The following is a 72,089-nucleotide window of genomic DNA, read 5'->3' as shown; positions in this document are numbered from 1 at the left end:
CAAGTTGAATTTCATATAAATCACAGAAAAAAATGCACCAAACAGATATGCCACTGACTATACTGGCTAGTCATAAATGCAGATATTAAAAGCTGAGACTTTTGCCAATATATTCCTGTCAGGAAAATATCGGAGCCCATCATGTACCACGTCACGGTCACTCAGCATGGCAAGGGGTCCTACCACTACGCTAACTATGGTGTGAACAAGGTCTGAAGGTGATGAAATCCAGCTCACAGCCAAGCTTCCACACAACCGCCTAGCAGGACAACTAGTGCAATGTGAACAAAGCCAAGACTGCAAGCCACACCTATATCAGATCGTGTGATGGAGGTCACCAGGTGCAAAAGAGTGTTTAAATGCCAGGTAAAGGCACATACACTACATATAAAACAAAACAAAATCACAGAAATGACGTGACGTGGTGCATGATGGGCTCCGATATTTTCCTGACAGGAATATATTGGCAAAAGTCTCAGCTTTTAATATCTGCATTTATGACTAGCCAGTATAGTCAGTGGCATATCCGTTTGGTGCATTTTTTCCTGTGATTTATATGATTATATTTTCATCCGCACAATTCTTCGGTTTGTGTAGGATGCCTTTGTGGTGCATGTGGACCGCGCCGACATCCTCCATTGTATACATTTTTTGCTGGGGATAGTCGTTTGCTGCGGTCCACATGCGGTGGGACTGCTCCCCCAATGAAAAACACGCTACAGTGTTTGGGGTTTGAGCAGTTCCCCCATATTTGCCACTATATTTCTGTGATTTTGTTCAAGTTGAATTTCAGCTGCCAAATCATTTATGAGCCCCTCTTCCCGCTGAGAACAAATAATTGTTCAGTCAAGCCAAGTAGGCATATGTATAAGGAAAGGGAGACTGAAAGCTGTTGACCGACCAAGTGTTATACAGCGATCTAATGTGTATGCTTGGCCTAATATCCAAAAACAATAAACTTACTCCAACAAAAGCTTAACCCCTTAAGGACCAGGCCTTTTTTTGCAAATCTGACATGTGTCACTTTATGTGGTTATAACTTTAAAACGCTTTTACTTATCCAGGCCATTCTGAGATTGTTTTCTAGTAACATATTGTACTTCATGACACTGGTAAAATTTAGTCCAATAATTTTTTTTTTATTTATAAAAAAATACCAAATTTACCAAAGATTTTGAAAAATTTGCAAATTTCAATTTCTCTTCTTTTAAAATAGATAGTAATACAGATGTCACATGGTTAGCACTCCTTTTTTCTGAGATTTTTGAGGTTGGTTATCTAATCTAAGCAAACACCTTCAATTGCTTCTCAATGGCTTTTGTCTCAAGACGTTGTATATACTCCAAAAATAGCATCAATGAAAACTACAGTTAGTTAGGCAAAAAACAAGCCATTACAGTGATGGCAGTACTTACCTGTATGTTTATTGGCTGCTTAGCAGCCGTGAAATGTTCGGAAAGGAGACTCGAGCATGGCGCTCGAGTACATGCGGTACTCGGCCGCATGCTCGCTTAGGCTACTTTCACACTAGCGTCGGGGTTCGGCTTGTGAGCTCCGTTTGAAGAGTCTCACAAGCGGCCCCGAACGCATCCGTCCAGCTACCAATGCATTCTGAGTGGATGCGGATCCGCTCAGAATCCATCAGTCTGGAAGCGTTCAGCCTCCGCTCCGCTCAGCAAGCGGACTCCTGAACGCTGCTTGCAGCGTTCGGGTGTCCGCCTGGCCGTGCGGAGGCAAACGGATCCGTCCAGACTTACAATGTAAGTCAATGGGGACGGATCCGTTTGAATTTGACACTATATGGCTCAATTTTCAAACGGATCCGTCCCCCATTGACTTTTAATGTAAAGTCTGGACGGATCTGTCTGAAGCTACTTTCACACTTAGAATTTTTTCTACAATATAATGCAGACGGATCCGCTCTGAACGCAAGTGTGAAAGTAGCCTAACACTACCGTGCATGGAGAAAGAAGCCATCGGGTCCCCGTGCTGCTGTGACGGGGACCCGATGGCATGGAAGGCAGCATGATACCTTCCTTAGGCATCGTTGCTGCCCTCCGGGAGAGCCTGTGAGATCCAGCCCCCTGGATCTAACAGGCAGGAAGGATGTAAATGTATTACAGTGTGTAATACACTTACAGCCAATGCATGACAATACAGAAGTATTGTCATGCATTTTAAAGGGGATCAGACCCCCAAAAGTTGAAGTCCCAGAGTGGAAAAAAAAAAAAAGTTTTCCTCTCACAAAATTAAAAGTTTCAAGTAAAAAAATAAAAAATCCTTTTTCCAAAATAAAGGGAAAAAAATAAAAAAATATGGGAAAAAAGAAATGTACACATATTAGGTATCGTCGTGTCCGTATCGACCGGCTCTCTAAAACTATCACATGACCTAACCCCTCAGGTGAAAATGCTGTTATTGTGTAAAACTAAGGTAAATAAAAAAAGTTTACGTATTAGGTATTTCTGCGTCCGTAACAACCTGCTCTATAAAAATACCACATAACCTAACCCCTCAAGTGAGCACCATAAAAAAAAATAGAAACTGTATCAAAAAAGGCATTTTTTGTCACTTTACATCACAAAAAGTGTAATAGCAAGCGATCAAAAAGTCATATGCACCCCAAAATAGTGCCCAAATAGATTAATTCAATTTAAGATTCTTCATAGATTGTATTATACGCCCAAAATCCAAGGGAAATTTCCACAAAATAGGGACCGGGACTGTCGCTGAGCTAAATGTGGATATGTTAACGCGAACTATGTCCACATGTTATGGAGTTGCAGTAAAATAAGAAAATATTGGGATGAGGTTTTCTCTGTCCTACAAAAGGAATCCTTAATGAACTATAACCCAGGGATCTTGATAGTGATCCTTGGAGACTATGGTTCAGAAACGGAAGTCCCTCCCCGGGTTAGACGGATCTGGATGAGAGGATTGATGGTAGCGAAAGCTATACTGGTCAAGTACTGGGGTTCTGTCTCCCAGCCCTCTTCAAGGGAGTGGGGTCTATACCTTCAACAAATCAAAATCTATGAGGATATTGGAAGGAATCGGAGAGTTGCACGCAGAGCCACGTAGACATATTTTGATATGACTAATGTACTTACTGTTTGTTGTACTTGAATGAATTGAGGGGAACGACAGCCAATGGGGGGGGGGGTATACGGATATTTATGATTGTTATATTATATACACTGAAGTGTTTAATATTGGTCTATGTACTAATTCTATGATTGTTATATTATATACACTGTTGTACTGGTATTAATTTTATGACTTTCTAAAATAAAAATAAAGTTAAATAAAAAAAAAAAAAGAGGAACAACACAAATTTGATACATTTTTCTTCATGCTTTGATTTGGAATAGAATGTGTAGTGTTCCCAACGCATTTGTGTGTATGGAAATAAAAGCTATTAGAAGAAAAAAATAAAAAAATAATATAGTGCCAATCAAACCGGCATCTCATCCCGCAAAAATCATACCCTACCTAAGACAATCGCCCAAAAACTGAAAAAACGATGGCTCTCAGACTATGGAGATACTAAAACATCATTGTTTTGTTTCAAAAATGATATCGTTATGTAAAACTTACATAAATAAAAAAAGTAGACATATTAGGCATCACCGTGTCCGTAATAACCTGCTCTATAAAAATATCACATGACCTAACCACTCAGGTGAATACCGTAAAAAAATTAAAATTAAAACGGTGTCAAAAAAGCCATTTTTTGGCACCTTACATCACAAAAAGTGCAATAGCAAGCGATTATAAAGTCATATGCACCCTATAACAGTACCAATCAAACTATTATCTCATCAGGAAAAAAATGAGCTCCTACACAAGACAGTCACCCAAAAAATAAATAAAACTACGGCTTTCAGAATGTGGATAAACCAAAAAAAATATTTTCTCAAAAATACTTTGTTATGTAAAACTGAAACAAACCCACATGATCTAACCTGTTAGATGAATGTTGTAAATAACAAAAAATAAAAACAGTGCCAAAACAGCTATTTCTTGTTACCTTGCCTCACAAAAATTTAATATAGATCAACCAATAATCATATGTACACTAAAATAGTACCAACAAAACTGCCAACTTATCCCTAAGTTTCCAAAATGGGGTCACTTTTTTGAAGTTTCTACTCTATGGGTGCATCAGGGGGCTTCAAATGGGACATGGTATCAAAAAAACACTCCAGCAAAATCTGCCTTCCAAAAACCGTATGGCGTTCCTTTCTTTCTGCACAATGCCGTGCGCCCATACAGCAGTTTGCGACCACATATCAAAAAATTGATTAAAATGGAAAATCTGCCAAAAAGTCAAATTCTGAAATGTAATCTCCATTTTCCATTAATTCTTGTGGAACACCTAAAGGGTTAACAAAGTTTTTAAAATCAGTTTTGAATACCTTGAAGGGTGTAGTTTCTAAAATGGGAACACTTTTTTGGAGTTTCTGCTCTAGGGGTGCATCAGGGGGTCTTAAAATGTGACATGACAGCTTAAAATTATCCCAGTGAAATCTGCTTTCCAAAAACCACATGGCGTTCCTTTTCTGGGTATGTAGATATGCTATATTGTTGTGGACTTTGAGGGATGTGTTCATTGGCTCTAGGTGCTCAGCTATACCCACTTGGGTTATCCACAGGTGGATGTTCACTGTGCACCTGAGCCAGTTTTGCATGTATTTGGAGGTTTAAGCTGTCACCACAGCTACAATTGTGGTATTTGACCATTGATATGGTGACTTCTTATGCACTTGCACTTTAACTTTGTATGTATTTGGAGGTCTAAGCTGTCACCACAGCTACAATTGTGGTATTTGACCATTGATATAGTGACTTCTTATGCACTTGCACTTTAACCTTCTGCTGGCTGTCATATGGTCCCATAATTTGGAACCATCAGACATCCATATGCCGCGGTGTAATCTGCAACCACTTTTTGGTGTTTTGCTACTTAGCATTTGCACTTTAGCATTTTTATATCTGTGGTTACAGTTATACATACAGAAATCAGTGAGGTACTGCACTCCTTTTTTTCTACTGCCTTTTGCACATTGCATACTCCAAAACCCCCCCTCCCTATGTCTCATTTGTGTTAACATGCCTCCTCAGATGTAGCCATTTTTTATCTGTTGTCTCATGTCTCGTTTATGTGTCATTTATTCAATAAAGGATTTATTTTTGATGATATACCCGTTGAATCTCAGATTATTCTTGTTGGTTGGTGTAAGTATAGGAGTGGTACATCACACCCAAAAATTGGTGATTTTCACCAGAATATATAACTGACAATTTTTTTTTTTTTTACTGGTCTACTAGGTATAGCAGTGGTACTATACAACCAAAAATTTGTTAATTTTACCATAAAATGTAACTGACAATTTTTTTTTATTTTTTTTACCGGTCTACTAGGTATAGCAGTGGTACTATACACCCAAAAATTGGTCAATTTCACCCGAAAATGTAAATGACAAAGTAGTGAAATGATATAAAATAAAACACGTACAAAAAAAAATAATGGATTTATGAGGTGGAGTTCCATATGGAGTAGGAGTTTGAGGAGGCGGTGGACGTAGCGGAGTAGGTGGAAGCGGCGGTGTAAGAGGACGAGATAGCCAACACAGGTTTTTAGTTTTAATTTAATTTTGTAAAATTAAGGTACACTCCAAAAGAGTGTGAAATATCCAAAATACAAACATGAGCAATTGCGCTGCAGTATAACAAATGGCTGCTTAGTGCCGGTATACATGTCTATTCTGCACAAGGTACGGACAAGTCCTAAGGGCTCCATGCCTGGTTCATTTTAATGAACGTGAGCTTGTCCACATTGGCTGTGGACAGGCGGCTGCGCTTGTCTGTGATGACGCCCCCTGCCGTGCTAAGCACACGTTCAGATAATACACTGGCTGCAGGGAAGGCCAGCACCTCCAAGGAGTAAAGGGCAAGCTCAGGCCATGTGCCCAACTTGGAGACCCAGAAGTTGAAGGCGGCAGACCCGTCATTCAGTAGGTGTAGGCGTGTGCACACATACTGCCCCACCATGTTGGTGAAATGCTGCCTCCTGCTAAGACGTTCCATATCACCTGGTGGTGCTGGTTGTTTGTAGCGTACTGACAAAGCTTTTCCACATTTCGGCCATGCTAACCCTGCCTTCTGAGGTGCTGGCGGTGCCCCAGCTGCGTTGGTGACCTCTTCCTCGTCCTCTGCCTTCACCTTGTGCTTCCACTGTGCCCACGCTGTCAGGTGGGAATGCCACCAGCACAGCGTCTACCAGCGTGCGCTTGTACTCGCGCATCTTACGATCATGCTCCAGTGACGGAATTAAGGACGGTACTTTGTCTTTGTAACTGGCATCCAGCAGCGTGGCCACCCAGTAATAAGCACAAGTTAGAATGTGGGCAACTCGGCGGTCGTTGCGGAGACACTGCAGCATGTAATCGCTTATGTGTGCCAGGCTGCCCAGAGGCAACGAAAAGCTGTCCTCTGTGGGAGGTGTATCGTCTGTGTCCTCTGTATCCCCCCAGCCACACACCAGTGATGGCCATGAGCTGGTCTGGTTGCCCCCCTGCTGTGAACATGGTTCCTCCTCCTCCATCTCCTCATCCTCATCCTCCAGAACTGTGCCCTGGCTGGACAATTGTGTACCTTGGGTTTGTGGGTGCGGGAACCCACCCTCGGAGCCACTTGGGAATGACTGGCCAGAAACCCTACGAAATGATCCCTCTTCCTCCTCCTGTGCCACATCCTCTTCCATCATCGCCAGGAGCGTTTTTTCAAGGAGGCATAGAAGTGGGATAGTAACGCTGAGAACGGCGTTATCGGCACTGGCCATGTTGGTGGACTACTCGAAACAGCGCAACAAGGAACACAGGTCTCGCATGGAGGCCCAGTCATTGGTGGTGAAGTGGTCCTGTTCTGCCGAGCGATTGTAATGACCGGCGTCACGCACAGGGAGGCAAAAGGGAAAGCCCTGCCCAAGGGAGAGGGAAAGGTGGTGACCCCTGATTCACCTTGCGGCTGGCACCTGACTGCCCTGACTTCCCTAGACGGGTTCCTCACCTGTGCGGCGATCACGTGCCTAAACCCTGGCTTTCCCTAGAATGAGCCCTAGATAGTGAACGGGCCGGTGGGATCGCTAGTCCGCACCACTGACACTAAGAGGGAAACACCAGGGAGAGGACAGACAATACAGACAAACACATACACCCAGGTGGGCGACCACAGCAGACCACAAAGGTCCAACAGGGATCCGGAGGGTAACGTTCTGGACCAACAACCAGAGAACGCAGCAACACAGCTCCAGAGAGTCAGTATAGAAGTCCAGGCAGGAAGCTCTATATCTGGCAACCAGAGAAGTGTGAGAGGGGAATATAAGGAGGTTTGGGAGTGCTGGACAAGGAACAGCTGAGGAGAAAGAGCTACGGATCCCTGAGTGAGCCAAAAAGGGTTGCAAAGCAAACCCAGAAAGCTACCATAAGGAAACAGCCCTATCTTACATAGAGCGCGCAGCCAACCGCTGTGACTTCCTGACCCCGGGTATAACGGAGTCAGGCGTGGGTCTTGACACCCTCGTGACAGCGATTCACCCGTGCATGCTGCAGCTGAAACTCCACTATTGCCTGCTGCTGCTCGCACAGTTTAGCCAGCATGTGCAAGGTGGAGTTCCACCTTGTGGGCACGTCGCATATGAGGCGGTGAGCGGGAAGGCCGAAGTTACGCTGCAGCGCTGACAGGCGAGCAGCAGCAGGTTGAGAACGCCGAAAGCGCGCACAGACGGCCCGCACTTTATGCAGCAGCTCTGACATGTCGGGGTAATTTTTAAGGAATCTCTGCACCACCAAATTCAGCACATGCGCCAGGCAAGGGATGTGCGTCAAACCGGCTAGTCCCAGAGCTGCTACGATATTTCGCCCATTATCGCACACCACCAGGCTGGGCTTGAGGCTGACTGGCACAAACCACTCATCGGTCTGTTGTTCAAGGCCCGTCCACAGCTCCTGCGCGGTGTGGGGTTTGTCCCCTAAACAGATAAGTTTTAAAACTGCCTGCTGTCGTTTACCCCTGGCTGTGCTGAAGTTGGTGGTGAAGGTGTTACACTGAACGGATAAGGAGCTGGTAGAGGATGAGGAAGCAGAGTAGGAGGAGGAAGCAACAGGAGGCAAACTGAAGCGCCCTGCAATCCTCGGTGGTGGAAGGACATGCGCCAAACTGCTATCCGCCTCAGGCCTAGCCACCACTGCATTTACCCAGTGTGCTGTTATTGAGATATAACAGCCCTGACCGTTCTTACTGGTCCACGTAACCGTAGTCAGGTGCACCTTGCCACAGATGGCGTTGCGCAGTGCACACCTGATTTTGTCCACTACTTGGTTGTGAAAGGAAGGGATGGCTCGCCTTGAAAAGTAGTGGCGGCTGGGCACAACTTACTGTGGGACAGCCACCGCCATAAGGCCTTTAAAACTATCCGTCTCCACCAGATGTAATGAAAGCATTTTAAAGGCAAGTAATTTAGAAATGCTGGCATTCAGGATAGGGATCGCGGGTGGGTAGGGGGGTACTTCCTCTTCCTCTCCAGCATGGAGAGGAATATGGAGAGCTGAACGCTTCCGTGTGACATTGTGGAGATGCTTGGTGACCCAGGTGTTGGGATTGCTGGCAGATCCTCTGTTTGTGGGGTGCCAGGTGGCACTGTCACTCCAGAGGTGGATGAAGAGGCCGTGACTGCAGCAGAAGAGGAAGCAGGAGGAGCCAGAGACCTTTCTTGGTTTTTGAGGTGTCTACTCCACTGCAGCTCGTGCTTTGCACTTAAATGCCTGGTCATGCAGGTTGTGAACGTTTATGCCTCGGTTCAGGCTCTGATTGCACAGCGTGCAAACCACTCGTGTCTTGTCGTCAGCACATTGTCTGAAGAACTGCCACGCCAGGGAACTCCTTGGAGCTGGCTTTGGTGTGCTCGGTCCCTTGCTGCGGTGGGCAGTAGGAGGCGTACTGTCTAGAGGACGGCCGCTCCGCTTTTGCACCCTGCTCCCTCTTCTGCTGTGCTGGTGGCTTTGTGCGACCACCGCCTCTTCCTCCGTAATGCATCAGTCACTCGCATGACCTTGATTCCATGTGGGGTTCGAGGACCTCATCGTCCTCACATCATCTTCCACCCAGTCTTCACCCCTGCCTTCCTTGTCGGTCTGCACACTTTCAAAAGCCTAAGCAGTTGGCACCTGTGTTTCGTCATCATCCGAGACATGCTGCGATGGTCCTCCCATGTACTCATCTTGAAAAATAAGTGGTTGGGCATCGGTGCACTCAATCTCTTCCACTTCTCGGTCAGGGCTAGTTGGATGGCCCTGGGAAACCCTGCTAACAGAGTCATCAAAAAGCAGACGAGACTGCTGCATGACTTGGGGCTCAGACTGCTTGGCTGATTTGCAATGGGGTGAGGTGAAAGACTGATGGACATCGGCAGCAGGTGCCAACTGTGGTCTTTCAGCAGGAGACTGGGTGGGAGACAATGTGAAGGAACTGGATCCACTGTCAGCAACCCAATCTGTACTTGTTCAGGCCTCACCATTCGTAGAGCAGCATTAGGCCCGACCAAATACCGCTGCAGGTTTTGTCGCCTACTCGCACCTGAGGAAGGGGTTTCACTTGTGCATGTAGCTGGCACAGATCGACCACGTCCTCTCCTTGCAACAGGAGCTCCACCAGCAGCACCACGACCTGGGCCATGTCCCTTATTTGACGCTCTCCTCATATTTTTCAAATTTAGGATCTTGCCCTAAATGGGTGTTATATTAATAGTAGAATAGAATGACAGTATGTAAAGGGTGTATCTCACACGGTCTGAACCAGTGTAGGCCTAAATTAAATATTTCTTTGCCCAAAATGGCTGTATTACAAATCGCTGTATTTTTCAAATGCCTGATTCAAACGCCTGTATGTAGAGGGGGTGTCTCACAGGGCCTGAACCACTGTAGGCCTGATGTAAATATTTCTTTGCCCAAAATGGCTGTATTTTAAATGGCTGTATTTCAAATGCCTGATTCAAACCCCTGTATGTAGAGGTGGTATCTCACAGGGCCTGAACCACTGTAGGCATGAAGTAAATATTTCTTTGCCCAAAATGGCTGTATTTTAAATGGCTGTATTTCAAATCCATGATTCAAACCCCTGTATGTAGAGGGGGTATCTCACACGGTCTGAACCAGTGTAGGCCTGAAGTAAATCTATCTTTGCAAAAAATTGCTGTATTTCAAATGGCTGTATTTCTAATGCCTGATTCAAATCCTTGTATAGGGGGTATCTCACACGGTCTGAACCAGTGTAGGCCTGAAGTAAATATATCTTTGCACAAAATTGCTGTATTTCAAATGGCTGTATTTCAAATGCCTGATTCAAACCCCTGTATGTAGAGGGGGTATCTCACAGGACCAGTAGGTGCACCAAATGGCGCTATTTAAAATCTCTGAATGTAACCCAAATGTATTAAGGGTGTATCTCACAATGACATCTGCATCAAAGGCTGCCAACTAAATTTTTTGTGCCCAAACGAGTGTTTGTTTAACAACTGAATTTGACAGCAGTATATAAGCCTGTAATTTCACACGTGCGGATGCTGCAAGGCCTGTAAATAGTGTTTTTTGTCAAAAAAGTGTGTTTTTCAAACCCCAGAAAATGATGGGTGTATTTCTAGCTTAAATTGCACACTGACTAATCAAGATGTTGATGATTGCCAAAATTGTATTTTTTTGGTAACAGAAATATGAAAGATGTATATATTACACTTAAATTTAACACTTGCAGATCTGGAAAATACAGTTTTTTGAAAAAAAAAGTGTGTTTTTCAAAACCCCAGAAAATGATGGGTGTATTTCTACCTTAAATTGCACACTGACTAATACAGATGTTGTAGATTGCCAAAAAAAAGTCTTTTTTTGCTAACAGAATATGAAAGCTGTATATATTAAACTTGAATTTAACACTTGCAAATCTGGAAAATACTGTTTTTTGAAAAACAAAATGTATGTTTTTCAAACCCAGAAAAAAATAGGTGTATTTCTTGCTTAAATTGCACACGACCGTTGTTTTATTCCGTGTCCTTTGCGCCATTTTTTGTGATTTTCTGCGGATCCATTGATTTTCAATGGGTCCGTTGAAAACTCGGCTAATGTACCGTTTGCCGTCCGTGAACCGTGGTTCCAGTCCGTCAAAAAAATATAACCTGTCCTATTATTGTTGCGGAAAACGGTTCGCGGACCCAATCAAGTCAATTGGACCACTAAAAAATGCGGAGGCACACAAGATTGTCATCCGCGTCCGCGTCTGTTTTTCTCCTATTATTTGCATGGCAAACCTGTCTTAGACTTTTTTTTACTTTCCTTTATGTCTGGTGGTTCTCCAAAAATAAAGGAAGACACACGGAAACAAAAAAGGAAACGGATCACGGAACAACAGAACCCCGTTTTGCGGACCGCTAAAAAAAACTGTCGTGTGCATGAGGCTTTATGCAGATGTTGTAGATTGCCAAAAAAGTGTTTTTTTGGTAACAGAATATGAAAGCTGTATATATTAAACTCGAATTTAACACTTTGAGATCTGGAAAATACTGTTTTTTGAAAAATAAAGTGTGTTTTTCAAACCCCAGAAAATGATGGGTGTATTTCTACCTTAAATTGCACACTGACGAAATTCAGATGTTGTAGCTTGCCCGAAAAAAATGGTGATTTGCAATGTCCCAAAAGCTCAGATGCAGTGCTGATGCACTGAGCATGCATAAAATGCATTTTTTTTTTTGGTCAATGGCCTCAGGGCAGGGAAAAACGATTGTTTCCTGCACCCACACAACTATTTCTAGGTAGATCGCTGAGTTAGATTCTCTCCTATTCTCTCCCTGAAATCACAAGTCCAGCAGCATCCTCTCCCTACACTTGTAACAGCAGAATGACGTGCAGCGCTACGTGACTCAAACTTATATAGAGCCTGGGTCACATGCTGCTCTGGCCAATCACAGCCATGCCATTAGTAGGCATGGCTGTGATGGCCTCTTGGGGCAAGTAGTATGACGCTTGTTGATTGGCTGCTGTGCAGCCTTTCAAAAAGCGGCAAGAAAGCGCCGAACACTGATTCAGAACTTGAACTTTTACAGAAATGTTCGGGTTCGGGTCTGGGGTCCAAAAATCCTAAAGTTCGGTTCGGTTCGCTCAACCCTATTAGTGACAACAATTATATTTTTTCCATAATTTATTCACATTTTTCCTATAAACGGTCCCTGCAGTGAATTGTCACATCTGTGCTCCAATACCGTCTGTGTTTCAGGCTCAGATATTTGGAAAAATATTAGTGACAACAATTATATTTTTTCCATAATTTATCCAAATTTTTCCTATAAATGGTCCCTGCAGTGAATTGTCACATCTGTGCTGCAATTTCTTGTGTGTCAGACCCAGATATTGGGAAAAATATTAACAAAAACAATTATATTTTTTGCATAATTTATCCATATTTTTCCTATAAACGGTCCTTGCAGTGAATTGTCACATCTGTGCTGCAATAGAGTCTGTGTGTCAGGCCCAGATATAGGGAAAAATATTAGCGAAAACAATTTTATTTTTTCCATAATTTATCCACATTTTTTGTTTAAACGGTCTCAACAATGAATTGGCACATCTGTGCTACAATAGCGTCTGTGTGTCAGGCCCAGATATTGGGAAAAATATTAGCGAAAACAATTATATTTTGTGCTATAATTTATCCACATTTTTCCTATAAACGGTCCCTCCAGTGAATTGACACATCTGTTAGTTACAACAAATATATTTTTATTAATTATTTATCCATAATTTTCCTATAAACTGTCCTTGCAGGGAATTGTTAAATTTTTGCTGCAATAGAGTCTGTGTGTCAGACCCAGATATTGGTAAAAATATTAGCAAAAACAATAATATTTTTTCCATAATTTATCCATATTTTTCCTATAAACTGTCCTTGCGGTGAATTGGCACATCTGTGCTGCAATAGCGTCTGTGTGTCAGGCCAATATATTGGGAAAAATATTAGCGAAAACAATTATATTTTGTGCCATAAATTATCCCCATTTTTCCTATAAACGGTCCCTGCAGTGAATTGTCACATCTGTGCTGCAATAGCGTCTGTGTGTCAGGCCCAGATATTGGGAAAAATATTAGTGACAACAAATATATTTTTATTAATTATTTATCCATAATTTTTCTATAAAATGTTCTGGCAGTGAATTGTCACATCTGTGCTGCAATAGCGTCTGTGTGTCAGGCCCAGATATTGGGAAAAATATTAGTGACAACAAATATATTTTTATTAATTATTTATCCATAATTTTTCTATAAAATGTTCTGGCAGTGAATTGTCACATCTGTGCTGCAATAGTGTGTGTGTCAGGGCAAGATATTGAAAAAAATATTAGCAAAAACAATTATATGTTTTCCATAATTTATTCACATTTTTCCTATAAACGGTCCGTGCAGTGAATTGTCACATCTGTGCTGCAATAGCATCTGTGTGTCAGGCACAGATATTGGGAAAAATATTAGTGACAACAATAATTTTTTTTCCCATAATTTATCGATACTTTGCCTATAAACGGAGTCTGCAGTGAATTATCACAGCTGTGCTGCAATAGTGTGTGTGTCAGGACAAGAGATAGTAAAATTATAAGTGAAACCTATTTTCCTTTTTATATACTTTGATGTACTTTTTCCATATACTGTGCTTGCTGTGAACTGTGACATCCGTGCCACATTTTGTGTGTCAAGCGTGCATATAACATTTAATATGAAGTAGGCGAGCATTAACTCCTTAAGAACCGGGCTCATTTTCACCTTCAGGTCCAGGTAATTTTTTGCAAATCTGACCAGTGTCACTTTATGTGGTGATAACTTTAAAACGCTTTTACTTATCCAGGCCATTCTGAGATTGTTTTTTTCATCACATATTGTACTTCATGACACTGGTAAAATGGAGTAAAAAAAAATAATTTTGATTTATAAAAAAATACCAAATTTGCCAAAAATTTGTAAAGATTTACAAATTTCCAAGTTTTAATTTCTCTACTTATATAATACATATTAATACCTACAAAAATAGTTATTACTTTACATTTGCCATATGTCTACTTCATGTCAGGATCATTTTGGGAATGACATTTTTTTTGGGGGGACATTACAAGGCTTAGATGTTTAGAAGTAAATCTTGAAATTTTTCAGAAATTTTCAAAAACCAACTTTTTAAGGACCAATTCAGGTCTGAAGTCATTTTGTGAGGCTTACATAATAGAAACCACCCAAAAATGATCCCATTCTAAAAACTACACCCCTCAAGGTATTCAAAACTGATTTTACAAACGTCGTTAACCCTTTAGGTGTTCCACAAGAATTAATGGAGTATAGAGATACAATTTCAAAATGTAACTTTTTGGGCAGATTTTCCATTTTAATATTTTTTTCCAGTTACAAAGCAAGGGTTAACAGCCAAACAAAACTCAATATTTATGGCCCTGATTCAATAGTTTACAGAAACACCCCATATGTGGTCGTAAACTTTTGTTGGTACTAGTTTAGGGTACATATGATTTTTGGTTGGTCTATATTACACTTTTTGTGAGGCAAGGTAACAAGAAATAGCTGTTTTGGCACAGTTTTTTTTTTGTTATTTACAACATTCACCTGGCAGGTTAGATCATGTGGTATTTTTATAGAGCAGGTTGTCACGGACGCGGCGATACTTAATATGTATACAATTTTTTTTATTTATGTAATTTTTACACAATGATTTAATTATTGAAACAAAAAAATCATGTTTTAGTGTTTCCATAGTCTGAGAGCCATAGTTTTTTCCAGTTTTTGGGCGATTAACTTGGGTAGGGTATGATTTTTGCGAGATAAGATGATGGTTTGATTGGCACTATTTTGGGGTGCATATGACTTTTTTATCGCTTGCTATTACACTTTTTGTGATGTAAGGTGACAAAAAATGGTACGCCATTTCCGCAAGTCATCGACCCTGCAGCAGCACTTGAAATTGCCAGCTCACCGGCTGTTGTGCGATGTGAGCACGCGCTGGAACTCGACGTTCCACATGTTGGCCAGACTTTGTGAGCAGCAGAGGGCAGTAGTGGAATACCAGCTGCAACATGGTTGTCGCCTTTCCAGTCAGCTTCCGCTATTCACAAGCAAGGAAGGGGCATGTATGTCTGACTTCTGTGAGGTTGTAAGAAACTTTAAAGAATCAACACAGATGGTGAGCGCCGAAAACGCTATTATCAGCGTAACCATCCCAATTAAGGATGACGCTTTGCATGTGGAAGAGGTGGAAAAGGGGGAAGACATTACACAGGGTGATAGCCAGACCACTCTCAGTTCGTCTTCTCAGCGTCAATTGGACGATGAAGAGGAGGAGGAGGAGCAGGAGAGGGTTGCCACCGCTACAGAGGGTAGTACCCATTGAAGTTTTATTCCATCTGTTCAGAGTGGGTGGGCAGAAGAGGAGGAAGAGGATGAGGCGATTGAGAGTGATCATCCTGATGACGACAGCGAAGTCTTCCCTGATGGTACTCTGGCACACATGGATTACTTCATGTTAGGCTTCCTTTCCCGCGACCCGCACGTTATACGCATTTTAGACAACACGGATTACTGTTTTTTCACCCTTTTCGACCCCCGCTACAAAGAAAACTTCTCATATCTCATTCCTCTGATGGAGAGGACGAGCAAAACGGTGCAATACCAGAAGATCCTTGTTGAGAAATTGACAGCGGCAGGGCAACACTCTCCAAAGCCTGGGACAGCTTCATGACACCCCGCCAGCACCCTCACCCTGATGCGCGGCCTTTTGTCACAAGGAGGGAAAAATTTGGGAAGATGGTGAAGGAGTACATATCAGACTTTCTCAGCATCCTTAATGATCCCTCAGTGCCTTACAACTACAGGGTGTCCAAGCTGGACATGTGGCACGAACTGGCACTCTATGCCTTGGAGGTGCTGGCCTGCCCTGCAGCCAGCGTTTTGTCTGGAATTTTGTGCTGCTGGTGCATTATAACAGATAAGCTTATCCACCTGTCAACTGAAAATGCTGACAGGTTGACTCTTATAAAAATGAACAAGGCCTGGATTGACCATGACTTCTTGACTCCACCTGAGGAAAGCTGATGAACATAAAGGCACTTTAAATGTGTTGTTTGTAAAGTTCTGAATACACTGTATTCCCATGCACCCCTTCCACCACAAACAAGGGTATTTGGCTGAATCTTCATTTTCTCATCCTCCTTCTCCTCTTCCATCATATCAACACATGCTTATTCATCGCATATAATGCCCTCGCATATATGCCCTTCACATATATTGTTTTACAGGGTCAGCTCAGCTGCAGGCCCTCGCATATAATGTTTTACAGAGTCAGCTCACCAGCAGGCCCTCGCATATAATTTTTTAGAGGGTCAGCTCACCAGCAGGCCCTCGCATGTAATGTTTTACAGGGTCAGCTCACCAGCAGGACTTTACTACAATCTTTTACAGGGTCAGCTCACCTGAAGGCCCTCACCTACAACCTTTTAGAGGGTCAGCTCACCAGTAGGCCTGCACCTAAAATCTTTTATAGGGTCAGCTCACCAGCAGGCCCGCACCTAAAATCTTTTACAGGGTCAGCTCACCAGCAGGCCAGCACCTCAAATCTTTTACAGGGTCAGCTCACCTGAAGGCCCTCGCATATAATGTTTTACTGGGTTAGCTCACCTACAGGCCCTCACCTACAACCTTTTAGAGGGTTAGCTCACCAGCAGGCCTGCACCTAAAATCTTTTACAGGGTCAGCTCACCAGCAGGCCCTCGCATATAATTTTTTAGAGGGTCAGATCACCAGCAGCTCCTCGCATATAATGTTTTACAGGGTCAGCTCACCAGCAGGCCCTCGCATATAATTCTTTAGAGGCTCAGCTCACCAGCAGGCCCTCGCATGTAATGTTCTACAGGGTCAGCTCACCAGCAGGACTTTACTACAATCTTTTACAGGGTCAGCTCACCTGAAGGCCCTCACCTACAACCTTTTAGAGGGTCAGCTCACCAGTAGGCCCGCACCAAAAATCTTTTATGGGGTCAGCTCACCAGCTGGCCCGCACCTCAAATCTTTTACAGGGTCAGCTCACCTGAAGCCCCTCGCATATAATGTTTTACAGGGTCAGCTCACCTGCAGGCCCTCACCTACAACCTTTTAGAGGGTCAGCTCACCAGCAGGCCCGCACCTGAAATCTTTTACAGGGTCAGCTCACCAGCAGGCCAGCACCTCAAATCTTTTACAGGGTCAGCTCACCTGAAGGCCCTCGCATATAATATTTTAGAGGTTCAGCTTACCTGCAGGCCCTCACCTACAACCTTTTAGAGGGTCATCTCACCATCAGGCCCGCACCTAAAATCTTTTATAGGGTCAGCTCGCCAGCAGGCCCGCACCTAAAATCTTTTAGTGGGTCAGCTCACCAGAAGGCCAGCACCTCAAATCTTTTACAGGGTCAGATCACCTGAAGTCACTTAAATATAATGTTTTAGAGGGTTAGCTCACCTCCAGGCCCTCACCTACAACCTTTTGGAGGGTCAGCTCACCAGCAGGCCCGCACCTGAAATCTTTTACAGGGTTAGCTCACCAGCAGGCCTTCACCTACAATCTTTTACAGGGTCAGCTCACCAGTAGGCCCGCACCTAAAATATGTTACAGGGTCAGCTCACCTGCAGGCCTGTACCTAAAATCTTTTACAGGGTCAGATCACCTGCAGGCCCTCACCTAATTATACCTAATAGGTAATTTGCGCGCATGCTGCCTTGCTTAGATGTGGTAGCCATAGCTGTTTTTCAGGCTCCCTCTCCGGAATCGAACCCTGATTCCCCGTTACCCTTAGTCACCATGGTTTGTGTTGACAAGAACATCAAAAGTTGATAGGCCAGACATCCGAATGGATTGTCGCCGTCACGGGGACGTGCGTACGGCCCTAGGTTATCTAGAGTCACCAAAGCGGCAGCAGGCCCTCACCCATAAGGTTTTAGATGGTCAGATCAGCAGGTTCTTGCTCTAAATGTTTTTGAGGGTCACCAGCAGGCCATCAATCATAATTTTTCAAGGCTGTGTATGATGCCCTGCTTTATGTGTAACAAAGGGTGTATTGTAGTGCCGGTTCCTTGTAATTTTTGGCAGTCCTTTCACTTATTGCAGGCTTTATGAGTGTAGGAGTCCCACTACATGAACAATTGTACCAAAATGTGAATGATGCCCTCCTTTATGTGATATACTGGTTGTATCGGAATGCCTCTCCCTTGAAATTTTTGGCAGCACTTGCACTTTATATACATGTAAATATGCAGGAAAGAATGTTTCCTAACAATTTTTCAGGCATGTCAATCTGGGTAATCCCGCCTTTCCAGAGTTACTTTCCCCATGTGCTCATGTGCTTTTAGGAAAATTGCGATTCGTTACCATGAAGTGCGAGGAAATTCGCATTTATTGCGAATCGAAGTTTTCCTAAAATTCTAAACAAATTCCACTTCGTCAGCTTAGATTCGCTCATGTCTAGGAAATATCTATCTTTTATGTTTAATATCCTGTGTTCATAAATATCTTATGTATAGTTGTTAGAGCTCGATATTTTTTTACACTGTTTATGGACTATGTATTATGGAGTAAGGCTACTTTCACACTAGCGGCACGGACCTCCGGCAGGCTGTTCCTTCAGGTAAACAGCCTGTTGGATCAGTCCTGCCGCTAGTGAATGTGTGCCCCCGGACTGCCGCTCCATCCCCAATGACTATAATGGGGGCGGGGGCGGAGGCACGGCGGAGGCATGCGGAGGCACGGCAGCGCACGGCGAGAGGCGGCCGGAATAAAACCACGACATGTCCGACATTTATTCCGGCAGCCTCTCGCAGTGCGCTTCCGTGCCTCCGCCGGAACTCCGCCCCGCCCCCATTATAGTCAATGGGGACAGAGCGACAGTCCGTGGGCACATGTTCACTAGCGGCAGGACGGATCCGACAGGCTGTTCACCCAACGGAACAGCCTGCCGGAGGTCCGTGCCACTAGTGTCAAAGTAGCCTTTGACACTAGTGGCACGGACCACTGTATGCACACTGTATACTAGTGGCTTCATGGATGTGGAATTTATTATTGTATACTATTTACATGCCTGGATTTTGAAGCTGAGCTCCAATTACTGTAGAGCTGTAACATAACATAACAAGTAGAGATGAGCAAATCAAAGCTGACGAAGTGGAATTCGATCCGAATTGCAGAAAAAATTCGATTTGCACCGAAGCCGAATTTCCTCACGCTTCGTGGTAACTAATAGCATTTTTCATTAAATGGCTGCAGCACGTGTGAGGACATGGAGCAAGGTACTCTGGGAAGGCGGGATCACCCATAATGCCATGCATGTAGCCAATCAGCAGCCAGCCAGCCCTGTGATGTCACAGACCTATAAATAGCCTCAGCCATCTTGGATTCTGTCATTTACTAGCGTACTTATTGCAGGGAGAGACTTCAGCAGGCGCTAAGGACAGTGATAGGAAAGACTTGATTGTGGTGAAAAAACGATTTTTAAGTGCAGGGAAAGGATAGGTAGGAATCATTCCACAGCATTTATGTAGAACAGGGTCCAGTAGGGGAGGTTACAGACTGGCTAGTAGGAACAATCCTATTACACCTTACACTGGGGATCCAAATTATACAGCTCTGTCATTCCAGCAAACCGTTCTTGTTATTGGGGTGCAAGTGCTGTTTGATACAGCCATTAGCAGAGTTTATTACAAGGAAATTGATGTATAATTTTACCTCTCCTTTTGCGGTATGGACCGAATTACATAGTGGTGACATTTTGTTTTATGTGAAACAGGCTTCTTTTGGGAAAATTGATGGGTGAATGTACACTTTGTTCTGTATGAACCGAATTCCATTACTCTTTCATTGGTGACATTTTTTATTTCAAACTAGTTTTTTGGGGGAAAATTGATGGGTGCTTGTACACCTCCTTTTGCTGTATAGACTGAATTACGCCGTCATTGGTCCTTCAGTAAACATAATAAAGACGCTGATGACAACACACCAGCAGACTTTGCCTTTACCATCTTTTAACAATTAAATCAAGCAGCTTCAGTAAGTTGAAAATATTCAAGTGTTTTTATCTGCTCCATCTGCATTTGACACATTTTTCGCATTATATTCGCAATAAATTTGTGAATTCTAGAATTTGTGATCTCTAGTCATTATTTTCGGCACTAATGATGCGCATATTTTTGGCGCTATACATGCATTTTCACATTTTATCAGGTCTGAGTAGATATTACTGATTGGTGCACTAAGTATTGTTGTGACATCACAGCACTATGTTTGTATCATGTATGTATGGACAGCAGAGAAATTATCTAATGTAATTGGATAAGGAACAGGATCCAGATGAAAGCACAGAGCACAGCAATGGCACTGCTCTCTCTCTCAGAACTGCAAAAAAACTGAAAATGGCTGCTGGGGAGTTTCTTATATAGTAAAGGGGTAGGCAACTTTCCTATTGGTTGCTAGGGATGTTGCTAAGCTCTGACAAAGATAATGCAGCCGTCTCATTGGCCCACAAGCAAGAAGGGATGTTACTGATGGAAAAAAAAAATCTAGAATATTCGCGATTACAAAGATATAGCACTATATTCTACATCTTCGCAAATTCTTGTAGTGTCAATATTCGCGATAAAAATTCGCAATTAGAATATTCGCAATCAACACTAGTTGTGAAGTGACTAAAAATTCGAAAGAAATCTTCAGATAAGAAAGTAAGATATTATGCATAGGAGAATAAATCCTATCTGCATTAAAGAAACAAAAAGACGATTTCACTAATCCGGTTAAGATAAACCCATGCAGGAAAGTAGGCGCTACAGATAAAACAGATGCCACTTTGTCATTCTAGAAATCTGTGCTGAACATTCTATACATGAATTTCTCTTTACCAAGAAGAAGAGCTCAAAGCTTCTTAAAATAGGGTACAATAACCTGTGATTGTGGGCTTGTCCTGTAGCTTTGAAGTGTTCTCTTGGAAATACGTACAGACCCTCTAGGGTTTACTCTTAAACATGAATTTTTTATTTTATATTTCATTTTTTTTATGATCAAGTCATAAATTATATACTTAGATACATGATAAAACACAGAGACATTCACTCTTGATAGCACATCAGTGGTCATAATAAAATAAACAGTACTGTGCAATGTCATTTGCCTCTTTGGGATGTTAGTATAGAGCCATCAATATTTTAATTTAATAGAGATTTCTTTCTCTGTAATGTGGAGGAAAGTGCATTTAGAAGCCCCTATAGACAATATTTTAGTCCGGAATACATTTTGTACACTTAGCTTACAAAATCTATTTAAGTGAGTAATGTATTAAAGGAACAGTAAATACAGAAAAGGCACAAAATAGAGCAAAGCAATCCCTTCCTTAACCCCTTTCTGACATATGACGTAATGGTACGTCATGGCGGCAGGTGCATTCCCGCATTTTGACGTACTATTACCTCATGGTGATCAGGCGGGGACCGGAGCGGTGTGCGCCCGATCAATGCAGGGGCCCGGCAGTACCTGATAGTCCCTGAACAAGCTGATGCCGGAGGATTTACCCCTTCTATGCCGCAATCAGCACTGACCACGGCATAGAAGGGATTTGCGGCGGGTGAGGGAGCCAATAAGGTCCCCGCGCTGCTGTGGCGGGGACCTGATGGGTGAGAAGGCAGCCCAATGCCATGCATAGGCTGCCCAATGCCTTGCAAGGCATCGGGACCTACCTTCTATGGGTGCCCAAGAGATTCAGCCTCAGGCTGGGTCTCCTAGGCAACCTGTTAGTGTATTACTCAGTGTAATACACTAACAGGCAATGCATTACAATACAGATGTATTGTAATGCATTGCAGAGGGGATAAGACCCCCAAAAGTAAAGTTCCAAAGTGGGACAGAAATAAAGTTTAAAAAAATAAAAATAAATAAAAAGTTTTTAATAAAAGAAAATAAGGTTTTAAGTAAAAAAAAAAAAAAAAACGCCCCTTTCCCCTGATTTTATATAACAAAATTGAAAAAACACACAAATATTAAGTATAGCCGCGTCCGTAACGACTGGCTCGATAAATATATCACATGATCCCGTCCGATAAACACCGCAAAAAATTTGAATAATAACTGTTTAAAAAAAGCCTTTATTGACACCTTACATCACAAAAAGTGCAACACCAAGCGATCAAAAAGGCGTATGCCCCCCAAAATGGTACCAATAAAACCGTCACCTCATCCCTCAAAAAAATAGCCCCTACATAAGATAATCGCCCAAAAAAAAACAACAAAAAAAAATAGCTCTCAGAACATGGAGACACTAAAACATAATTTTTTTGGTTTCAAAAATGCAATTGTTGTGTTAAATTGAAATAAATAAAAAAAGTATACATATTAGGTATCGCCACGTCCGTAACGACCAGCTCTATAAAAATATCACATGACTTAACCCCTCAGGTGAACACAGTAAAAAAAAAAAAAAAAAAAACAGACAAAAAAATGAAATTTTTTGTCAACTTACATCACAAAAATTGCAACACCAAGCGATCAAAATAGTACCAATCAAACTTTCACCTCATCCCGCAAAAAAATGAGACCCTACCTAAGACAATTGTCAAAATAAACATAATAGTATGACTCTCAGACAATGGAGACACTAAAATATGTTTGTTTGTTTTTTGCTTCAAAAATGCTATTATTGTGTTAAAGTGAAATAAATAAAAAAAAGTAGATATATTAGATAACGCCATGTCCGTAACAACCTGCTCTATAAAAATACCACATGACCTAACTCTTCAGGTAAACACTGTAAAAAAATAAAAATAAAACAGTGCCAAAAAAACTTTTTGTCACTTAACATCATTTAGTTCAACACCAAGCGATCAAAAAGGCGTATGCCCCCAAAAATAGAACCAATCAAACAGTCATCTCATCCCGCACAAAATAAGCCCCTATCTAAGCTATGGCTCTCAGACTATGGAGACACTAAAACATAATTTGTTTGGTTTCAATAATGTTATTATTGTGTAAAACTTAAATCAATAAAAAAGTATACATATTAGGTATTGCCACATCCGTAACGACCTGCTCTATAAAAATATCACGTGACCTAAACCCTCATATGAACGCTGTAAAAATAAAAAAAATAAAACAGACAAAACAACCAATTTTTGGGTCACCTTGCCTCATAAAGTGTAATAATGAATGGTCAAAAAATCATATGTACCCAAAAATGGTACCAATAAAAATGTCAACTCTTCCTGCAAAAATAAGTCTCTGTACAAGATGATTGGCATAAAAAAAAATATATATGGCGTTCAGAAAATGGAGACACAAAAACATTTTTTTTTTCAAAAATCAAGAAATCCGTTTTTCCGTTCCGTTTAAAGATAGAACATGACCTATAATTGCCCGCAACTCATGTTCCGTGGCTCCATTCAAGTCAATGGGTCCGGAAAAAAAACAGAACACATACGGAAATGCATCCGTATGTCTTCCATTTCCGTTCCGTTTTTGGCGGAACCATCTATTGAAAATGTTATGCCCAGCCCAATTTTATCTATGTAATTACTGTATACTGTATATGTCATACGGAAAAACGGAACGGAAAAACGGAACAAAGGGAAACACAATGGAAACAAAAAACGGAACAACGGATCCATGAAAAACGGACCGCAAAACACTGAAAAAGCCATACGGTCGTGTGCAGGAGGCCTTATTATGTAAAACTGAAACAAACAAAGAAAGTAGACATATTTGATATCACTGCATCCATAACATCCTGCTCCATAAAAATAGCGCATGATCTAACCTGTCAGATGAACGTTGTAAAAAATAAAAACAATGGCAAAACTGCCATTTTTTGGTTACCTTGCCTCCCAAAAAACGTAATATAGAACAATAAAAAATCATATGTACCCCAAAATAGTACCAATATACCTGTCACCTTTATCCTCTAGTTTCCAAAATGGGGTCACTTTTGGGAGTTTCTACTGTAGGGGCGCATCAGGGGGGTTCAAATGGGACATGGTGTCTAAAAAAACAGTCCAGCAAAATCTGCCTTCCAAAAACCATACGGTGTTCCTTTCCTTCTGCGCCCTGCCGTGCTCCCTTACATCAGTTTACGACCACATGTGAGGTGTTTCTGTAAACCTCAGAATCAGGGTAATAAATGTTGAGTTTTGTTTGGCTGTTAACCCTCGATGTGTTAAAGAAAAAATTGATTTAAATGGAAAATCTGCCAAAAAAGTGAAATTTTGAAATGTAATCTGCATTTTCCTTTAATTCTTGTGGAACACCTAAAGGGTTAAAAAAGTTAGTAAGTTTTGAGTAACTTAAGGGGTGTAGTTTCTACAATGGGGTCATTTATGGGGGTTTTCTATTATGTAAGCCCTACAAAGTGACTTCAGACCTGAACTGGTCCTTCTAACATCCTCAAACAATAAAATGACATTTACAAAACGATGCAAACATAAAGTAGACATATGGGGAATGTTAAGTAATAAATATTTTATGAGGTATCACTTTCTGTTTCCAAAGCAAAGAAATAGAAATTTAGAAAATTGCGAATTTTCCAAAATTTTTGGTAAATTTTCAATTATTTCATAAATAAAGGTTAAGTATATTGACTGAAATTTATGACTGTCGTGAAGTACAGTATGTCACGAGAAAAAAATCTCAGAATGGCTTGGATAAATAAAAGCGTTCCAAAGTTATTACCACATAAAGTGACACATGTCAGATTTGTAAAAAATTGCCTGGGCAGGAAGGTGAAAACTGGCCCGGGGTAGAAGGGGTTAAACTTCTCCTTTCTTTTGATCCTATGTTGACTTATTGTCAGCCCAGTAGACAGGGAAAACACACACGGTGAGCACCCAAACCGCTGTTCCTGCCTACTTGCCTGCCTTGCTATGCTACCAAGAATAGAGCTAGATACGCTTAGCTCACCTGATTCCAAATGTGCCATTCTTATAGTTATCTGTGGCAGCCTAGCAGATAAAATTGACTTTTTTGAAATATGCAAATTTTGGGGGAGATGTATGAAACTGGTGTGAAGTATAATTGGCTTAGTTGCCTATAGCAACCAATCAGATTCCACCTTTCATTTTTCCTAGCTCCAATGGAAAATTAAAGGTAGAATCTGATTGGTTGCCATGGGCAACTAAGCCAGTTCTACTTTACACCAGTTTGATAAATCTCCCGCTATGTCTTTAGTGCAATGAGGACCTTTGTTGTCGCTGCACAGAAACTCTGCCCCATTCATTGCTCCTTCCTCAGACGGCTGATTGACAAGATCTGGCAGTACTCTCACCTGGCCCTGTCAATCAATGGTCCAATAGAGAGGCTAGACACTAAATGGAGCAAAGCTTCTGTGCAAAAAAGCAACTATGAGCTTATAAAAATGGCACAGTTGGAATCAAGAGATGCTTAGCCTACCTGGCAATATGCTTGATTGCATAGCAATGTTGCTGATAACAGACTGCCATTAAAAAAGGGTTAATCACAGGACCTGATCTGTTATTATCAGGAAAATTAAACTATTATAGCTAAAGGGAATATAGCCAAAGAAATCACAGAAATGAAAAATTACGTTTGTTTTCCATTTATTAAAAGGGGTTATCTTGTTTTCTGATATTGATGAACTATCCTCAGGATAAGTAATCAATTTCATATCAGTGGGGGTTTTATTTCTTGTTTACTTTTAGCATTCATTTATAAGTCTAGTGTTCTTTTAAAACGCACATGCTAAATTACCCTCCACTTCAGCAGTTATGCTCATGTAGTCCCCTGGTCCTTGTTTACATGGCAGGAGCTGTAACACCATTGTCACAATTGATCAGAGAGTGAACAAGAGCCCTGATGCTGGAGCATTAAGGGATTTACTAACTGTCAAGTCTTGTTTTTTTTCATTATTTTATCACATAAATAGCTGTCATTTTTATCTAGTTCCTGGGGTCAACCCTTTTCAGCATAATATTTTTTTAGTGAAGATTTCCAAATTGGACCCTATAAAGCACTTATTTCCAATTTTCTAACAAGAATTGATCAAAAAGGTATGTAGTTGAAACTAAACAAATTAATGTATTTTGCATTTTGATAATTTTTTTTCTAATTTTCCACAATTTTATTGTCATTCCAGTCTTTAAAGGGGTTGTTCACTTCTGAAGGCCTTTCAGGCAGACCCCATGTGCATGGCCAGACCTGTGGAGCTAACAGGGGCGTAGCTATAGGGGAAGCAGGGGAAGCGGCTGCTTTGGGGCCCTGACCCCAAAGGGGCCCATCCAGGAGGAGGAGCAGGACTAAAAGATTTTGTCAGGGCCCCTTTAACAGTATTACACAATGAAATGATAAACAGTGACAGTATAGACAGTGTAGGAAACGTATGGAACAGCTCTTTACTAGCCACAGAAATAGGAGCGGCAAGAAAGGAAGGGGTTGCGAAAAAATTACTAGGGGAGGGGGGCCCCATTCAAAAATTTGCTGTGGGGACCAGTCATTTCTAGCTATGCCACTGGGAGGGAATTATACTTACTTGAATCCCCCTGCTGGGTTCAGGCTCCTTAGCTCCCCTGCCACCACAGAAGATCTTGGATCTCCCCATGTCAACACCCAGTTTGATGTGGGTCACATGGTTGCTGCAGGGATTAAATATGGGGGATACGTCTCCACTGCAGCCATTTGACCCTCGGAAAACAGTTTTTTGATGCAGTGAGACCCAAGATCTGCAGCTGTGAGAAAGAAGAAGCCAGAACCCAATGGCGGAAATCAGGTAAGTATCATTCCCTCTGCAGTTCCTGACATGCTGGGGGGGTTTGCCCAATAGAACTCCAGGAGTGAATGATCCCTTCCTTCAATGTGTTTTTATTTTTATTTTTTATCATAGGCATTCTCTTTCAAATGTGAACCACCATGGCAATCAGCTACTCACAGTAAGTTTAAGTGAGACTCTCGGGCAAACACCTAAATTCTCCTATTAAATGTGGAAAACCAAACATTTTACCAACAGTTGCCTTATAGAGATGAGCGAATTTCTCAAAAATTCATCTCGGTCGGTTCGCCAAATTTTCCGAAACATTTCAATTCGATTCGAATTCATTTGTGGCGAATCACATTAAAAAACAGCTATTTCCTGGCTGCAGAGAGCCTGTATAGTGGTGTAGAACACTGTGCCTTGCAGCCACATGCATAGTGAGTCTGCTATGGTAGTGAAACAATACTGGGAGCTTAGAATCACTGCACACCACTTATTTAAGCAGTTACTGGGCCAAAACTGACAAAATAACTCAAGTGCCTTACAGGTCGATGGTAGCGTCAGGTATATAGAACTGTGCAGAGGCCCAGGATCCTACTATAGCGTGAAAGAGCGCACTTCTTTTAGACCGTCGTCAGCTGATTCCACATAGATGTCTACAGAACCTGTTCTATTTAATGCTTATACAAGTAGACTTCCTCTGACAGAGTGGAGAGGTTGTCAGCAGTAAGTTTGTGTTAACGTCAATAATTATTTTGCCCATCCTCTGATCCGTCATAACAATAACCCCCGAAAAAATGGATCCTGTCTGTCGAGCATCCTCCTTCACTTGGTCAGGATTTGGTCAGTAATCCGTCAGTATTGCTAATGCCCAAAAAAAACAGGAGTGGATACAAAACAGATGACTTGTGAATGGAATATTTGCATTTCTTCTGTGTTTTGTACCCACTCCTGCTTTTGACTGCCAAATCATAAGCCAGTTCTGATGGGACCATGCAGGCCTTACAGCTGCTACACAGACAGGATCCATTGTGTGTCTCATTTTTCCTTCCTTCTGACAGATCAGAAGAAGGGTCAAACAAATGATGATGTCAACCAGGCCAAAAAGGCAAAATAGTGGCCCAGTCATTAAGTGGGAGGGTGGGAACAGCATGAGAAGTCCACAGAGTGGCCCAATGACATACAGTGAAGGTGGCAGCAGCATTAGGAGACCACAGAGTGGCACAATTACAGAGTGTGGAGTTGGCAGCAGCAGCATGAGGAGGCCAGAGAGTGGCCCAGTGACAGTGTTGAGGTAGTAGCAGCATCAGGAGACCACAGAGTGGCAAGTTGACATAGTGTGGAGGTGGCAGCAGCATCAGGATACCACAGAGTGGCAAGGTGACAGAGCATGGATGTGGCAGTAGCATCAGGAGACCACAGAGTGGCAAGGTGATTGTCACAGCCTATGTGTCACGGAACCATGAACCAGACGTACAACAAAAGATAAGTGAAAATAAGAAGGCTTTATTGAAAATAAAGCTGTAAAGCAAAAGTCCAAACGGATGGTGAAACCGAGCAGAGTCTTTGCGAAGCCAGAGGTCAGGAACCAGAAGGGTAGTCAGACGAAGCCAGGATCAGGAACCAGCAGGGTAGTCAGACGAAGCCAGGATCAGGAACCAGCAGGGTAGTCAGACGAAGCCAGGATCAGGAACCAGCAGGGTAGTCAGACGAAGCCAGGATCAGGAACCAGAAGCAGCAGCAGTCTTAGAAGCATGTGAACACAAGAGGACCAAGCAAGGAACTGAAGCCACAGACCTCCTATATATATGAGCTAGGCATCCAGCTCCTCCCAGGGGAAGGAGGAGCCGCAGGGTGGAAGGCTACAAGAAACCCAGAAACCAAGATGGCCGCCAGCACATGTCAAACGAAGGAGAGCAGCAAGCAGGTAAGACCATGACAGTACCTCCCCCTCAAGGGCCCCTCCTCCGCGGAGCACAAAACGGTTTCTGAGGGAAGCATGCGTGGAAGGCTCGGAGCAAGGCAGGAGCATGGACATCTGCGGAGGGAACCCAGGAACGCTCCTCTGGACCATAACCACGCCAATGGACCAAAAACTGCAACCGACCGCGGACCAGGCGTGAGTCCAGGATATTGCTCACCTCATATTCCTCACGATTGCCCACTTGGACCGGACGAGGCCGAGGAACCGAGGAAGTGAAACGATTACACACCAGTGGCTTCAACAGGGAGACATGAAACACGTTGGAGATCCGCATGCCAGGAGGAAGCGCAAGGGCATAGGCTACCGGGTTTACCCTGCGAAGCACTCGGAAGGGACCAACAAAGCGAGGCGCCAGCTTGGGAGTGGGCACTCGAAGGTTGAGGTTGCGGGTGGACAACCATACACGGTCTCCGACCTGGTAGGAAGGAGCAGGCGCTCGTCTGCGATCAGCCTGGAGTCTCTGGCGCTGCGCAGAGACCTCAAGGGACTTCTGGATCTGTACCCAAGAAGCACGTAGGACGGAAAGGTGATCCTCCACAGCCGGAATATCCTGGGGAGAGAATACCTCCGGTAACACGGCAGGTTGGAACCCATAATTGGCCATGAAGGGAGACGTCCCAGAGGAAGAGTTCACCGCCGTGTTCCTGGCAAACTCAGCCCAAGGCAGGAGGTCAACCCAATTGTCTTGGTGATCGGAGACATAGCAACGAAGGAATTGCTCCAAGGCCTGATTGGATCGTTCTGCGGCCCCATTGGACTGAGGGTGGTAGGCCGAGGAGAAGGAGAGATGAATCCCCAACTGGGAGCAAAAGGCGCGCCAGAACCTGGACACAAACTGACTCCCCCGATCCGACACAATCTCCTTAGGCAAACCGTGCAACCGGAAGACCTCCCTGGCAAAAATCGTGGCCAACTCTTGTGCAGAGGGTAACTTCTTGAGAGGAACACAGTGGCACATTTTGGAAAACCGATCCACAATCATGAGAATGACCGTATGGCCTTGGGATGCAGGGAGGTCCACAATGAAATCCATCCCCAGGTGTGACCATGGGCGCTCCCCGGTGGCTATGGGTTGCAGAAGGCCCAACGGAAGGTGCCGAGGGGACTTACTCTGGGCACAAACGGAGCATGCCGCTACATATGCGGCGATGTCGGAACGTAGGGAAGGCCACCAGAACAGACGTGAAACAGCCCAGGACAGCTGATTCTTTCCAGGATGCCCCGCGGTCTTGGAGTTATGGTAGGTTCGCAACAACCGAGTGCGCAACTCCTCAGGCACAAAACATCTGCCGTTGGGTCTCCCAGAGGGAGCACCAGATTGAGCCGCCAAAATCTGCTCACCCAGGGGAGAGGTCAGGCTGGTGCGAATGGCGGCCAGGATCTGATTCGGAGGTATGACCGAAGTCGGAATCGACTCCTCCCTGGACAGCTCGGAGTACTGCCGTGATAAGGCATCCGCCCTGATGTTCTTGGAACTGGGTAGGTAGGAGACCACGTAATTAAAACGTGACAAGAACAGAGCCCATCTGGCCTGACGTGGTGTCAATCTCTTGGCCTCAGAAAGGTAGGTCAGATTCTTGTGGTCCGTCAGGATGAGAACCGGAACCACCGAACCCTCGAGCAAGTGCCTCCATTCTTTAAGGGCCTGCACGATGGCCAATAACTGTCACCAATCAAATAGTTGCACTCCGCGGAAGACAGTTTCCGGGAGTAAAACCCACAAGGAAGCAGAGGACCCTCTGGTGTTCTACGCTGAGACAGAAGGGCGCCTACTCCCGTCTCAGACGCGTCCACCTCGAGGACAAAGGGCAACCCAGGGTTGGGATGCGACAGAATCGGAGCCGACACAAAGGCGGACTTTAGGGCCTCAAAAGCTCGGATGGCCTCGAGCGGCCAGACCTGGGAATTACTGCCCTTCCTGGTCAGATCTGTGAGAGGCTTGGCCAGCATGGAAAAGTCCCTGATGAACTTCCGATAATAATTGGCGAAGCCCAAAAAGCGCTGCAGGGAACGAAGACCACTGGGCTGGGGCCACTGTAAGACAGCCGAAACCTTCTCAGGATCCATGGAGAACCCCTCAGCGGAAATGATGTAACCTAAGAAGGTTACCTGGGATCGGTGAAATTCGCATTTCTCAAGCTTACCGAACAGCTTGTTCTCTCGTAACCGTTGCAACACTCGTCTGACATCCAGAATGTAGGCCTCCATGGATTCAGAATATACCAAGATGTCATCCAAATAGACTACCACACACTGCTGCAACAGGTCACGGAAAACATCGTTGATGAATTCCTGAAAGGCTGCGGGCGCATTGCACAACCCAAAGGGCATAACCAAGGATTCGTAATGACCGGTCCTGGTGTTAAACGCGGTCTTCCACTCATCGCCCGCCTTGATCCTTACCAGGTTATATGCCGCCCTCAGGTCGAGTTTGGTAAAGACCGTGGCCCCTTTAAGGCGATCGAACAGCTCGGAAATCAAGGGTATCGGGTAAGCGTTCTTGATCGTGATGCGATTGAGACCCCTGTAATCGATGCAAGGCCTCAACTCACCGCCCTTCTTTTTCACAAAGAAAAATCCAGCCCCTGCCGGGGACGAAGATTTGCGAATGTGTCCGCGTGAAAGCGCCTCCCTCACGTACTCCTCCATGGCCTCATTCTCCGCTACCGACAGTGGATAGACTTTGCCACGAGGAGGAACGGCACCAGATTGTAACTCTATGGCACAATCGTATGGGCGGTGCGGAGGTAGGGCAACCGCGCGCACCTTATCGAATACATCCCGGTACTCCTTGTATTCAGGAGGCAACAGAGAGTCCGAGGAAGTACACAGCAACTTGACAGACCCATGGATGCAACTAGCCCCACACTGCGGTGACCACGAGAGGATCTCGACCGATCTCCAATCGAAAGTCGGATTATGCTTCTGGAGCCAGGGGTACCCCAAGACCACCGAGTAGTGTGGAGACGAAATAACCTGGAGGCAGACCGACTCTCTGTGAACGGCACCAATGGCTATCCCCACTGGAAGGGTCTCATGAGTCACGTGTGGCGGCAGAAGGGGTCTGCCGTCTATCGCCTCAAGAGCCAGTGGGGAACCTCGAGCCTGCAGAGGAATGGAATTGGCGGCAGCGAACACACTATCAATGAACAAACCACCAGCACCAGAGTCCACCAACGCCTGGGTCGTCACCGAGCCCCCGACCCAGGAGAGGACAACAGTGATCAGTGGTTTGTCAACACGGGAAACCAGGGACGAGGAGACTCCACCCAAGATCTGCCCCCGACAGGATCTCAGGGTACGAGCGTTTCCCGGACGGTTCGGACATGCCAACCGAAAATGCCCACCGAGACCACAGTACATGCATCGGCCCTCGCGTCTCCGGAGTGCCCTCTCCCCCTCGGACAGGCGAGCAAACCCCAGCTGCATGGGTTCACCCCCAGACAAGTCATCCCCAGGAGGCGTGGGAGGAGAGGGAGGCACGGGTGGGACAGCAAACGTAGGCACCAATCTGTTAGAAGACCTCCGCAGGTTCTCCTTAAAGGAAGGTCTTTCCCTGAGTCTGGTGTCAATCAAAATCAGGAAAGAAATAAGAGACTCGAGCTCAACTGGTAGGTCCTTAGCTGCAACCTCATCCTTCAAGGCATCCGAGAGACCATGAGAGAAAGCAGTGACCAGAGCCTCATTATTCCAGCCCACCTCTGCTGCCAGGGTACGAAACTCAATGGCGTATTCAGCTACGGATCGTGAACCCTGTCTGATGGACATAAGGAGCTTCGCAGCAGAGGCAGCACGAGCCGGCACATCGAATACCTTCCGAAGAGAAGCAACAAAACCGGAAAACTCGGCAACCACCGGATTGTTGTTCTCCCATAAAGGGCTGGCCCAGGCCAAGGCCTTGTCCGAGAGCAGCGAGATCAAGAAGCCCACCTTTGATCTCTCAGTAGGAAAGGCATGTGGCAGCAACTCGAAATAAATGCCCACCTGGTTAAGGAAACCTCGGCACTGAGTTGGCTCTCCCCCAAAGCGCTGTGGAAGAGGGGCAGAACCGGTCATACCCCGAAACACCGCAGGCGCAACAACAGGTGTCGGAGTAGACTCTGGCGCAACAACCGAAGCGGCAGTAGGAGCGAGCCCAGGAGCGACAACCGACCCATCGGCAACGGGAGCGAAATGAGCCGTGCGTTCAAGCAGGGTTTGCAACGCCACAGCGAACCGACCCAACAGGTGATCCTGCTGATCAAGTCTGGCAACCAGCGTGGGTAGCGAGGATGGCCCTGTACCGTCAGAATTCATGGCTTGGTCCTAATGTCACGGAACCATGAACCAGACGTACAACAAGAGATAAGTGAAAATAAGAAGGCTTTATTGAAAATAAAGCTGTAAAGCAAAAGTCCAAACGGATGGTGAAACCGAGCAGAGTCTTTGCGAAGCCAGAGGTCAGGAACCAGAAGGGTAGTCAGACGAAGCCAGGATCAGGAACCAGCAGGGTAGTCAGACGAAGCCAGGATCAGGAACCAGCAGGGTAGTCAGACGAAGCCAGGATCAGGAACCAGCAGGGTAGTCAGACGAAGCCAGGATCAGGAACAGCAGCAGTAGGATCAGGAGCAGCAGCAGTCTTAGAAGCATGTGAACACAAGAGGACCAAGCAAGGAACTGAAGCCACAGACCTCCTATATATATGAGCTAGGCATCCAGCTCCTCCCAGGGGAAGGAGGAGCCGCAGGGTGGAAGGCTACAAGAAACCCAGAAACCAAGATGGCCGCCAGCACATGTCAAACGAAGGAGAGCAGCAAGCAGGTAAGACCATGACACTATGGTGTGCGCTGTGAGACTGTTGCTACACTTGCGGTTGCCCACGGCAACATGTTGCTGTGTGAGCATGCTGTGGCAGTGTCTCGGCCTTCTGGGTGATTGCCATGACATTGTTGCCACGCATGTTGTTGCCTGCGGCAACGTGTAGCTTTCTATGCTTGTGTGTGCACTTCCCTTGTCTGGTGTTGGAAGGGTTAACTCCCTTCCTAGTGTTTTGTTAACACTGGGTTTATGTGTGTGTGGGTGTGGCTGCTTGGGCTATTTAGCCTCTGCTGGATGCCTGAAGCTGAGGGGTACTCCAGCCATGGTGTATGCTGGAGCTATCCTCCTGGTCTTCATATTCCATCTGTCCAGTGAGGGCCACCCTTGTGGTCATAGATGTTTTTATGGTGTCTCACGTTTATTGCAGCTATGGTGTCCTGGGTTCCTGTGTGGTTTGTGGTGTGTGCTGTGTCCTTTTAATGTTGGTGTGGACACCAGCACTTGTGCACGGGTTCCAGTCACTGTGTCTGTGGCAGGTAAGTGTGTTACTGATTTCACTTACCTGCCATCTCCTTATAGCTGTATGTGTTCCCCTCTCCTAGCAGTCTGGCCTCAGATAGAGACTCCTGTTCCTCCATGACTGGGATGAACAGGTCGTCTCTTCCCTGCTCCTAAGTGAGGGATTTCCAGGGTGACTTAGGGTTTTTAGGAATCCTGAGTATGAGTCGTCCTACCATCGGGGTCCGCTCATACAGTGAGGAGTCAGGGAGAGGATTAGGGACGCGGTAGGAGGTGACCTGCTCCCTTATTACTCCTTTTGGCCAGGCTGATACCCTTTACCCTCTGACACCGCACGGTGGTTTCCCCCACTCCCCGTCGTGACAGTATGACCACTATGGCTCCTTGCTTGGTGCCTTCGGAAGAAGGCCCAGCATGTGTCGCCTGCCATTTTCTGGTGCACATGCTTATCCTCCGGAGGGAGGGTGAAAGGCGAGACGCTGTTAACAGTGCGGTATCCTGTGCCAGTTGGTCGCAGTTGGTGTGAACTGTCACTGGTGTTTGCGTCCCTCCTCGTCCATTCCTCAGTGGTTCAGGTGCGTGTGTTGTGTGCTGGATGCATTCCTTGGTGTACTGGCTGTGTGCTGGTTGGGGATGCATGCCGGCAGCGACCTGCTGTGAACCGTGTCTGAGGTGAACCGTGTCTGAGGTTCAGTGCGGTTTGTCTGGGCTGTTTGGTGGCTGGTGCCCTGGTTCCTGTTTGCTGTTACAGGGGCTGGCGTCAGTCTGAGAGAGACATCCTTGCTCTGACGCTGATCCTTTTACTTTCCCCTACAACCCCCGTCCTGTTGTTTTTTTGGGTGTTCTGTTTTGTTCCCTTTTTTTTTGGTGGGGGGGCTTTGAGGGGTGCGAGTGTCACGGCCTATGGTGTGCGCTGTGACACTGTTGCTACACTTGCGGTTGCCCGCGGCAACGTGTTGCTGTGTCCTCCATGACTGGGATGAACAGGTCGTCTCTCCCCTTCTCCTAAGTGAGGGATTTCCAGGGCGACTTAGGGTTTCTAGGAATCCTGAGTATGAGTCGTCCTACTATCGGGGTCCGCTCATACAGTGAGGAGTCAGGGAGAGGATTAGGGACGCGGTAGGAGGTGACCTGCTCCCTTTTTACTCCTTTTGGCCAGGCTGACCCCTTCACCCTCTGACACCGCATGGTGGGGGGTTTCCCCCACTCCCTGTCGTGACAGTGACATAGTGGAGGTGGCAGCAGCAGCAGCAGCATGAGGAGGCCACCGAGTGGTAAGGTGACAGTGTTGAGGAAGCAGCAGCTTCAGAAGACCACAGAGTGGCAAGATGACATAGTCTGGAGGTGGCATCAGGATCAGGAGACCACAGAGTTGTAAGGTGACATAGTGCTGAGGTGGCAGCAGCATGAGGAGACCACAGAGTGGCAAGGTGACAGAGAGTGGAGGTGACAGCAGCATCAGGAGACTACAGAGTGGCACAATGACAGAGTGTGCAGGTGGAAGCAGCAGCATCAGGAGACCACAGAGTGGCAAGATGACATAGTGTGGAAGTAGCAGCAGCATCAGGAGACCAGAGTGGCAAGGTGACATAGTGCTAAGGTGACAGCAGCATCAGGAGATCACAGAGTGGCAAGGTGACATAGTGCTAAGGTGGCAGCAGCATCAGGAGACCACAGAGTGTGGAGGTGGCAGCAGAATCAGGAGACCACAGAGTGGCAGAAGTGGCATAGTGTGGAGGTATCAGAAGCATCAGGAGACTACAGAGTTGCACAATGACAGTGTGGAGGTGGCAGCAGCAGCATGAGGAGGCCACAGAGTGGCAAGGTGACATAGTGTTGAGGTAGCAGCAGCATCACGAGACCACAGAGTTGCAAGGTGACATAGTGTGGAGGTGATAGCAGCATCAGGAGACCAAAGAGTGACGCGGTGACAGAGAGGGGGGGCACTATCAGTACACGCTGTCAATGGTGGGTGGAAGAAAAAGCACTTGGCATCAGATGTGTGGCATAATGCAGGTGGCAGCATCAGAATAGTAGCTGAGGCAGGTAGCCAGAAGAAACTGGTCTCTTTTGTCAAGGTTTGGGTGAGGCAGCATGGATGATCTAATCTGATGCATCAAGCATTGGTTGGTAGAAATCCTGGCTGATCCACGCATGATTCATCTTGACAAAGGTCAGTCTCTCCACATTTTGGGTGGACAGGCGAGTTCTCCTTGGGGTAACTATGGACCCTGCCGCACTAAACACCCGCTCTGATGCCACACTACTTGCCGGGCAGGACAGCTTTTTCAGGGCAAACTCGGCCAGTTGCGGCCACAAATTCAGTTTGGCTGCCCAGTAGTCCAGCGGATCTTCAATGACTGCTGGCAGGGTGCACTCCAAGTATGCCACCACCTGCTTGTTCAGGTTCTTCTCTATTTCTAGCTACTGGTGAGTAGTTTCTTCACTATGTGGGTGAAGAAAGCTGCTCATCAGCAACTCTAGACTCAGGCTGCTGCTGATAGAGCTGGTGCTGCTCCTGCCCCCCCAGCAGCCATGGAAGTGGAACGTGAGTGCAGAGGGTCCCCCGTACATCATGCGAGAGGATGGACGATGGTGCAGATAGGCAGCGGCCAACTGAATACATAGGATGTCTCTATAGTAGTTAATTTTGTCCTCCCTCTCAGTGGGTGTAAAAAAGGCCCCATTTTGGACCGGTAGCGAGGGTCTAACATGCTGGAGGGCCAGTAGTCATCCCTCTGCCGAATAATGATAATTCACAAGCAAATGAGCATGCATTAGGCCATTTGCGCAAGTGACTCGGAGGGACTCCCTGCCTCCATCTCCACTGCATACTGCATGGTGTGTCAGGGTCATCTTCCTAGTCTTCCTCATCTCCCTCTTGCTCCTCCGGCGGCTCCTGCTCTTTCTCTCGTCATACTTGTGCAGAAAAACCCACCCATTTCGCTACACATTGCTTGTGCTCCAATGTCCTCTTCCTCCTCCTCCTCCTCCAGTACAGTCCCCACAGGGCTTATGTGGCTGTGAGATGTAGACACCACGTCTCCAGGCCCCTGACCAGCCAGATTTACCAGAATTTTTTCAAGATATGAATCAGTGGAACGATGTTGTTCATCCGGTAGTCCTGGCGACTGAAAAATAAAGTGGCCTCCTACAATGGCACGAGCAAACGGCATGAGCTGCCACTGGCTAACATCAAAGTTACACAGGGGAGTACCTCTGTCCGCCTACATCATCAAGAAATCATTTAGGGCCTTTCTCTGTTCGTTCAGTCGGTCCAAAATATGGAAGGTGAAATTCCAACGGGTGGAAACGTTGTTCTGCCTCTGTAGCTCAGAGAGGGTATGTTGGCGGTGTACAAGTGGCTGATGTGCATGCAAAGTTTCCTGGCTATTTTAGAATGTCTTGCAGATGGGTGGAAGACTTCAGAAAACACTTGACAAGCTGATTGAACATGTGTGCCAATTACAGTGTGTGTGGCTCAGCCCTCCTTGTTGCAGTGGCGACACCATGAACAAAATAAATCTAAAGATAGATACAAGAGGATGATCATAAGGGCAACTGGCACAGGTTACTGGGGGAGAGGGGGTACATTAAAGGGAAAAAAAGGAGCTTTCCCTACAGATACCCTGCCTATCCCTAAAGCCTGGAGGTGACCCCTGATGGTGGAGACCCTTCGTCCTCGTGCCTGAATTTCCCTATTACACCCTGTAGATTTTTAAGTACTTCCAAGTACCCCTTTCTAGGCACTTCCAAGAACCCTGTTCTGTTTCAATACTGTGGAATAATTCCTCCCTATCCTTTGCCTACACTTCTAATGCTCTTCCCCTGAACTTCTATTTAGCAAAATATAAATTTTAAGTCTTTCCTAGCACTGTCCATAACGTCTGCTGATGTCTCTCCCTGCACTAAGTACACTGGAAAATGGCTGAATCCAAGATGGCTGAGGCTATTTATAGAGCTGTGACATCACAGGGCTGGCTGGCTGCTGATTGGCTGCATGCATGGCATTGTGGGTGATCCCTCATTCCTTTAGTTCCTTGCTCCATGTCCTAACATGTACAGCAGTCATTTTAGGAAAAAAAGCGATTCGTTACCATAAAACGTGAGGAAGTTCGAATCAAATTCCTGAAATTCGTCTCGAACTCCACTTCGTCAGCTTCGATTCTCTCATCTCTATTGCCTTACATGGGAAATGTAAGACTGTAACTTATTACAGTTGACAATTTGTCTAAAGTTGCCAATATGCGTACATTTAAGATGGCTAAACCTACTGTACCAACTAATCTCTTTTAACATACCCAAACATTTCTTCCTGCAGAAGGAGTCTGGCAGTGGCCTATTCCAGTAGTTCTCAACCTTTTATGCCAAGCACGCCCTAATGACAAGAAGTTTAAACATAGTACCCCTAAAGGAAGTGAACAGTGATAAATGCTACCCAAATATGGCTATTCTTATGCCGCTGAGATAGACTCTATTCTAAAGGCCCCTTTACACCGGCCGAGCATTGGCCAGATAATCGCTAAGAAGTGAGTAAAGTTGTTGCAGATTATCCGATGAAAGAGGGAAATGCTCATTTATCGGGTAATAAGATTGCTCATGGGGTCACCTAACTCATCATTTGCCAGCAGCAGATTGTGCTGTCTAAAAAACACTATACTGCCAGCAAATAATGATTCTGTATGAGGACGAGCTTTATCTATTAACTCTACTAAGTTAATAGATAAAGCTCGTATGGTGTTTGGTGAGGAGCCATTAGTCTCGCTCCTCACCATACTGTGGTCTCGTTTAATGACGAGCAGGCACTTGCCAGGAACAAATGCCTCCTTCTTGACAAACCTCTGCTCTATCTAGCAGTGTAAAGAGGCCTTAAGCCTCTGTTAGCAGTTCCTTCAGATTTGATAGAAAAAATAGTGCAGCAGGCAGCACTAATGTTCCTATCAAAATAACAGTCACCACTAGAGATGAGCGAATCGAAGTTGACGAAGTGGAATTTGATCCGAATTTCAGGAAAAATTTGATTTGCACCGAATCCGAATTTCCTCACGCTTCAAGTGCTAGGAAAAACTTGAAGACTTTTATTTTGCTGAATAGAAGTTCAGGGAAAGATCATTAGAAGAGTAGGGAAAGGATAGTGAGGAATTATTAAAAAGTATTAAAGCAGAACAGGGTCCAATAGGAGAGTGTATAAAAATCCTATTACACCGAGCTGCACTGACTGGGGATACAAATTGCCATTATACTGCTGCTTTCAGGTTTGCAATAGATGATACCTCTATAATTCCAGCAAACCTTTCTTGTTATTGGGGTGCAAGTGCTGTGTGATAAAGCCATTAACAGTGTGTATTACTAGGAAATATTTCTACGTCTTATTAGCCCTTGTGCGGGGCAGTTATATGTTCTAAAGCCTTCTTTGGCGTGTATAAGTGGAAGTGAGAAAATAACAGCCTTGTTTGGGGAGTATTAGTGGAAAAAAAAGTATTATTTGCCGTTCAGTGGTGCAGTTATACAATATGTTCTAAAGCCTTTTTTGGCATGTATGAGTGGAAAAAAAAAGGGCTTATTTGCTGTTCAGCGGTGCAGTTATATGTTATATTCTAAAGGCTTTTTTGTCGTATATTGGTGGGGAAAAAGAAAAAGGGCTTATTAGTAGGGTTGAGCGAATCCGAACTGTAAAGTTCGGGTTCATAACAAACTTTAGGATTTTTGGACCCCGGACCCGAACCGGAACATTTCTGTAAAAGTTCGGGTTCAGTGTTCGGCGATTTCTTGGCAGAACAGCCAATCAACAAGCATTTAACTGTGTTCCCTTAGAAGCCATCACATCCATGCCTACTAATGGCATGGCTGTGATTGGCCAGTGCAGCATGTGACCCAGCCTCTATATAAGCTGGAGTCACGTAGTGCTGCACATCACTCTGCTGTGCTTAGTGTAGGGATAGTATGCTGTTGCTGTGAGGGAGAGAATAGGACAGAATCTTTAATCAGAACTCCAATTGAACTCAGCGATCTACATAGATTTTGTTGTGTGAGTGCAGTGCACAATCATTTTACCCTGCTCTGAGCCCAGTCACAAAGAAAAATAACTTTTATCCATCTGTTAGTTAGGTGGGCGGCGGCGGAAATTTAATGCAAGCTCAGTGCACCAGCACTGTATGTGTGCTTTTGTGACATTCAAATCCAAGCTTGAAATATTGCAATAATAATCTGGTTTAAAAAAAACACCCATTTTTGGCGATACCCTCCATCTGGGTCCTCTGCCGCATTAGTCAGTGTGCAGTTTAAGCTAGAAATACAGCTATAATTTTCTGGGTTTTAAAAAACACCCTTTTTGGGCAAAATGCAAAATTTTACAGCCCTTGCTGCATCTGCACATGTGAAATTCAAGCGTTGTATACTGCTGTCATATTCTGTTAGTAAAAAAAACACCCTTTTTGGGCAAAATACTTAATATTGCAGCCTTTGCTGCATCTGTGATTGTTAAAAACAAGCTTGAAATACTTTAACCACTTAAGGACCACAGGTTTATACCCCCCTGTTGACCAGGCCCTTTTTTACAAATCGGCACTGCACAACTTTAACGGTTTATTGCTCGGTCATGCAACTTGGCACCCAAATTAATTTTACCTCCTTTTCTTCTCACAAATACAGCTTTATTTTGGTGGTATTTGATTGCTACTGAGATTTTTCGTTTTTCCGATATTAATCAAAATAGGCCGCAATTTTCTCAAAAAAAGTGTATTTTTAACTTTCTCTGGTTAAATTGTTCAAATATAATTACATTTCTATACAAGTTTGTGTCAGAATTTATTGTGCTACATGTCTTTTGATAAAAAAAAAATTCAATAAGTGTATATTTATTGGTTTATGCAAAAGTTATAGCGTTTACAAACTATGGTACAAAAATGTGAATTTCCGCATTTTGAAGCAGCTCTGACTTTCTGAGCACCTGTCATGTTTCTTGAGGTGCTAGAATGCCAGGATAGTATAAATACCCCCAAATGACCCCATTTTAGAAAGAAGATACCCCAAAGTATTCGCGGAGGGGCATAGTGAGTTCATGTATGATTGAATTTTTTTTCACAAGTTAATGGAAAAATAAAGTTTCCATTTCTGCTAACTTCTGGCAGAAAAAATCTCCCACGGACTCACTATGCCCCTCAGTGAATACCTTGGGGGGTCTACTTTCCGAAATGGGGTCATTTGTGGGGTGTGTTTACTGTTCTGGCATTTTGGGCGGGGCTAAATTGTGAGCAACCCTGTAAAGCCTAAAGGTACTCGTTGGACTTTCGGCCCCTTTACGCACCAAGGCTGCAAAAAAGAGTCACACATGTGGTATCGCGGTACTCAGAAGTAGGGCAATGTGTTTTGGGGTGTATTTTTACATATACCCATGCTGGGTGAGAGAAATATCTCTGTAAATTGACAACTTTGTATAAAAAAATGTAAAAAGTTGTCATTTACAGAGATATTTCTCACACACAGTACAGGTATATGTAAAAATACACCCCAAAACACATTGCCCTACTTCTTCTGAGTACGGCGATACCACATGTGTGACACTTTTTTGCAGCCTAGGTGCACAAAGGGGCCCAAATTCCAATGAGTACCTTTAGGATTTCACAGGGCATTTTTTTACGCATTTGGATTCCAAACTACTTCTCGTGCTTTAGGGCCCCTAAAATACCAGGGCAGTATAAATACCCAACAAGTGACCCCATTTTTGAAAGAAGACACCCCAAGGTATTCCGTGAGGGGCATGGCGAGTTCCTAGAATATTTTTTTTTTGGAACAAGTTAGCGGAAATTTTTTATTTTTTTTTCTCTTACAAAGTCTCATATTCCACTAACTTGTGACAAAAAATAAAATTTTACATGAACTCGCCATGCCCCTCACAAAATAGCTTGGGCTGTCTTCTTTCCAAAAATGGGGTCACTTGTGGGGTATTTATACTGCCCTGAAATTTTAGGGGCCCTAAAGCGTGAGAAGTAGTTTGGAATCCAAATGCGTAAAAAATGCCCTGTGAAATCCTAAAGTTACTCATTGGAATTTGGGCCCCTTTGCGCACCTAGGCTGCAAAAAAGTGTCACACATGTGGTATCGACATACTCAGAAGAAGTAGGGCAATGTGTTTTGGGGTGTAATTTTACATATACCCATGCTGGGTGAGAGAAATATTTCTGTAAATGACAACTTTTCCCACCGCCCCTCAGCTCATAAGCCTCGGCAAACGTATCTTTTTTACTGCAGAGGAGAAATCTCATCTTGCAGCGCCGCATACAGCGACTTTTGTGTAATCTGACAGCAGCACAATGCTTCTGTCAGAATGCACATCAGTGCTGCAGCTGGTTGATCGCTTGGTCCACCTAGAAGGTAAAGAAAAAAAAAAAAAAAAACAGGCCGCAACGCAATAAATTTATTAACATTAACTTTATATAACATTTCAAACAGAACATTAACTTTTATAAACTTTATTGAACATTTGAAACAGAACATTAACTTTTTTGCTTACCTGTGATTTTTTTTTTTTCTTTTAGAGGATAAATCTCTCCTTCCCCATGGGACAATGTGCAAAGCACAAATCGCCCAGAGATGTGGCGAAGTACATTATGCACTTTGTCCCAGGTGAAAGGAGAGGTTTGTGTTAGCTCTGTGTGAAAGGGCCCTAAGACCCCTGTGTGCCTGTCCTGTGTCATGCAATCCCTACACTAATAGTGTACCTGTGTGTGGTACTTGCGGAAACACTCCCCTATGCATAGATCAGGCTGGTCAGGACAGTCAGGACAAAAAAAGTGGTGTCAGGCCTTATTCCAGCCCTGCTACAACCATGACATCTTTTTCTTGGGGAACGTTGAGTTGGGGTACCAGAATAGACACTCGGGAAGTGTCTGGCATGTAGCTGGCTCACTACATCAGGGACTTGGGGCACGGACCCTCCTGGATACAGGATTTCCGAAATGATCTCTTCCTGGAATTTTAGGAAGGATCCTGTTCTCCCAGCCTTACTGTAGAGAACAAAACTATTATAGACAGCCAATTGAATTAAATAAACAGACACCTTGTTATACCAGCATCTGGTGCGGCGGGACACTAAATAGGGAGCCAGCATCTGATCATTGAAGTCCACCCCACGTGAAGGTTATAGTCGTGGACAGAGAGGGGTTTCTCAATGACTCTAGTTGCCCTTTCAATTTGGACAGTCGTGTCTGCGTGAATGGTGGACAGAAGGTAAACGTCCCTCGTGTCCCTCTACTTCACCGCGAGCAGTTCTTGGTCACACAAGGCAGCCCTCTCCCCCCGTGCAAGTCGGGTATTAACGAGCCGTTGGGGGAAGCCCCGGCGACTAGGTCGCGCGGTGCCACAGCATTGAATTCCGACTAGATGTAAGTGCCGAAAGAGGGCTACGCTTGAGTAAAAATTGTCCGCGTATAAGTGGTACCCCTTGTGGAGTAAGGGTGACACCAAGTCCCAGACAATCTTGCCACTGCTCCCCATGTAGTCAGGACATCCGACCGGCTCCAGTTTTGAGTCTTTTCCCTCATAGACCCTAAAACGATATGTATAGCCTGCGGCCCTTTCACAGAGCTTATACAGTTTGACCCCATACCGGGCGCGCTTGCTGGGGATGTACTGTTTGATGCCAAGGCGCCCGGTAAAATGTACTAGGGACTCGTCTATGCAGATGTTCTGATTGGGGGTATACGCATCTGCAATTCTGGATGAAAAATGGTCTATGAGGGTCCGAATTTTGTGGAGACGGTCATAAGCAGGGTGGCCTCTTGGATGACAGGTTTTATTGTCAGCGAAATGCATAAAGCTCATGATGACCTCAAAAAGTGCCCTGGACATAGCAGCAGAGAACATGGGAATGTAATGTATTGGGTCATTAGACCAATAGGACCGCAATACATTTTTTTTAGTTAGACCCATACTAAGGATAAGGCCCAAAAATATTTTCAATTCGCAAACTGTGACTGGTTTCCACCGGTTATGCTGGGCATAGAAGCTTTCCGGATTGGCGGTTATATAGTCTGTGGCGTAGCGGTTGGTTTCTGCCACAACTAAGTCATAGAGATCCGCGGTGAAGAACAGCTCAAAAAACTCAAGGGCCGATCCTAAATGAGCTGTCTCCATGCGAACTCCAGACTGGGCGGTGAAAGGGGGCAATACGGGTGCGGCAAAAGCAGGGGAGTGCCAATTAGGGTTTGCCAGAACCTCTGGGAGACTAAGGGCTCTACGGGCCTGTGAACGTGGTGGCTGCGACGGGGGAGTTACTGCACGTGCCACCGTACCAGCTTGAACTGCCCTTCTGGTGCTCACCACTTCACCAGGGAATACGGAAGTGCTGGTAGAAGGTCCAGGATGTGCTGCGCTGCTGGTGTATGCCGCACCATAAAAAAGATCAGCGCTAGCACCACTCTGCTGCAAATGAGGCTCATCATGCGGGGTATGCAGAACACTGACATGGGATCGGGTACGCCTGACCGTAGCAGGGACCTCAACCACGTCATCTTCGCTAGCGGTTAGAGTGCCACTGCTGTCTACAGGTTCATATTCTGAACCACTGGATTCAGCGGGTGAGGCGTCCCCATCGCTTTCATCCATCACGGCCAGAATCCTGTAGGCCTCTTCAGCGGAATACCCCTTGTTTGACATTTTGGACTAACTAAATTTAGGGGGTATTCCTCTGAGACTACCCAGGAAAAAGAGCAAACCTGCCTAGTAAAAAGGAGTGCTTGCGAAGTAAAGCTGCGATCGCTAATAAAGATCCAAAAAGCTCAAAAGTGATCTTTATAGCGCCGCAGCGATTTTATGGTGTTTTTGCAGTGATCAGAAAAAATGTATTCTGACACTGCGGTGGGGCGGACTGAACGCAAGTGTGGGCACAATATCAGGGCTGATCGGGTGTTTTTTTGTAGAGCCTAAGGTGACGCTAATGTACTTATATAGATCTGATTGCGATCAGTCTTGATTACTTACAGATACTAGTATATAGTACTAGTGCTGATTAGCGACAGCGATGACGCTAATCAGCGACTATTCAGTGACTGCAGTGCGGTGGGCTGGGCGCTAACTAACTAACAAGTAGATAACTACCTGGCGGTGAAGAGGGACCCTTACAGGGGGGTGATCAATGACAGGGGGGTGATCAGGGAGTTTATATGGGGTGATCAGGGGTTAATAAGGGGTTAATAAGTGACGGGGGGGTGTAGTGTATGTGTGGTGTTTGGTGCTACTTACAGAGCTGCATGTGTCCTCTGGTGGTCGATCCAAGCAAAAGGGACCACCAGAGGACCAGGTAGCAGGAATATCAGACGCTATTTACAAAATAGCGTCTGACATACCTCTTTGGTTGGATCTTTTAAAAATCTACAGCCTGCCAGCCAATGGCGTCAATGCTTAAACTTTAATAACTTGTCCCACATTTGTGCTTCAATAATTTGTCCCACTTTTCGGCTCGATCATATTTAATTAAAAAAAATTAACCTCCCATGGATGTGGTCTCTCTTTCTCGTGCTCCCTCTCCGTCGTGGAACCCTGATTTGCCGATAATCGTGATCAACATGGTAGGCTCAGAAAAGAACATCGAAAGTTGATAGAGAAGACATCCAAATGGATCGTGGACGTCACAGTGACGTGCGATCAGGCAGAAGTTATCTAGAGTCAACAAAGCGGCAGCAAGGCCTCTCCTGTCTAACGTTTCCAAATCCCCCAGTGACATTCCCTATAATTTTTTATTAATCATTCCAATAACAGGGCATCTTAAGAGTCCTATATTGTTATTTATCATCACTACCTCCCAAGTCGGGAGTGGGTAGTTGCCGCACGCCCACTCCTTTCCTTCGATTCTTCTGCTTAATAACTTTTCCCATATTTCCGCTCGATCACAATTACATTTCATCCATTGATCTCCCTTGAAGATATCCAAATGGGTCGTGGACGTGCGACATGGTGGGGCAGTATGGGTGCACACGCCTACACGAACTGACTGATGGGTCTCTAAATTAGGCACATGGCCTGATCTTGCCCTTTACACCTTGGAGGTGCTGGCCTGCCCTGCAGCTAGTGTATTGTCTGAACGTGTGTTTAGCACGACTGGAGGGGGTTATCACAGGTTATATTTCCCAATGTTTTGGGGTGTACCCTAATTTAAAAAAAATAAAAATACATTTAAAACAAAAAAGCAGTGTAGGCTACCTCCTCCTCCTCCACCGCCGCTTCCACCTACACTGCCACAATCACCGCCTCCACAACCTCCTACTCTATATGGACCTCGTCCTCCTAGATCAAGATTATTATTTTTTATTTTTACGTATTTTATGTTATTCAAAGTCATTTCCCTATCAACATTTGTTTGCAGAGCACTTGCCATGCTCTTAACCACATTTTGATGCCATGCCCTCTAGCCCTTTCAATGACATTTTTACAGCCATTTTAGTGCTTAAAAGTTCGGGTCCCCATTGACTTCAATGGGGTTCGGGTTCGGGCTCAAGTTCGGATCCCGAACTCAAACTTTTTTGTCAAGTTCGGCCGAACCCGTCGAACCTGAACATCCAGGTGTCCTCTCAACTCTATTTATTAGCCGTTGTGTAGTGAAGTGAGAAAATTGCAGCCTTTTTTGGTGTGTATTAGTGGAAAACAAAAAGTATTATTTGCCGTTCAGCGGTGAAGTTATATGTTCTAAAGCCTTTTTTGGCGTTTATAAGTGGAAAAAAATAAGGGTTTATTTGCCGTTCAGTGGTGCAGTTATACAGGGAGTGCAGAATTATTAGGCAAGTTGTATTTTTGAGGATTAATTTTATTATTGAACAACAACCATGTTCTCAATGAACCCAATAAACTCATTAATATCAAAGCTGAATATTTTTGGAAGTAGTTTTTAGTTTGTTTTTAGTTTTAGCTATTTTAGGGGGATATCTGTGTGTGCAGGTGACTATTACTGTGCATAATTATTAGGCAACTTAACAAAAAAAATATATATACCCATTTCAATTATTTATTTTTACCAGTGAAACCAATATAACATCTCAACATTCACAAATATACATTTCTGACATTCAAAAACAAAACAAAAGCAAATCAGTGACCAATATAGCCACCTTTCTTTGCAAGGACACTCAAAAGCCTGCCATCCATGGATTCTGTCAGTGTTTTGATCTGTTCACCATCAACATTGCGTGCAGCAGCAACCACAGCCTCCCAGACACTGTTCAGAGAGGTGTACTGTTTTCCCTCCTTGTAAATCTCACATTTGATGATGGACCACAGGTTCTCAATGGGGTTCAGATCAGGTGAACAAGGAGGCCATGTCATTAGATTTTCTTCTTTTATACCCTTTCTTGCCAGCCACGCTGTGGAGTACTTGGACGTGTGTGATGGAGCATTGTCCTGCATGAAAATCATGTTTTTCTTGAAGGATGCAGACTTCTTCCTGTACCACTGCTTGAAGAAGGTGTCTTCCAGAAACTGGCAGTAGGACTGGGAGTTGAGCTTGACTCCATCCTCAACCCGAAAAGGCTCCACAAGCTCATCTTTGATGATACAAGCCCAAACCAGTACTCCACCTCCACCTTGCTGGCGTCTGAGTCGGACTGGAGCTCTCTGCCCTTTACCAATCCAGCCACGGGCCCATCCATCTGGCCCATCAAGACTCACTCTCATTTCATCAGTCCATAAAACCTTAGAAAAATAAGTCTTGAGATATTTCTTGGCCCAGTCTTGACGTTTCAGCTTGTGTGTCTTGTTCAGTGGTGGTCGTCTTTCAGCCTTTCTTACCTTGGCCATGTCTCTGAGTATTGCACACCTTGTGCTTTTGGGCACTCCAGTGATGTTGCAGCTCTGAAATATGGCCAAACTGGTGGCAAGTGGCATCTTGGCAGCTGCACGCTTGACTTTTCTCAGTTCATGAGCAGTTATTTTGCGCCTTGGTTTTTCCACACGCTTCTTGCGACCCTGTTGACTATTTTGAATGAAACGCTTGATTGTTCGATGATCACGCTTCAGAAGCTTTGTAATTTTAAGAGTGCTGCATCCCTCTGCAAGATATCTCACTATTTTTGACTTTTCTGAGCCTGTCAAGTCCTTCTTTTGACCCATTTTGCCAAAGGAAAGGAAGTTGCCTAATAATTATGCACACCTAATATAGGGTGTTGATGTCATTAGACCACACCCCTTCTCATTACAGAGATGCACATCACCTAATATGCTTAATTGGTAGTAGGCTTTCGAGCCTATACAGCTTGGAGTAAGACAACATGCATAAAAAGGATGATGTGGTCAAAATACTCATTTGCCTAATAATTCTGCACGCAGTGTATGTAGTGATGGACGAACATCTGCCGGGACGGTACGCGAACGCGATCGCGATCAAATGTTCGCAAACCGCAAGTTCGCTGTGGGTCTGATTCATTTTAATGGCAGGCGAACCTGAAAAACCTTCAGCTCATATTTGCAGCCAAGAAATAATTACTAGAAGTGCACAAATAGTCCCACAACATGGACAGTGACATACCAGATGTATTATTCGAATTTGCGATCTCCATTTATTATATTTTTCAATGCAAAATATCGGCAATATAATTTTCGCGCATGCGCAAATGCACTATACAGTACCCAAATGCACTTTATAGAAAGTATATTGGTATATAACACCCCGCTTCAATCCGTTTTTTTTGGGAGGCGACTGGTATATCACACCAGTAGAAATTATTTGTTCCAATAACGCTTGTCACTCTATATACCTGCAGTATCACAGCAGAACCGCACACAACTGCCGCACAATACAAATGCACTATAATATACTTTCTAACATAGAAAGTATATTATAACATTGTACAAGTAAGGCAATCCATTAGAATATACATAAAGATAAAACGTAACCGTTAATAATTTTACTATGAGCGTCCATTCACACGTCCGTAAGTGTTTTGCGGATTCGCAAAACACGGACACCGGCAATGTGCATTCCGCAATTTGTGGACCGCACATCACCAGCACTATAATAGAAAATGAATAATCTTGTCTGCAATTGCGGACAAGAATAGGACATGTTATTTTTTTGGCGGAAACAGAAGCACAGATGCGGAAGTGCGGATCTGCGAATGCGGACAGAACATTCCGGCCCCATTGAACATGAATGGGTCTGCACCCGTTCTGCAAAATTGCGGAACGGATACGGACCCATTTTGCGGACGTTTGAATGGAAAAGATATCCATCAAAATGAAAATAAATTTAAATACACAGATGCGGAAGTGAACAGAGCTTAGCCCCGCCCACACTAGTTGATACTGGGCCAGCGGTAAACAGCGAGAAAGCCGCGGCGCTGATGAAGCGCCGCTTCCTTCTCAAACAGCTGATCGGCGGGGGTCCCGGGTGCCGGACCCCCGCCAATCAGATGCTGATGATCTATCTAGAGGATAGATCATCAGTTAAAACAAAGTGCAGAGCCCCTTTAATCCCTTCAGGACACAGCCTTATTTCACCTTAAGTAAATAGGTTTTGGAACCGCGCTGCTGGAAACTATGTATTCCGGTCACAGGTGGATGGTACAAGGGTGTCAGCCCCTCTCCTCGACAACCGAAGGATACGGTCCTCCCAGACCTCCTCCTCTACAAGATTTAAGGAGATAGGCAAGATAGTGAAGCACCCTTGAGAATATTATTCTAAAAGGTTTTATTCTACTTACAACAGGTCAGTAGACAAAAGGCATAAAAATACAAAGTGATCGTCACGTTCCTGCCCGGCAGCGCCGACGTGTTGAGCTGTAACTATGGTCAAGGACAATATATGTACTTTATGGTCCACTGGGTGAATGTGGTTCCTGCCCAGCCAAACCAGCAACTTAACCAGGTGATGCCGCTCCCGCCTCTACGTTCTCACACCGTCGGTCCTGCGACAATATTTGCCTCCTTATCCACCATCGTCTCATCAGCCTCCACTAAAGTTACAATTCACAGTGTCATTTGCAGGGCATGTCGGTGTCATGCTGTTTTACACCTCATTTGCCTGGGCGAACAGAGTCACACAGGGGAGTAACTGCTTTGTGTCCTTCATCAAGAAATCGAATTCTGGCTTTCTCCGCGACAACTCAAATCTGAACCATGGTGACCAACAACGGGAAGAATATGGAGTTGGCGTTGCGTCAAGGAGGGCTGAGCCGTGCCCCCTGCATGGCGCATGTGTTCAATCTGGTTTTCAAGCAGTTCCTGAAGTTTTCCACCGATCTGCAACACATAATAAAAATAGCCAGGAAACTTTGTATGCACTTCAGCCACTCGTACACCACCAAACACACCCTCCTTGCGCTGCAGTGGTAGAACGGCGTCCCTCAACATAGGCTGATATGCAACATTTCTACCCGTTGGAATTCCACCCTCCATATGTTGGACTGACTATACGAACAGAGAAAGGCCATAAACGATTTCTTGATGATCCAAGTGGACAGGAGCACTCCCCTGTGTAACTTCGATGTCAGCCAGTGGAAGCTCATGTGTGACATCTGCTGTTTGCCAGGAATACGGGATGAACAACATCATTCCACTGCTTCATATCACGGAATAGATGCTGGTAAATCTGGCTGGTCAGGGGACTGGAGACGTGGTGCCTACATCTCACGGCCACATGAGCCCTGTGGGGCTGAACTGGAGAAGGAGGAGGACATTGGCGCACAAGCAAAGTGTAGCAAAATGAGTGTTTTTTCTACACAGGTGACAGGAGAGGAAGAGCAGGAGCAGCCAGAGGAGCTAGAGGGAGATGAAGAAAACATGGCAGATGACCCAGGCATGACTACTGCCTCTCCACCTTGTTGGACCCTCGCTACCGATCTAAAATGGGGGTCTTTTTTACACCCGCTGAGAGGAAGCACAAACTTAACTACAATAGAGACATCCTATCTAGTCAGTTGGCCGCTACCTATCTGCACCATCGTCCCTCCTCTCGCAGGTCTATCCGGAGGGGCCGTCTGCGCTCATTCCACTGCCATGGCTGCTGTGGCGTGGTGGTGTGGGGGGGGGGGGGGTAGGAGCAGTACCAGCTCAATCACCTGTTCATCCAAAATGTGGAGAGACTGACCTTTGTCAAGGTGAATCAGGTGTGGATCAGCCAGGACTTCCACCCACCAATGCCTGATGCATCAGATTAGATCATCCATGCTGCCTCACCCAAACCTTGACAAAAGACACCAGTTTATTCTGGCTACCTGCCTCAGCTACTATTCTGATGCTGCCACCCACCTGGTGCCACACATCTGATGCCAAGTGCTCCTTCCTACACCTACCATCGTTAGCGAGTACTGTTATAGCCACCTACCTCCCCCCTCCCTACTCTGTTGCCGGGTCACTATGTGGTCTCCTCTCAGGTCTCCTCATGCTGCTGCTGCCACCTCTGCACTCTGTAATTGTGCCACTCTGTGGCCTCCTCATGCTGCTGCCACCTCCACACTATGTCACCTTGCCAGTTTGTGTCCTCCTCATGCTGCTGCTGCCACCTCCACACTCTGTCATTGTGCCACTCTGTGGTCTCCTCATGCTGCTGCCACCTCCACACTATGTTACCTTGCTAGTATGTGGCCTCCTCATGCTGCTGCTAACTCAACACTATGTCACTAGGCCACTCTGTGGCTTCCTCATGCTGCTGCCACCTGAACGCTATGTAAATGGGCCACTATGTGGTCTCCTTTGCGCTCTTTCACGCTACAGTAGGATCTTGGGCCTCAGCACAGTTCTTTATACCTGGCACTAACATCAATCTGTAAGGCTGAGTTCACACTTGAGTTATTTGGTCAGTTTTGGCCCCCGTAACTTCCCAAATAAGTGAAGTGTGCAGTGATTCTAAGAGCGACGCTGTCATGTGCGTGTCATACTGACTCACAGTATTGTTTCACTACCACAGCAGACTCCTTATGCGTGTTACTGCAAGGCACCATGTTCTACACCACTATGCAGCCTCTTTGCAGCCAGGAAATAGCTTCTTTTTTTTTTACGCGATTTGCCGCAAATAAATTCGGGTTCAATCTTTTCGGAAAATTCGGTGAACCGGCCGAATCAAATTTTTGAGAAATTCGCTAATCTTTAGTCACCACATTAGGACCCGTAATGGACAACTGTTACTTTTTAAATTACATTTAGCACTACCAAACATACAGGAGAATATAACACCACATGTCTATTACATCCATGTCTCCTTTGATATAGATGTCTTTTGTCATCTTCTCTATTCGGACCAGACCATCCATAATAATTTCTTTCAGCCATGTCCTGTCTCGGCAGAGTTTGCCATACAGACTTGGGATGCTTTAATTCAGCTCCCGTGTCCGATCGCAGCATTCAACTTCAGAGATACAGTTGAATATCAAGAGGCTATAGTAACCAACAATGAAACATTGCTGGCTGCTAGGGCAGCCCCATTAACCCTTTCAACCTGTGATATATTGCAGGTTGAGAACCACTAGGCTATTACTCTTTCTCTATAAAAAATAAATGAATACAGTATATGCTGACTAAAGAGTGCATGTGTGTGGGGCAGTCACTGTAGCCATAGCAGCCATAGCACTTGCTATGGGACTCCGAGGTTGGGAGGGCCTAATCCAGTAAGAATATTACACCTTTTATGGGAAATATTATGATGGATTTTTGCTGTAATGTTGTTTTTCTAATATATGGGGCTATTACCCATACTTTTAATAATTGCTACTTATATTGCTTTTGTTACAATTGGTCGAGGGCCTCATCTTATTTTTCTTTGGGGACCAATGAATTACAGCAATCTACGGTGCTAGGTGCTATCTAGGATATCTTGAGTTTATATAATGAATGATGATTACTTCATTTCTAAATTGTTATAAAGAAAAGTAACCACTGTAAACTAAGAAAACCAATAATACTGTACAACTCTTTGATTACGTTACTTTTAAAATTCAGACTGTTTGAAAGTATAAGATATCACACAAATATTTAGACAGCACTCCGTGATGATGATAAATAGTGATTTAGATTAAAAAAGTAGTAGGGCACACCTACATTCAGCTGCACATGGGAGATTTGTGTAGACAATATATTTTATTCAGACCAAAATTGCATATTGTAACACATAAAATCGTTATTAAACATATAATTGCATGCTATATAATACTTAATAATACTTATAAAAACAGTAAAAACAATATCTAGGTAGGCTAAAAGCTGAAAGATAAAATCATATGTGAGATCCTAGAGAAATAAAATCCTAATGAAATCCTCGATTTAACTGTCACTTTCTATAGCTCTGTATACCCATATAGCATTGTTCATTCAGTGAGTTTACTCGCCAAGCTGTTTATAGAGTTTACTCTCCGAGCTGTGTTTCTTTTAATTAAATCGTTGGTGTCTCAAATACCTCTGTCCGCATATACACTAACTCGGCATTAGATTTACTCACGGTTCTGTAGAGTTATGCCGGTCGTGCTGCGACTATCGTGGCGTCCCACGTGTAGTGCGCTTAGTTGAAGGCAGAGGTGTAGCTTCCAGGGGAGAGATTCAGGGATCTTCGGTAATCACTTGCAGGAGTGCCGTCTTAGTGGTTTATGTGATGTAGTTCCTGCACAGATGCTTTCATCAAGCGGCAGGTCCGGTTTCACTACGGCTATCGATTTTCGATTTTTCCTTCCAAATTTTCGATACCGATCCCTCTCCTTATAGTCGACTTGAAGCGCTTCAATATCCCAGTTGTATGCTTAATTTCATGGGGTTATCCTTCACCATACGCGTTTCGGAGTTAACCAAGACTCCTTCCTCAGTAGCTATTTTTCCCATGAAACTGGCTGAATTTATATCCAACTATCCAGATGTAATTTGATTTGGTTTAATTATGCTATACTGAAGTCGTGGCATGGAATCCTTAAGGGACTCACAGAGCTGTTGTAGTGGACATCTTTATCCTGTCTATATATATATATATATACTTTTACATTATGGAGGAACAGTATCTATATAGGATCCGAACTTTATATTTATATTTGTAAAACAATATTTCAAGGTACATAAAAATATAAAATATAATATACGAATTGTGTAAAAATATATCATCATATGCTCCTATCACTGTATATCGTTCTATTTTAATCACATAGTAAATACACTCATCGGTATTGTCTGTCACAAATTTTTCTTTAAATATCCAAACAGGTTTAACCCTTTGCTATAATATTATGAATTTTCTATAAAAGCGGTATTATTGCTGTTTTTACCAATAATTCTAATTCCCATGCGGTTTTAAATTATTTAAAAACAAAACCTATGTGTCATATTGACTATAAAAAGTAGATGAGAAGAATATATCTACATTTTTCATCCTGTTTATTTTATTTCAATTTCAATTTATCAACCTGGTATCCCAAAAAGTGATTCTAAATCATATGTTTGTAAGAAGGAACATGAAGTCATAGTGAAATCCAAACAGGTTTAACCCTTGCAGTAATATTAGCGGTATTGTTGCGGTTTTTACCAATATTTCTAATTCCAATGCGGTTTTCAATTATTTCAAAACAAAACCCATGTGTCATATTGAAAGTTGTTGAGAAGAATATACCAAAATTTTTCATCCTGTTTATTTTATTTCATTTTATCAACCTGGTATCCCAAAGAGTCGTAGTGAAATACGTAAGGCGGTAAGGTCCCCCACCGAGGAGGGGTCCGCTCATTATAACTCGCGGATCCCTCGTCGGTGAGGGGCCCCACCGCCCTAAAGAAAACCGTAGATCTCAATCTCAGCGTTCAATCCTGCTGGTAGGAGAGTATTAAATTCAAAGATATGTCTCGATTCTGTTCTTGACATCTTTATAATATGGTTGCCGCCCCTCCATTCGGTCTCAACTTTTTCCAAAGCAGCAAAGGTGAGACCTTTCGGATCCTGGTTATGTGTGGTCTTAAAGTGGTTTGATAGGGTATGTTTCTCGTAACCCTTTTTAATATTAGAGATGTGTTCAGCTATGCGTACCTTAAGTAATCTCTTGGTTCTCCCCACATATTGTATTTTACAGGGGCACTGTATGATATAGATTACGCTGTTGGAGTTGCATGTGAGGAAATCTATTATCGTGTGCTGGTGAGTATTCGTGGTGGAATTCACAGATAGTGTTTTTTTGGGGAATGTAGTGGTTTTGCAGCCCATACACTTCCCACATCTAAAAAAAACAATAGTGTTGGTCCATTTCTGTATTGATTGTGTTGTACTTTTCTTCATTTTAGGGATCGATGGTGCCACCAGCAGTCCCAAGTTTGGTGCCTTAGTGAAAGTGACTTGTGGATAGTGCGGTATTAAGTGACCTATTACTTTATCTTTTGCAATATAGTGCCAGTGTTTATTAATAATATATCTTACTTTTTTGTGTTGTATGTTAAACGGTAAGATTATCCTCATGTTTTCACCCTTATCTTGCTTATCTGTTTTTATTTTCGTGTCGAAAAAAGTTTTCCGATCTAATTGGCGAACTGTATCTAATGCTGTATCTAGAATTTCTATAGGGTATTGTTTCTTGAGAAACTGGTCCTTCAGTGTTTTCGCTTCCTCCTCGAAATCTTCTATTTTTGAGCAATTCCTTTTTATTCGCCTAAACTGTCCTGTAGGTATATTTAAAAGCCACTGGGGTAGATGACAGCTATTGTATAAAATATAAAAAAAATTCGGTTTGGTTTGTGATATGTATTGCAGACTAATTTATCGTTCTCTACTTTGATTTGTAGGTCCAGGAATTCCATCATCATTTGGCTCGTCTTTGCTGCAAACCGTAAGTTATATTGGTTCTGATTAATTTCTTCCAGAAATTTATCCAAAGATTCCTGACTGTTCTTCCATACGAATAGGACATCTTCGATGTACCTTTTCCAGAGCACCGGGTCTGTCCCCAGCTTGGGATCAATCATTTCTTGCACCCAATTTGCCATGAAAAGATTGGCATAGCTGGGGGCAAACCTGGTGCCCATCGCCGTACCACATTTCTGCAAGTATATATCAGAGTTGAACCAAAAATAATTATGACTCAAAATATACCGTGTAGCTGCCTGTAAGTACTCTATCTGTTCCTTAGGTAGTTGGTTTGCTCGTTTTAATTGTTATCCCATAGCTTCTATCCCCTGCTTATGATCTATTACGGTGTATAAAGATTGTACATCCAGTGTCCCTAGAATTCATTGGCAATCATACTGCAAATTTTCTATTATTTGTATAATTGCACTACGACTCCATATTTCACTACGACTCCATGCTTCATTTTACAAACATATGATTTAGAATTACTCTTTGGGATACCAGGTTGATAAAATGAAATAAAATAAACAGGATGAAAAATTTTGGTATATTCTTCTCAACAACTTTTTAGAGTCAATATGTCACATGGGTTTTGTTTTGAAATAATTGAAAACAGCATGGGAATTAGAAAAATTGGTAAAAACCGCAACAATACCACTAATATTACTGCAAGGGTTAAACCTGTTTGGATTTCACTATGACTTCATGTTCCTTCTTACAAACATATGATTTAGAATCACTTTTTGGGATACCAGGTTGATAAATTGAAATTGAAATAAAATAAACAGGATGAAAAATGTAGATAGAGGAAGGAGTCTTGGTTAACTCCGAAACGCGTATGGTGAAGGATAACCCCATGAAATTAAGCATACAACTGGGATATTGAAGCGCTTCAAGTCGACTATAAGGAGAGGGATCGGTATCGAAAATTTGGAAGGAAAAATCGAAAATCGATAGCCGTAGTGAAACCGGACCTGCCGCTTGATGAAAGCATCTGTGCAGGAACTACATCACATAAACCACTAAGACGGCACTCCTGCAAGTGATTACCGAAGATCCCTGAATCTCCCCCCTGGAAGCTACACCTCTGCCTGCAACTAAGCGCACTACACGTGGGACGCCACGATAGTTGCAGCACGACCGGCATAACTCTACAGAACCGTGAGTAAATCTAATGCCGAGTTAGTGTATATGCAGACAGAGGTATTTGAGACACCAACGATTTAATTAAAAGAAACACAAGTGACTATATCAAAGGATTTTATCTGATTATACTGAAGTAAATTTTATGACTTTTGCCCTTAAACTCTGAATACCGCGGACTGTGATAAACAGCTTGGCGAGTAAACTCGCTGGATGAACAATGCTATATGGGTATACAGAGCTATAGGAAGTGACAGTTAAATCAAGGATTTCATTAGGATTTTATTTCTCTAGGATCTCACATATGATTTTATCTTTCAGCTTTTAGCCTACCTAGATATTGATTTTGCTGTTTTTATAAGTATTATTAAGTATTATATAGCATGCAATTATATGTTTAATAACGATTTTAGGTGTTACAATATGCAATTTTGGTCTGAATAAAATATATTGTCTACACAAATCTCCCATGTGCAGCTTAATGTAGGTGTGCCCTACTACTTTTTTAATCTATTATACTATTCCTAAAGATTTGGTGTAATCTTCCTTGTAGGCGTACCCATTCCATTGCTTGTTTATGAGTTGAGCCTTCTCTAAATATATCTCATAAAAAGTGATTTATTTCATATTATTTCAGCCGGAGACAGTGGTATATCAGTTGCGTGCAACGTTTCGGGCTAACATACGCCCTTCATCAGGCACTATCGAGTCCACAGTAGGTATGCAGCCAGCGCCGGCTGCATACCTACTGTGGTCTCTATAGTGCCTGATGAAGGGCGTCTGTTAGCCCGAAACGTTGCACGCAACTGATATACCACTGTCTCCGGCTGAAATAATATGAAATAAATCACTATTTATCATCATCACGGAGTGCTGTCTAAATATTTGTGTGATATCTACAGTTCTTGAGGTGGAGCTACAGAACACAACTCGGACGTGCACCCACCCCTGCCATTATTTGGAAAGAGTGCTGTGGCCTATTGATTTGAAACTATGAAAGTATAAGATGAGGGCAGAGCAGGACACAGTTGCATAGCAAACCTGAAGCCAAAGCATAGCAATTTGCCAAAGTTAAATATGACAGATTGCTATATCTGATTCTCAGACCAAGCTACAAATTACTGTATTTCTGACTCTGCAAAATATTGAAAATACACAAAATTTGGCCAATGATTGTAAAATTGATTGATTTCTTATATTTAAAAAAAGCTAAACTAATTATGAACCTTTCCTTATCTTAGCATACAAATTTTATACAGACAGATAAAATCATACTAAAGCCTCCTTTAACTCCGGTTCGAAAAGGGTGCTACTCTACATATACAAGTAATGCCGTACATATAATTATTTCAGCCCTGTAACTTAAGCAGTTGCTAATTACATATTTACTGCCATTCTCTGTACAAAATCCAACAAACAGACACCTCAGCCAATTTCGAGTCAGCATGAAGTGCGCTTGGCAAGTGTGTTTGTGTTTGAGTAATTGCAAAATGTCACATACTGGAAAGTCAAGCCTGGATGCTGTTGCAGGTGGATAACTCCAAACAGGATGAGTTATGTTCCTATGCATACAGAGCTGTCAAGGCTAATTTCTTTTCCAATTTCTGTTTCAAAAACTGTTAGTTGTACCCACTAGAGTATTATTTTTTGCAAGACAACAGAATTATGTTCGTTCATCTATCACCTTAATTTTCTAGATATAAGGATGCAAATACAGTGCACCAGCTAAGTAGTCTATTGGTGCATGGGTGCATCAGTGAATATACATTACATGTGCAGCTAAGGTGTGTGTGTATATATATATATATATAATAGAAAAAGTAAGGCAGCACCAACCTATAAACAATACTATGGGTACAAGCTCGAAAGGGCAAGCTTACCCAAAAATCCAGTAAAAAAAATAGAGCAGCACTCCAGGCAGGGGCGGACATACTGCCTGTGCAGTTGGTTCAGCTGCACAGGGGCCCAGAGTGTGATGGGGCCCAGCCTGGACTGGCCCACTGGGGAGATCGTGACTAACAAATGAGCTTTCTGAGTTGCCAGTAAGCTCCTCCCACTGTTCAATTGCACACAGTAAGAAAAGTAGCTGGCTGCAGTGGGGCCCCCTCCCTGAACTTCAAAGGGACTGAGAGATGATCTGCTGGTCAGGGGCTGAATAGGAGCGCTGATTCATAGGAGGGCTGGCAGGTTTAAGTGTAATCAGCACTCCTGGTCAGTAAGGCTGGATCCACAGGGTCTGATTTTTAACAAATCGCGGCACAAAAACACCGCATTTTGCCGCAATTTTATCAAAAATAGGACCTTGTAGGGACCCAACCTTACTGACCAGGAGATGGAGAGCTGATTGGTCTACAAACTGTCACTCAAAAGCACTGACAGACTCTCCTCCAATGAGCCAGCTCTGCTAGAAGGAAGGAAGGGCTGCTGCTGTGTTTAGACCGAGCCCTGCTACTGAGAGGGGGAGGAGCCTGGCTGAGGACACAAGAACCAGTAATACAGAGCCAGGAGGTGAGGAAGGAATCTATATGTAATGTAGCCTAAAAGAGTGCCTGCCCTGCATGTATGACAGTGTGTGTATGTGAGAGTGCATGCATGTATAACAGTCTGTGTATGTGAGAGTGCATGCATGTATGACAGTGTGTGTATGTGGGAGGGCCTGCATGTATGACAGTGTGTGTATGTGAAAGTACATACATGTATGACAGTGGGTGTATGTGAGAGTGCCTGCATGTATGACAGTGTGTGTATGTGAGAGTGCATGCATGTATGACAGTCTGTGTATGTGAGAGTGCATGCATGTATAACAGTGTGTGTATGTGAGAGGGCCTGCATGTATGACAGTGTGTGTATGTGAAAGTACATACATGTATGACAGTGGGTGTATGTGAGAGTGCCTGCATGTATGACAGTGTGTGTATGTGAGAGTGCCTGCATGTATGACAGTGTGTATATGTGAGAGTGCATGCATGTATGACAGTGTGTGTATGTGAGAGTGCATGCATGTATGACAGTCTGTGTATGTGAGAGTGCATGCATGTATGACAGTCTGTGTATGTGAGAGTGCATGCATGTATGACAGTCTGTGTATGTGAGAGTGCATGCATGTATGACAGTCTGTGTATGTGAGAGTGCCTGCATGTATGACAGTGTGTGTATGTGAGAGTGCCTGCATGTATGACAGTGTGTGTATGTGAGAGTGCCTGCATGTATGACAGTGTGTGTATGTGAGAGTGCATGCATGTATGACAGTCTGTGTATGTGAGAGTGCTGCATGTATGACAGTCTGTGTATGTGAGAGTGATGCATGTATGACAGTCTGTGTTGTGAGAGTGCCTGCATGTATGACAGTGTGTGTATGTGAAAGTACATACATGTATGACAGTGTGTGTATATGAGAGTGCCTGCATGTATGACAGTGTGTGTATGAAAGAGTACATACATGTATGACAGTCTGTGTATGTGAGAGTGCATGCATGTATGACAGTCTGTGTATGTGAGAGTGCATGCATGTATGACAGTCTGTGTATGTGAGAGTGCATGCATGTATGACAGTATGTGTATGTGAGAGGGCCTGCATGTATGACAGTGTGTGTATGTGAAAGTACATACATGTATGACAGTGTGTGTATGTGAGAGTGCCTACATGTATGACAGTGTGTATGTAAGAGTGCCTGCATGTATGACAGTGTGTGTATGTGAGAGTGCATGCATGTATGACAGTCTGTGTATGTGAGAGTGCATGCATGTATAACAGTGTGTGTATGTGAGAGGGCCTGCATGTATGACAGTGTGTGTATGTGAAAGTACATACATGTATGACAGTGGGTGTATGTGAGAGTGCCTGCATGTATGACAGTGTGTGTATGTGAGAGTGCCTGCATGTATGACAGTGTGTATATGTGAGAGTGCATGCATGTATGACAGTGTGTGTATGTGAGAGTGCATGCATGTATGACAGTCTGTGTATGTGAGAGTGCATGCATGTATGACAGTCTGTGTATGTGAGAGTGCCTGCATGTATGACAGTCTGTGTATGTGAGAGTGCATGCATGTATGACAGTCTGTGTATGTGAGAGTGCCTGCATGTATGACAGTGTGTGTATGTGAGAGTGCCTGCATGTATGACAGTGTGTGTATGTGAGAGTGCCTGCATGTATGACAGTGTGTGTATGTGAGAGTGCATGCATGTATGACAGTCTGTGTATGTGAGAGTGCCTGCATGTATGACAGTCTGTGTATGTGAGAGTGCATGCATGTATGACAGTCTGTGTATGTGAGAGTGCCTGCATGTATGACAGTGTGTGTATGTGAAAGTACATACATGTATGACAGTGTGTGTATATGAGAGTGCCTGCATGTATGACAGTGTGTGTATGAAAGAGTACATACATGTATGACAGTCTGTGTATGTGAGAGTGCATGCATGTATGACAGTCTGTGTATGTGAGAGTGCATGCATGTATGACAGTCTGTGTATGTGAGAGTGCATGCATGTATGACAGTCTGTGTATGTGAGAGTGCATGCATGTATGACAGTATGTGTATGTGAGAGGGCCTGCATGTATGACAGTGTGTGTATGTGAAAGTACATACATGTATGACAGTGTGTGTATGTGAGAGTGCCTACATGTATGACAGTGTGTATGTAAGAGTGCCTGCATGTATGACAGTGTGTGTATGTGAAAGTACATACATATATGACAGTGTATGTATGTGAGAGTGCCTGTGAGGATGTGTGAAAAAGACCCATTCATTTCAATGGGGCTACAAATGATGCAGACAGCACACTGCGTGTTATCCGCATCCGTACTTCTGTTCCTCGGCCCTGCAAAAAAAATAGAGCATGTCCTATTCTTGTCCACAATTGTTGCTATTATAGGACCCACGCGGGCAGTCTCCATTTTTTGCGGATCCGCAATTTGCGAACTGCAAAACACATATGGCTGTCTAAATGGTCTAGCACCACAAGGTGGCTGTGGCTGCAACACACATTGTACAGCACTACTCTACACCGCAATTAGTAATAGTAAATAGGGCCGTGACCCGACAGTCACAAAAAATCCAACCTGCTGAATTTCTTGCGACTTTCTGATTGTGATTGTAAGAAACTTGAAGGTCACAATGCGAACCTGTTCATTTTAACTCAATGCATTGCAGCATTGTGCTGCTGTGATCCTTGGTTGCACGACACTTGTTGGCCAAAAGCACTGTGAAGCCTTATATGCTCCTTGTCTTCCAGGATTATGCACATATTTGTATATGTTTATGTCTGTATGTGTGGTTTGTGGAGGGGGGGGGGGCAGGCACATTCTTTGCACAGGGGCCCTCTGCTGTCTGTGTCCGCCCCTGACTCCAGGATAATGTGGAAAATAGTGGTTTATTCACCCATGGTTGAATAAACCACTATTTTCCCCATTATCCTGGAGTGCTGCTCCTTTTTTTGGACTATATATATATATATATATATATATATATATATATATATATATTATAAAGCTGAGTGTATGTGTGTGTGTATGTCCGCTAATGGAATCTGCACCGTCGCACTTACAATCACGAAATTTGGCACACACACACACACATAAGGTGTTCGGGGAGGTTTTAGACCAGCTCTCTAGGACGTCTAGTTCCTGAGATATTCCCAAAAAATGTATTAGCCAATAGAAGCTTGGTCACATGACTCTTATCAGCCAATAGAATCTCGCAGGTCTCCACATACACAGTTTTATTCCAGGTTTCCATAACAACCTAGCCATTTAACTTCACTGCTGTAGGAGAGCTTTAAAGGAATTCTGTCACCAGGATAATTGCTATTGAAGTAAAGCCATGGCTAATAGCACTTAGTACTTATTTCAAAATGTGCCTTTGTTCCAGCAGTAGATGTTTTTATCCTCTGAAAATCCAAAAAGTTTATTTGGTGTGCAAATGAGCCACTAAGGTGCCTAGAGGAGCGTCACTCTTGCAGAAGGAGACCAGACACGCCCCTGCCACAATGTGTCACCCTCAAAAGACTTAAAACCCTGCCCCCAGGTCCCGCTAAGCCAGGCCCCTGATTCAGTTAGGCCACTCCCCCTCCACTCCTGAACCGACAGGGATTGAAACAAATGAAGTTAAAAATCAACTTCTGTCAGCTGCAGGGGTGGGAAGGGGGGTTTGACTTTCTCCCTGTAGCTACATTCAGGACAGCACAGTGCTGCTAGAGTTCAAAAGGGCATGCCCCCATCCAGTTGGCCATGCCCCCTCCCACTCCTCAGACGACTGAGATTAAAAAATTAAGTTAAAAATAAACTTTTAGGTCCAGGCTATGCCACGTCCAGATCTGGTTAGACCACCCCCCCTTCCACTCCTGAGCGACTGGGATTGAAAAAATGAAGGTAAAAAATAAACTTCTTTCAGCTTCAGAGGTGGGAGGGAGGGTGACTTTCTCCCTGCAGCTCACACTTAGACAGTACTGTGCTGCTGTCTTAGAGTGAGCTGTTCAAAAGGACACGCCCCCGATCCAGTAAAGGCCACTGTTATGGAGGCGGGCCCCTGTGGAGGTCACTGTCAAGAAGGTGGTATGCTGTGAAAGTCACTGTATGGGGTCCATTCACACGTCCGTATGTGTTTGCGGATCGCAAAACCCCACACACCGGCAATAGATAGTGCTTTTTCTTGTCCGCAATTGCGGACAAGAATAGGACATGTTCTATTTTTTTGTGGAACGGAAGTGCGGTTTCCGGACGTCGCGGATCCGGAAGTGCGGATCCGCAAATGCGGATGCGAACAGCACATTCGGCCCTATTGAAAATGAAGGGGTCCGCACTGTTCCGCAAAATTGCGGAACGGATGCGGACCATTTTTGAGGACGTGTGAATGGATTCTTAAAGGGGAAGGCTGGGTCCTTTAGATAGTATATATATATATATATATATTAATATATTATATATACAAGAAAATTTAGATGAAAAACCTTCAGAATCACAGGTGCATATCCATGAAGCAAACATAATTACAATAAACAAAATGGCCTGCACACCATTATATTTACAAAACAATAGAGCTAAGAAATGGGGGTCAATTCTAGATAAAAGTGTACAATACCGACTATAAATGAGATAAATGAATAATGGAAGCTCTTAGCGCACATACGTGTCGGGCCCATCTACCAGGCGTCAAGGTGGCTTCCGCAGATGGGTCCTATTACGAGTGAAGCGGAACCTGGATGTTCGAGTTCGGCAGGTTCGCCGCCGAAAACTTGAAAAAATAAATCGGGATCGGGACCCGAACTTGACCCCATTGAAGTCAATGGGGACCTGAACATTTTTGAGCACTAAAATGGCTGTAAAAATGTCATGGAAAGAGCTAGAGGGCTGCAAAAGGCAGCAAAATGTGCTTAAGAGCATGGCAAATGCTCTGCAAACAAATGTGGATAGGGAAATGAATTTAAAAAAACATAAAAGACTTTAAAAAATTAAAATGAAGAATGATGTAGGAGGAAGAGTTTGAGGAGGCGGTGAATGGGTGGATGTGGCCGTGTAGGCTCACGTGGCGGTCTAGGTGAAGCGGCGGCGAGGAGAAATAGGTAGCCAACACAGATGTGTGTTATTTTGCATTTTTACATAGGGGTATCCCCCAAAATATTTGGACATATAAAAAAAAAAGGAATAAGTGCACTTGAGTACAAGGATGGATGGTTGAGGCTGTTAGAACTGTCTATTCTGCACAAGGTACAGACAAGTCCTGAGGGATCCAAGCCTGGTTCATTTTAATGAACGTGAGCTTGTCCACATTGGCTGTGGACAGGCGGCTGCGTCTGTCTGTAATGACGCCTCCTGCCATGCTAAATACACGTTCAGAGAGTACACTGGCTACAAGGCAGGCCAGCACCTCCAAGGCATACAGGGCAAGCTCTGGCCATGTGGACAATTTGGAGACCCAGAAGTTGAATGGGGCAGAACCATCAGTCAATATGTGTAGGCGTGTGCACAGGTACTGTTCCACCATGTTGTTCAAATGCTGCCTCCTGCTAACATGCTCCATATCAGCAGTTGGGGGGTGGTTGTTGCGGCGAGGTGACAAAGCTTTTCCACATGTCGGCCATGCTAACCCTGCTTCTGAGGTGCTGGCGACCTCTTTCCTCCTCCCTTGCCTTCGCCTTGTGCTTCCACTTGTCCCCCGGCGTCAGTCGGGAATGCTCTCAGAAGTGCGTTCTACCAGCGTGCGCCTGTAGTCGCGCATCTTTCGATACGCTCCAGTGAGGGAATTAAGGACGGCACATTGTCTTTGTAATGGGGATCCAGCAGGGTGGCCACCCAGTAGTCAGCACACGTTAAAATGTGGGTACTCTGCAGTTGCTGCGCAGGCACTGCAGCATGTAGACGCTATGGTGTGCCAGGCTGACCAGAGGTAAGGACAAGCTGTCCTCTGTGGGAGGCGTATCGTCTGGTCCTCTGTATCCCCCCAGCCACGCACCAATGATGGGCCCGAGCTGAGTTGGATGCCACCCCCGCTGTGAACATGCTTCATCCCCCCATCCTCCTCCAGTAGTGGGCCCTGGCTGGCCAAATTTGTACCTGGCCTCTGCTGTTGCAAAAATCCTCTTTTCTGAGCACTTCTAAAAGACTGGCCTGAAAGTGTTAGAGATGACCCCTCTTCCCTCCTCCTTGTCTGGGCCACATCCTCTTCCATCATTGCCCTAAGTGTTTTCTCAAGGAGACATAGAAGTGGTATTGTAACGCTGATAACGGCGTCATCGCCGCTGCCATGTTGGTGGAGTACTCGAAACAGCGCAACAGGGCACACAGGTCTCGCATGGAGGCCCCAGTCATTGGTGGTGTAGTGGTGCTGTTCCGCAGTGCGACTCACCCGTGCGTGCTGCAGCTGAACTTCACTATGGCTGCTGCTGCTCGCACAGTCTCTCCAGCATGTGCAAGGTGGAGTTCCACCTGGTGGGTACGTCGCATATGAGGCGGTGAGCGGGAAGGCCGAAGTTATGCTGTAGAGCAGACAGCCGAGCGGCGGCAGGATGAGAATGCCGGAAGCGCGCACAGACGGCCCGCACTTTACGCAGCAGCTCTGACATGTCGGGGTAGTTGTGAATGAATTTCTGCATCACCAAATTCAGCATATGGGCCAGGCAAGGGATGTGCGTGAAACCGGCTAGTCCCAGAGCTGTAATGAGATTTCGCCCATTATCGCACACCACCAGGCCGGGCTTGAGGCCCACTGGCAGCAACCACTCGTCGGTCTGTTGTTCTATACCCCGCCACAACTCCTGCGCGGTGTGGGGCCTGTCCCCCAAACACATCAGTTTCAGAATGGCCTGCTGACGTTTACACCTGGCTGTGCTGAAGTTGGTGATGAAGGTCTGTCGCTGACCGGATGAGGAGGTAGTAGAAAAGGAGGAGGAAGCCGAGTAGGAAGAGGAGGCAACAGGAGGCAAAGAATGATGCCCTGCGATCCTTGGCGGCGGAAGGATGTGCGCCAAACAGCTCTCCGCCTGGGGCCCAGCCGCCACTACATGTACCCAGTGTGCAGTTAGGGAGATATAGCGTCCCTGGCCATGCTTACTGGTCCACGTATCTGTTGTTAGGTGGACCTTGCCACAGATGGCGTTGCGCAGTGCACACTTGATTTTATCCGATACTTGGTTGTGCAGGGAGGGCACGGCTCTCCTGGAGAAGTAGTGGCGGCTGGGAACGACGTTCGGTGGGACAGCAAGCGACATGAGCTGTTTGAAGCTGTCCGCCTCCACTAGCTTGAATGACAGCATTTCAAAGGCCAGTAGTTTAGAAATGCTGGCATTCAGGGCCAGGGATCAAGGGTGGCTAGGTGGGAATTTACGCTTTCTCTCAAAGGTTTGTGAGATGGAGAGCTGAACGCTTCCGTGTGACATGGTGGAAATGCTTGGTGACGGAGGTGGTGTTGTTGGTGGCACATCCTCTGTTTGCTGGGCGGCGGGTGCCAACATTCCTCCAGAGTCGGAGGAAGAGGCCGAGGCAGCAGCAGACGAGGGAGCAGAAGGGGCCTGAAGCCTTTCTTGGTTTTGAAGGTGCTTACTCCACTGGAGCCCGTGTCTCGCATGTAGATGCCTGGTCATGCAGGTTGTGCTAAGGTTCAGAATGTTAATGCCTCGCTTCAGGCTCTGATGGCACAGCGTGCAAACCACTCGGGTCCTGTCGTCAGCACATTGTGTGAAGAAGTGCCATTCCAGGGAAATCCTTGAAGCTGCCTTTGGTGTGCTCTGTCCCTAGTGACGGTGGCCAGTAGCAGGCAAACTGTTTTGGCGACGGCTGCTCTGCTTTTGCACCCTGCTCCCGCTTTTGCTACGCTGTTAGCTCGGTCTCACCACTGCCTCTTCCTCCGAACTCTGAAAGTCAGTGGCACGACCTTTATTCCATGTGGGGTCTAGGACCTCATCGTCCCCTGCATCGTCTTCCACCCAGTCTTTCTCCCTGACCTCCTTTTCGGTCTGCACACTGCAGAAAGACGCAGCAGTTGGCACCTGTGTTTCGTCATCATCAGAGACGTGCTGAGATGGTATTCCCATGTCCTCATCAGGAAACATAAGTGGTTGTGCATCAATGCATTCTATGTCTTCCCCCCCTGGGGAAGGGCTAGGTGGATGCCCTTGGGAAACCCTGCCAGCAGAGTCTTCAAACAGCATAAGAGACTGCTACATGACTTGAGGCTCAGACAGGTTCCCCGATATGCACGGGGGTGATGTGACAGACTGATGGGCATGAGTTTCAGGTGCCACCCGTGCGCTTTCTGCAGAAGACTGGGTGGGAGATAATGTGAACGTGCTGGATCCACTGTCGACCACCCAATTGACTAGCGCCTGAACTTGCTCAGGCCTTACCATCCTTAGAATGGCATTAGGCCCCACCAAATATCGCCGTAGATTCTGGCGGCTACTGGGACTTGAGGTAGTAGGCTCAGTAGGACGTGTAGCTGTGGCAGAATGGCCACGTCCTCTCCCTGCACCAGAGGCTCCACCAACACCACGACCATGACCGCGTCCCTTATTAGATGTTTGCCTCATAGTTAGCGTTCACAAAGCAAATAAAAAAGTGGTTAAGTCTGTTAAAAATAATTAACCGCCAATAAAAACACTGATGTAGGGTATTGCGCAATATTTTTTTTTAAACTCTATATGACAGCGTGGCCTAAATTTTACAGTAATTTATGCACGTATAATCCCAGATGTGCAGTATATCAGAGGGTTTTTTCACCCTAGTAAGCACAAAGCCATATTTGTGGCCTAAATTTGACTCTCACTTATGCATGTCTAATCACAGATGTGCAATATATCAGAGGGTTTTTTCACCCCAGTAAGCACAAAGCCGTATTTGTGGCCTAAATGTGACACTCACTTATGCATGTCTAATCCCAGATGTGCAGTATATCAGAGGGTTTTTTCACCCCAGTAAGCACAAAGCCGTATTTGTGGCCTAAATGAGACACTCACTGAAAGTATCCTTTCCTTCTCAATGCACCTTGATTCCTTCATTGTCTCCAAAGACAGGCCTGGAGAACTATCAATGACACATGCAGTATGATGTCAGAAACAGCTCTGAGTTTATTCTTGACCATACGGGCCTTTTATACATCCACACATACATACAAGAACAGCTGCGGCTCTCATTACAATAGTGCTGACTAGGAACAGTTCCTTATACAGACATAAGGTCAATGTAAATATATATTCACCCTCTAGTATGATGTCACCTAACCTCCTGTCCTTCATACAGATCATATAGCTTATTCTATTTAACCCTTCAATCCCCTCTTAAGTCATGAATATGACTTATCTATTTTCTCTCATAGAGAGGTAAGTAGCATATGATTGTCCAGGGTCTGTGGGTTTTGGACACATTACACACAACGTCTGTATGAGGGAAGGGATACATTGGATACAACAACATATGACAGTCAAGGAAGCAATTATAATTATAATACTGATCAATAATGTTCTTAACCAACTCAAATCCGGCAGCCAGCTCAATATCCAGTCCCAACAAGAGGATGAATCAACATCTTTCTTGATATTATTAGCAATTTCATGTAACGATTGAATATGGGACTGGATTGATCTGGAATGATTAGATAAATTAAAGCAACACATTCCTTTAAAATCTTGACATCCTATATTATGTTTAAGTAACAGATAATCCACAGCAAATCTAGTTTCTAGCACTGCTCCTCTTACGCCTTGTATATCTAAAAGCATGTCTGATAAGGCGATAGAGGTATGATTCAGAGATTTAGCTAAGTCACATGCAATAGAATTTATAGTACGAGTATTATATATAGCCAGTCCAGGCACTTCTAATATAGAGGCGCCCAAACTTGTATGTTCTGTACGGCTGAGAAGGGGTAAAGTAGAGTCACAGTCTTCTGATAAAGTCTTGGTAACTGATCTGTAAGCTCTTCTGATAGGGGGTTGACTGGGAAGGGCCAAAGTCAGCCTGGATAACGCACAGGGACCTCCAATAACATTAGCAGGAATGTAATTGTAAGTGTTGTTACCACAAGACAAAAACCATCCCTTAGGAGCATTATATTATAGATAAAACTGGGAGTCACAATGGTCTAATTACAACTCATGGTATTATTCAGGGAGCTAGCAAGCCTACTATTCTTTTTACAAGTGTCGTCAATATAATCATATACACTATTCTTAGGTAATCCACTTTTTATGTCTCTATTATCACAATATAAAGTCATATCCTGGGAAAAGGTAAAACAAGTCTCTGCTGCAGTCACGTTAATAGTAGTTATTCTAATATTATCCCTGCTATTTCCTAATTTCTGACACTCCCACAGAAGTCATACAAGGGAATAAAAGATTGTGTATTGTTAGCCATCGACCAGACTTCAAGGAGGGATTCATCGGGTGTAGGCACAGCAATAACACATGTTTGTATAAGATCCCGTGGGCTCTGTAAGTTTTCAGGCACAATGAACTAACATTTAGGGCATTTGCCATTCTGACTATGCTATTCTGTTCAGAATAAAAGGGGACGGGAGCAAAGGGATCTTGCTCCTGAGCTCTTTTATATACTGGCCGATTATTTGGTGAACCGCAGAAAAAACTCATCTCCTCTGGGTGATAAATACATGTAGTAATAAGCCAGACTGGCAAGAAAACACAAAGATTAATAATTATTAGCAGACAAACAAATCTCCCAGAATATTGTGGGTAGAGATGTCGCGAACATAAAATTTTCCGTTCGCGAACGGCAAACGCGAGTTTTCGCAAATGTTCGCGAACGGGCGAACCGCCATAGACTTCAATAGGCAGGCGAATTTTAAAACCCACAGGGACTCTTTCTGGCCACAATAGTGATGGAAAAGTTGTTTCAAGGGGACTAACACCTGGACTGTGGCATGCCGGAGAGGGATCCATGGCAAAACTCCCATGGAAAATTACGTAGTTGACGCAGAGTCGGGTTTTAATCCATAAAGGGCATAAATCACCTATCATTCCTAAATTGTTTGGGATAACGTGCTTTAAAACAACCAGTGTGTGTATACGATCAGGTATGATGTTGTATCAATCAGGTAGTGTAAGGGGCTTTGGAAAGCTCCTTACATACCCTGGACGCAAAAGCTAGGCCATTATCTGAGTCAATTTGAACAGGACACCCCCATCTGGGGATGATCTCCTGTAACAAAATTTCTACCACATTTTGTGTGGTTTCATTGGTGGTAGGAAGGACCTCCGGCCATCTAGAGAACATATCGACAATTACAAGGGCATACTCCTGCTTTCTTCCTGTCTTTGTGAAGTCAATTTGTAAGTGAGTGAATGGCGAAGTCGGGTAATTCAGATGCTGATGTTGGTGTGACTCTCTGCTTTCAGGCAAGTCAACCCCAAGACGGCGTGACACTGTCGTATCCGGAATGTGGAATAGCCCCTGGGGAGCTGGGGGGGGGGGTGCAGTTGATGTGGAGCAGACGCAGCAGCAGAAAAGGACTCAGCCGAGGAGGTTAGCAAAGAGGATGGAGTAGGAGGAGTAGAGGAGGTGGCAGCAGGCCTGCCTGCAAGTCGTGGCGGTGTCACCAACTCCGCTGCAAAGCTACGCATTCCATGCTTGGCAGCCGTCAGCAGGTTTACCCAATGCGCAGTGTACGTGATATACCTGCCCTGACCATGCTTTGCAGACCAGGTATCAGTGGTCAGATGGACTCCTGCCCCAACACTGTGTACCAGACATGCCATGACTTCCTTTTCCACAATAGAGTACAGGTTGGGGATTGCCTTTTGTGAATTTTTTTTTCGGCTGGGTACCTTCCACTGCGGTGTCCCAATAGCTACAAATTTTTTGAAGGCCTCAGACTCCACCAGCTTGTATGGTAAAAGCTGGCGGGCTAAGAGTTCCGACAAGCCAGCTGTCAGACGCCGGGCAAGGGGGTGACTCTGTGACATTGGCTTCTTACGCTCAAACATTTCCTTGACAGACACCTGACTGTGGGCAGATGAGCAGGAACTGCTGAAGGTGAGAGGCGGAGTGGCGGGTGGTTGAGAGGGGGCAAGGAGGACAGCAGTGGTTGACGTGGCTGAAGATGCTGGACCAGGAGGAAGATGGAAGGTTTGAGTTTGTGTGCTGCTTGTACTCATGTGTTGATCCCATAGGCGTTTGTGATGTGAGATCATGTGCCTTCGCAAAGCAGTTGTACCTAGGTGGGTGTTGGACTTCCCAGAGCTGGAGGAGGATGGTGCGTCAAGGTTCCGAGCGGAAGCTGTAGAAGATTGGGTGTCCTGTGTAAGCCAGTCAACTATGCACTCAGATTTTTTCGAGTTCAGGGTACGTGGCCTCTGAACACTGGGCATTATTCTAGGGCCAAAGGAAATCACAGCACCACGACCACCACGGCCCCTGCAGGGTGGCCTGCCTCTGCCTGTTTTTATTTTTAGATTAGTGGTACTATGCATGCAAGGTACTGTGCCACCTGATATGAGTGGTGGGCAGTGGGCACAGTACAGTCTGTGGGCCTGACACTCACTGGCAGGCAACTGCAATTATATTA

The sequence above is a fragment of the Bufo bufo genome, chromosome 3, assembly GCF_905171765.1.
Source record: "Bufo bufo chromosome 3, aBufBuf1.1, whole genome shotgun sequence".
NCBI lineage: Eukaryota > Metazoa > Chordata > Amphibia > Anura > Bufonidae > Bufo > Bufo bufo.
The sequence above is the reverse complement of the archived record's forward strand: the minus strand, read 5'-3'. Positions refer to the sequence as shown.